This window comes from Malaclemys terrapin, chromosome 2 (genome assembly GCF_027887155.1).
Source record: "Malaclemys terrapin pileata isolate rMalTer1 chromosome 2, rMalTer1.hap1, whole genome shotgun sequence".
Taxonomy (NCBI): Eukaryota; Metazoa; Chordata; order Testudines; family Emydidae; genus Malaclemys; species Malaclemys terrapin.
In genome coordinates this window covers 88412768-88484856 of record NC_071506.1, presented here as the reverse complement: position 1 = coordinate 88484856, position 72089 = coordinate 88412768, and the positions used below count along the sequence as shown (strand labels likewise).

General features: G+C 41.7%; 1 long non-coding RNA gene across 1 annotated transcript; it reads right to left on the bottom strand.

The window, feature by feature from the left end:
* Nucleotides 1-21614: 21614 nt before the first annotated feature.
* LOC128832856 (uncharacterized) lies at nucleotides 21615-51447 on the bottom strand. Its single transcript, XR_008444072.1, has 7 exons — nucleotides 51365-51447; nucleotides 50316-50483; nucleotides 34027-34166; nucleotides 29171-29210; nucleotides 25617-25718; nucleotides 25356-25430; nucleotides 21615-21785 (listed from the first exon to the last, which is right to left on the bottom strand). It is a non-coding gene; the product is annotated as an uncharacterized LOC128832856 (long non-coding RNA).
* Between the last annotated feature and the right edge of the window lie 20642 nt (nucleotides 51448-72089).

The window sequence follows — 72089 nt, the reverse complement described above, 5'->3', positions numbered from 1 at the left end:
CAAAAGCATCTGATGGTCCAAATTTGGCCTGCAGTCTGACTATTGGCTATCCTGGCATAGATCATGTAAGTCAGGCACCCCTATTTATATACTTATAATACAAGAATAAAAAAAATTCAGTAAAACAGAAGCTAAATAAATAAGCTAATAAAAGTAAAAAAGAAATACAAATTGTTTAATAAGTAACTTATGGAACTTGCTGTTGCAAGAAGCCAAGAGCTTAGTGGAATTCAGGAAAAGACTAGATCATAGAATATTAGGGTTAGAAGAAACCTCAGGAGGTCATCTAGTCCAATCCCCTGCTCAAAGCAGGACCAACACCAACTAAATCATCCCAGCCAGGGCTTTGTCAAGCCAGGCTTTAAAAACCAATAAGGAAGGAGGTAACCCATTCCAGTGCTTCACCACCCTCCTAGTGAAATAGTGTTTCCTAATATCCAACCTAGACTTCCCCCACTGCAACTTGAGACCATTGCTTCTTGTTCTGTCATCTGCCACCACTGAGAACAGCCTAGCTCCATCCTCCTTGGAACCCCCCCTTCAGGTAATTGAAGGCTGCTATCAAATCCCCCCTCACTTCTCTTCTGCAGACTAAATAACCCCAGTTCCCTCAGCCTCTCCTCGTAAGTCATGTGCTCCAGCCCCCTAATCATTTTTGTTGCCCTCTGCTGGACTCTCTTCAATTTGTTCACATCCCTTCTGTAGTGGGATGTGGACCAAAACTGGATGCAATACTCCAGGTGTGGCCTCACCAGTGCTGAATAAAGGGGACTAATCACTTCCCTCCATCTGCTGGCAATGCTCCTACTAATGCAGCCCAATATGCCGTTGGCCTTCTTGGCAATGAGGGCACACTGCTGACTCATATCTAGCTTCTCATCTACTGTAATCCCCGGGTCCTTTTCTGCAGAGCTGCTGCTTAGCCAGTCAGTCCCCAGCCTGTAGCAGTGCATGGGATTCTTCCTTCCTAAGTGCAGAACTCTGCACTTGTCCTTGTTGAACCTCAGATTTCTTTTGGCCCAATCCTCCAATTTGTCTAGGTGACTCTGGACCCCATCCCTACCCTCCATCGTATCTATCTCTCCCCCAGCTTAGTGTCATCTGCGAACTTGCTGAGGATGCAATTAATCCCATCATCCAGATCATTAATAAAGATGTTGAACAAAACCGGCCCCAGGACTGACCCCTAAGGCACTCCTTGATACCGGCTGACAACTAGACATCAAGCCATTGATCACTACCCACTGAGCCCAACAATCTAGCCAGCTTTCTATCCATTTTATAGTTCATTCATCCAGTCCATACTAGCTGGCAAGAATACTGTGGGATACTGTATCAAAAGCTTTGCTAAAGTCAAGTTATATCACATCCACCGCTTTCCCCATATCCACAGAGCTAGTTATCCCCTTATCCATCATAGAAGGCAATTAGATTGGTCAGGCATGACTTGCCCTTGGTGAATCCATGTGGACTGTTCCTGATCACCTTCCTCTCCTCCAAGTGCTTCAAAATGGATTCCTTGAGGACCTGCTCCATGATTTTGTCGGGGACTGAAGTGAGGCTGACTGGTCTGTAGTTCCCCGGGTTCCCTTTTTTTTAAATATGGGCACTATATTTGCCTTTTTCCAATCATCCAGGACTTCCCCCGATCACCACGAATTTTCAAAGATAATGTCCAATGGCTCTGCAATCACATCAGCCAACTCCCTCAGCACCCTTGGATACATTAGATCTGGACCCATGGTCTTGTGCATGACCAGCTTTTCTAAATAGTCCTTAAACTGTTATTTCAAGACTGAGGGCTGCTCACCTACTCCCCATGTTGCGTTGTCCAGTGCAGCAGTCTGGGAGCTGACCTTGTCTGTGAAGACCAAGGCAAAAAAAAGCATTGAGTACTTCAGCTTTTTCCACATAATCTGTCACTATGTTGCCTCCCCCATTCAGTAAGGGTCCCTCACTTTCCCTGATCTTCTTGTTGCTGACATACCTGTAGAAACCCTTCTTGTTACCCTTCACATCCCTTGCTAGCTGCAACTCCAGTTGCGTCTTGGCCTTCCTGATTACACCCCTCATTGCTCTAGCAACATTTTTAATACTCCTCCCTAATCATCTGTCCAAATTTCCACTTTTTGTAAGCTTCCTTTTTGAGTTTAAGTTCACCTAAGAAAGATTTCACTATTAAGCCAAGCTGGTTGCCTGCCATATTTGCTATTTTTTCTGCACTTCAGGATGGTTTGTTCCTGTGCCCTCAATAAGGCTTTTTTAAGATACAGCCAGCTCTCCTGGACTCCTTGCCCCCTCATATTAGCCTCGCAGTGGATCCTGCCCATCAGTTCCCTAAGGGAGTCTAAGTCTGCTTTTCTGAAGTCCAGGGTCCGTATTTTGCTACTCTCCTTTCTTCAGGATCCTGAACTCAGCCATCTCATGGTCACTGCCAGGACCGGCTCTAGGATTTTTGCTGCCCAAAGCAAAAACAATTTTGCCCCCCCCCTTATTTAATTACCCCACCCCCGGCCCTGCCTCAACTGCGCCCCTTCCCCAAATCCCCAGCCCTGCCTCCTCCCCCCAGGCTCTCAAGCCTAGGAGGGAGGGAGGGGGAGAAGTGGCGCCGCGCCGCGGCCACTCTGAGTCTCTCCCTCCCTCCCAGGTTTGAGAGCCGCGGCGCGGGCGCCGCTTCTCCCCCTCCCTCCCAGGCGCTCAAGCCTGGGAGGGAGGGGGAGCAGCAGTGCGCGAAACGGCCGCTTGGGATCTCCCCCTCCCTCCCAGGTTTGAGAGCCTGGGAGGGAGGGCGAGTAGCGGCGCGCGAATCAGCTGTTTCGCGCGCCGTGGCTGCGGCAGCGGAGGTGAGCTAGGGCGGCCAGGGCACATTTTTAGGGGTGGCATTCTGGCGCCGGCCATGCCGCCCCTAAAAATGTGCCGCCCCAAGCACCAGCTTGTTTTGCTGGTGCCTAGAGCCGGCCCTGGTCACTGCTGCCTAGGTTGCCACCCACTTCTACTTCCCCTACCAATTCTTCCCTGTTTGTAAGCAGCAAGTCAAGAGGAGCACAGCCGCTAGTTAGTTCCTCCAGCACTTGCACCAGGAAGTTGTCCCCAACACTCTCCAAAAACTTCCTGGATTGTCTGTGCACTGCTGTATTGCTCTCCCAGCAGATGTCAGGGTGATTGAAGTTCCCCATTAGAACCAGAGCCTGTGTTCTGGAGACTTCAGTTAGTTGTCCGAAGAAAGCCTCATCTACCTCATCCTTCTGATCTGGTGGTCTATAGCACATGCCCGCCACAACATCACCCTTGTTGTTCTCACTTCTAAACTTAACCCAAAGACTCAACAGGATTTTCTCCAGTTTCAAAGTGGAGCTCTGAGCAATCATACCACTCTCTTACATACAATGCAACTTCTCCACCTTTCCTCCCATACCTGTCCTTCCTGAACAGTTTATACCCATCCATGACAGTGCTCCAGTCATGTGAACTGCCCCACCACTTTTCTGTTATTCCAATCACATCATAGTTCCTTGATTGTGCCAGGACTTCCAATTCTTATATCCCATCTTTATATGAATAATGAAAACAACCAAAAGTGCATTACATAGGTTTTATTGTTTTTAAAGAATTTAAAATTCTCATGTTTCAGGGCATAAGCCAACCACAAGCTGAAGATGGGTGAGGAAGTTCTAATACTGCTGTGTTCCAAAACCTATTAGTCAGTGGATGAAATCCTGGAAAGTGGAGCAAAGCTTCAATAAAAAAGGGCTTAGCTTTGTGTGAAAGCATGTGGTTGAGGCACAATCATCTCCTCAACACAACATCAGAATTATGTTTAAGATTAGGACATGGCCAGCCACACAAAGGAAATGAGAGGTTTGTTAACTTTCTAATTAAGATGATATTCTGAGGACATGATATTCTGAGGCTACATCTGCAAGAGACTTTCTAGCTACTTTTGCAACAAAAATGTGTTAATATATACGCTATCTATAGGTGTGGTATTTATAGCAGCCCATAATGTATACAAAATGGAAGGCTCTCTTATTGAGATCAATCACAAGGTGATCTTCACACTCAGGAGAAAAAGAGCTTTATTTTTTTAATGTTCTTCTTTTGAAGTGTATTTATCTACAGCTACTATTATCTCCTGCAGCCAGCACCCTGGCTTTGCAGTCCCCTAATCTATGGCTAAATTTAGCCTACCAGTGTTGAAGCTCCAACTCTCTTCTCTCCTATGGGTTCAACCTAAAGACCTTAGTGACTTCTAACTGCTCTGGCCCACAATATCTTGGAATTCTTACAAAGTGAATAGCTTTGCAAAAGTACTCAAATCTTACTGGACCAAATTCTTGCCACCCAAAGACAGACTTCAGGATGTGGCATTGAGTAATCCCTCCATACAGTGTGGTCAAATAGCTCTCAGTACAACAGTCAAGTTCTTAAACCCTGTGGGCTAAGGTTAGGACACCTCAGAGTCATTTATTTTTAGAAAACAAGATAAAGATCTAAAATATGTTGCATGGACTGTCTCCGAGTCTCTAAAGAGGATAGTGTCCTCTGGAGGTCAGACTAAATTATCACAGTGGCTCCTTCTAGTCTTTCCTCAATTCATTGATGCTAAATTACAACATTCTTCAGTCTGAAATATTTTGTTCTCCCATAGTGCTGTTGTGTCATTTTTCAGAGAGGGCAATTTGCTGGCTTCTCAGAATTATTGAGCTCTGATGTGACTGTAGAGAGGACACATTACAACATTAGTAGTCTCTTTTCAACTTTACATTGTTTCCAGAGTTAAGGTAATGCCATTTCAGATTGTAATCTTTTATTCTTACTGGCATCTTATGTATTTTTCCTCAACTCGTCATTACCCGGAACATCTTGTTTTTCCTTCCTCTACAATCCAAACTTTATTTATCAGACAGAGGACAAACTTGGTAATGTTTCTATTGCTCATAACAGCTTGATACACTACCATTTCCTGAACATGCTATAAGCATGAAATGTCTAGAATAATAAAGTGGTGCCTAGGAGCAGATCAGACTGATAAATAGAGAATAAGAAGATTCAAGAGGATCCCTGTCTGATCTACCCTTCACTTTCTCTGTGCTCAGTTGCTAATGGCCTTCAGTTCTGGACCTCAAAGTGTGACATGTGAGCCTTTAGTAGGTAGGAAAGTGGCTGTTTGAAGAGCAGCTACTGTAGTATGCTTCAGAGCAATGGGAGTTCTTAAACTTGTTACAATCATGTAAGCCTACATGCAAGCGTAGACTGTTTTTGTACAATATAGCTAAGAAGTGGGCTACTCTCAACTAACAGATTCATTACATTGACTAGTGCAGTATCTGACAGAGCTAATGACTCTTGGATTGGACTGTATCTTTGTTGAAAGTAAGGTCAGTTGTTAGTTCATGCAGAAGTACGTGGCATGTAAGTTGATACAATAGACAACATTACTTATTAGCATCTATGCTCTATCACTACAGAAGTGGAGAGTTCTGGGTCATATCTGACATTCATGTTTCCTGAGGACCAAGATGTGCAGAATAAATTGGCTCCATGACCTTCAGCATGTAGTAGAAGAGGTGAAGAAAACATACTGACAAGAAAGAGACCCAGTCTTAAATCTAAAAACATTATACCAAACAACTTCAAGGAATGTGCTATTGGCGTTTATATGCAATTTCCAACCACCAACTGCCCATGGAGATTTGTTTTAGTCATGTAACTAGGATGAAAAAAAAAATTATATATATATATAAGATCACTTTGTTGTTCTGATAGGGTTGTGGAAATAAAATGTTCCTTTGTATTTTCTTATATTGTGGTAGAAGTAGATCTTACTATCCCAAAACCTGGCATCTAAACCTCCTGGCCCAAGCAGCCTGCAGCAATAGAAAGATACTGAGAATGACTGTGCCTAAAAGGATAATGTAAAGGAAAATAAAGCACTATAATTCTTGAGGTACCATCATTCAGATGAGACATTAAATCAAAGTGTGTTACTCTGTCAATATTCGTGACCCCATGATACTTTTCAAAAGAGTACAGGTCAGACAAGCTTAATAAAAAAACCCTTTTCTGTTGGGCTACTCTAAACTGCCCTGTAATTTTAATGAAAAAACCTTCACATTTATAGTTGTGTTGTGGGATAGGGCAGGCTGCCTGGCCACATACTACTACAGTGGTAGCACTTGAGGAGTAGCTTCAAAAATGTTTAAATAAAATAAATAAATTAATGGAGATATCCTATCTCCTAGAACTGGAAGGGGCCTTGAAAGGTCATTGAGTCCAGCCCCCTGCCTTCACTAGCAGGACCAAGTATTGATTTTTGCCCCTGATCCCTAAGTGGTCCCCTCAAGGATTGAACTCACAACCCTAGGTTTAGCAGGCCAATGCTTAAACCACTGAGCTATCCCAACTTCTGCTGGATGGAAGTTGTAAAGTTCTATAAAGTCCTTTGTGGATACAAGACACCATATTATGCACAACTTAAAGAAGCAGAGAAGCATCTTCACATGTATAGCATTTCAGAGGGGGAACAACCAAAGCCAGGAGATTTTTTTTTTTAATCTCCTGATTCCTGACTACAAACTGTAGAAGCTAAGATGACACCAGTATCATGAAGCTCTCTATGCTCACAGCTGAGGAAAGCAGTCATCTGACAAGTTTAAAGTGATATCTGATATACATAAAACTTGTGTAATATCAGCTTAATTGATAAATATTTTTAATCAAAGAATATTCTGTATAAAGAAACAGAGCCAAAGATGTAAATCTAATACTCTTGACACACCAGATTAATACACAGGTTTTCTAATTGGGCGAGGTTGATTAAAAACACACGTCATGTTAATTAGGGCCATGACTATGCAGCACAAAGAGGGAGATATCCTTACTCAAAGATGCTTACAGTCTATGGATCTGATTCTGATTAACTATGAAGGCATTTATTTTGTGTTCGTCACCACCATATGCCAGCACTGTTGAAGTCCATGGGACAGATAATGGTATCCAACCCCACTGAAGTCCATGATTTACCATAGACCTCAGGGGCACAGAATTAGACCCTACAGTCACTGACAACACAGCACCAACATGACACACAAGTTGGTAGTGTATTGAGGTTTCGCCTTCAACCTTTTTAATAGTTATTCTTTTAAGCCTACTGTCTTTGGTGCATTATTATGAACAGAAGTTTTAGGAAAAGGTCAGCTATATTGCTCTGATTTTCCTTTCTATCTACCACTAATTTTTCTCCTTTTTCCAATATATTGTTTAATTTGTTTATTGCAATTCTTCACCTTTTGATCCCATAAGGTTAAGTAAGAGGAGAATTTTAGAAGTGTTATTATCCACAGTTACTATACAAGACAGCATGCTGCTTTCTGTCTAAATGAAATGACCCAGGATCATTGGAAACATTACAAGGGCACCAGCTATATTAGAGGATGCAAAAGGTTTTAACCTACAATCCCCCATCACACTGCTGCAATACTAACTTTTCTGAACACTTGTAATACAATTTTTCCAAAGTAATTCAATGGTTTTTAAAATGAAGACTCCCTGTATAAATGGATGTGCACAAAAGTGCATATAGGAACAGTGAATTTAGAACAGTATCTGCAGAAAAATGCAATTTAAACCTTTATAGTAATCCTTTCAGGGGAGAAACATACACTGTTACCTAGTAAACAGTTTGTAATGCTTGAGTTTTTTAAATAATTAGTGCTGTGTCTAGCACTCAACTCTAAATAATAAGCTCACAAACATGGTTCACTGAGTGTTCATTGACAGTTGCCAATTCATAGAATTTTAGTGCCCGTCTCAAAAGAGAGAGAGACATTAACATTCTAATTAATCTACTCAGATCAAAGACCAGGAAGGTTTGATTTATTTAGGGTGGGATTTTCAAAAGGGCTTAAGTGAATTAGATGCCTAAGTCCCATCTCACCGTTACTTTGTTATATCTAGAGTCTATCACCATTATGCTTTCCATAAAATGCTTGTGTTGAGGACTCCTTAAACTCAAAACACCATCAGCTCGCCTGCCACAAACATCCATTCCATAATGAAATTAAACTTCAATGGGAGATGCAGTCGCGCAGCACCTTAACAACAACAACAAAACACAACAAAACAGGCCATCACTGTTTAATTTCATTATTGGTTAGATAGTCATGGAAAGCCAACAGTCAAAAGCCTGCTGTGTAGACTGCCAAACTCTTCCCTCGCAAATAATGTTGGAGGCCTTAATTGAGAATACCTTGCTGACAGCTACAGAGACCCAAGTACTACAGCCCTCAGGATACTAAACCAGTGATTCCCAAACTTGTTCTGCCGCTTGTGCGGGGGGAAAGCCCCTGGTGGGCCGGGCCAGTTTGTGTACCTGCCGTGTCCGCAGGTTCGGCCGATTGCGGCTCCCACTGGCTGCGGTTCGCTGCTCCAGGCGAATGGGAGCTGCTAGAAGCGGCAGCCAGTACGTCCCACAGCCCGCACCACAGCCAGTGGGAGCCGTGATCGGCCAAACCTGCGGATGCAGCAGGTACACAAACCGGCCCGGCCCGCCAGGGGCTTTCCCCGCACAAGCAGCGGAACAAGTTTGGGAACCACTGCACTAAGTTATTGTGTGCCGCAGGCAGAGAACAGGAGGAACTGAACTGCTGCAATGCCTGAGGGAATTAATTGAGCTGCACCCTTTGCTACAGAGCAAGTCAGTTCCTTCCCCCTCTGAGCGTTGTGATGGAGTGGAGAGAGAAAACTGGACTCCAAGATAGCTAGATCTCAGACTTTATATGCCTTTTTCACCTTAACTTGGACTTGTAGCTGTATGCAGGTAGTGTAGGGCACAAGTTGTGGTAAAGTGCTACTGGTGGAGATATTAATAAAGTATATTAGCAACAGGCGAACTTTAAGTGTTTCCAGAGTTTGATTTGGATGCCTGCAAGATTTCTAATACTTCCTGATTTTAGCTGGTTTAAAAAAAATTAATAATCACCTAGACAGTATCTCAGATGTCCATTTCCAGTAAAAACCAGGAAGCACAGGACTGTTTAAAACATGGTAGTTTCAAGTCACAGGAGTTGATCTATACCACTTTTGGTTTCAATCTGTATATTTGCATCCTTTGAACCTTTCAGTTTCTGGTCTGAACACACTCAAAATCTCAGTGAGAAACCTAGCAGAGACAAATGAAGTTTTTCTTTGGTTTCGACAGAAAGTAGGAGAAACCACGCCTTTCACATGGTTTCCACCCAAAGCCACCTTGTCGGCAAGGTTCTCAAAACACAGCTCAGAAACTCTCTCAAGTTTGCAAGCTTTCCAGGTTTGCAATAAAACTCACTCTCCGACAAGATTCTCACAGCTCCAGAGCACAAACATTAAAAACAAAAACTTCAAACTATTTCAAACTTAAAAAAAAAGATTTGAGTCTAGTCCATATTTTGGGCAAAGATTCAGGGCAGACTGATTCAAGGTCTGAACCAAATTAGGTTGGAAACTTGGACCTAAGAATACTTTTTACAGTGGTTACAACCAGTTAATTGTCCTGTACACAAACATTAAAAACAAGCTGGAAGATTTACTTCCATGGGAACATTGATTAGGCATCTCTAACATTTATTAACTGTGAATTATTTGATAGTTATTTGAAGCTAAATTGGGATTATTACCTTCTGTGTTTTATGGGTGATGAAGATTTTTCCTGCTTAATTTATCAAAGCATTTTATGGTCTTCTACAATCTACAGAAAAAAAGAAAGATGGGGGAGCTAGTCTGATTCCTTAAGGCAGCCAGATGAAAGCTTGACCTCCAAAGCTCTTGGGGAACTGTACAGTTTCTTAGAATCTGAAAGTAAAACATTAACTGCATTTTCAGGAAAGCTGGAGACTTTGAAATTGGAAGCCAAGAGGCAACAGCTGTAGTGATTTGTGTGGCATGAGCCTGTCACCTCTTAACTGATGTGTTAAGTACAGATTCTCTGTGCTGGAGTGTTCAGGGAAAGTACTCGCAAGGCTTCCTGTGAGCCCCTGCTGGTACTCCTACGACAGACAACTCCTGTTCTGGGTCACATTCATGAAAGGCAGGAAAACAAGCTAGGAGACCACAGATCACCATGGTGTCTGTCTCCAACAAAGAAAAACAGAAATGGCACATGTTTTCAGGGGTCAAACTTAAGACACTAAGCATAGAAAAAAATACAGATTTTAATTAAATTGTTAAATTAAATTAAACTGTTAAAGAACATTAATTTATAACCAAAACAGTTTTAAAGCTGTTGCTTTTTGTGAACATGTGCACTAGATTGTGCTTATAGAATGCATCCTACACATGGGCAATATTTAGATTCTTCAGTGGTGATAGCATGAGCAGTGGACAAGAAGACCTGCGTTCTAGTCCTGGCTTGGTCACTTACCCATTGTATGTACTTGGGGAAGTCACTTCCTTCCTTGGTGCCTGTTTCTACTCCCACTGTCTCCTTGTCTTGTCTATGGAGACTATAAGGTCTACAGAGGGCTCACTGTGTTTGCATAGTGTCTACCACAATGGGGCGCTAATCTCAGTTGAGGCCTCTAGGTATTAATATACTCCCAACAATACTACACATTCAAACTCTTGAATAAAATTTGAATGAAAACTTGAAAAACTTGAATGAAACTCTCCTTTCCTTCGCCCACTGGTGCACAAGGCAGCAATAATTTGATTGGCTGGGCTCATAAGCACAAAGGATAGCTTACTGGCCAGTGTAGGTGGATGGCTTTTGGTGGGGCCATCACCCTACCTTCTTTGCACACTGACTGTGCCTGCAGGAAAGTGCAGACTACTCCTTTCTAAAGATGCAGCAAGTGTAGAAAAACCAGTTCCCAATAGTCTTCCTCCAGTGCCCCTCAGATACATTAATCCTTCTGACTGAGATTTTTAAAAGCCATCTCAAGAAATGGATGTCCAAATCCATGTGGTATCTTTGAAGATCTGGCCCCAAGCCTACTGTGTCTGCAAATTATAAAGGTATTTAAGTGCCTAAAGATGCAGATTGAAAATTCCAGTAGGCATCTGATAGGATCTCTTGAAAAATTGAATTCCCATTGATTTTTATGGAAGCTACACAACCTAGGCATTTTGAGAATGCCAGTAGGTATCTGTGTCTTTAGGCACTTAAGTGCCGTTAAAAATCTGTTCCAAGGCCTATATTGTCAGCATTTTTTAAAAAATGCCTCAGGGATTTGGATGGCCATTTTCTTAGGTGGCTCTGAAAATATTTTAAAATCTGGTCTCCTTCCCCACCCCATTACAAAGCAACAAAAGGCTCACAGGGCCATAATTTGACTTTTAATCATAGCTATTTAACAGGAAGGATTTCACATGAATCATAAGTTTCTGAAGCACAGTTACAGTAATAAGTGAATGGCCCATTTATTCCCATGAGGGCTGCTTCCTATTTCTCTCAAAGAAAGTTAAACATTGAGCATGCTATATAATCTAGGTACATTTATCAGTATCCAAGATTGGCTCATAACCTCTTCTGAAGAGAAGAGTTATTCATTGGTGAGAGTCTTCTGTAATGTCAAGACAGTACCTTTCCCAGACCTGAAGTAGAGCTCTGTGTAGCTTGAAAGCTTGTCTCTCTTACCAACAGAAGTTGGTCCATTAAGAGACATTAGCAGGGTAGAGACTGCTACAAGCTCTCCAGTTTTCTCAGAGTCTTCACTCCCAGGCCTCTCTGCCTGGAGAGCTATTAGTAGTCTCTGCCCTGGTGTCTCAGGATCTACTCTCCCAGACCTCTCTGTATGGAGAGCTTTTATGGTAGTCTCTTACCCTGCCTTCCTCAAGCTCCTCCCAAAGACAATCCCCCTTCATTTTCATTTTGGTTCCTGGGGTCTCCTCACCTCTACTGAGCTCTCTGTTCTATTTAAGGCCTCCATCCATCTCACCCCAGGTGGGGAGCATGACATCAGGTCAGTTTCTAATTAGGCCTCCATTATATCCATCTGGGGTCACTAATTAGCCTTTACTTTACCACTCATGAGAGGCTGAGGGATAGTTGCTAGTCCCAGAAGTCACCTCCTACAAGACAGGCCCAACAAAGAAAATAACAGAACACCACTAGCTGTCACCTTCAGCCCCCAACTAAAACCTCTCCAGCGCATCATCAGAGATCTACAACCTATCCTGAAAGATGATCCTTTACTCTCACAGATCTTGGGAGACAGACCTGTCCTCGCTTACAGACAACCCCCCAACCTAAAGCAAATACTCACCAGCAACCACACATCACTGAACAAAACCACTAACCCAGGAACCTATCCTTGTAACAAACCCCGATGCCAACTCTGTCCACATATCTATTCAAGTGACATCATCATAGGACCTAATCACATCAGCCATACCATCAGGGGCTCGTTCACCTGCACATCTACCAATGTGATCTATGCCATCATGTGCCAGCAATGCCCCTCTGCCATGTACATTGGCCAAACCGGACAGTCTCTACGCAAAAGAATTAATGGACACAAATCTGACATCAGGAATCAAAATACTCAAAAACCAGTGGGAGAACACTTTAACCTGTCTGGTCATTCAGTGACAGACCTGCGGGTGGCTATATTACAACAGAAAAACTTCAAAAACAGACTCCAAAGAGAGACTGCAGAGCTAGAATTGATATGCAAACTAGACACAATTAACTCCGGTTTGAATAAGGACTGGGAATGGCTGAGCCATTACAAACGTTGACTATCTCCCCTTGTAAGTACTCTCACACTTCTTATCACACTGTCTGTACTCGGCTAGCTTGATTATCACTTCAAAAGTTTTTTTTTTTTTCTCTTAATTAATTGGCCTCTCAGAGTTAGTAAGACAACTCCCACCTGTTTATGCTCTCTGTATGTGTGTATATATATCTCCTCATTATATGTTCCATTCTATATGCATCCGAAGAAGTGGGCTGTAGTCCATGAAAGCTTATGCTCTAATAAATTTGTTAGTCTCTAAGGTGCCACAAGTACTCCTGTTCTTCTTTTTGCGGATACAGACTAACACGGCTGTTACTCTGAAACTTGCTAGTCATGAGTAAGGCCAAGTCCAGCTTACCTCAGAGGACCAGCCTAAGCATGACATATCACCTTCTAAAACCTTGCTCTGACCCTTCCCCCACCCTCCCAAGTAAGGTCTACAGTCTGTGCCTTCACTAGGGCACAAGCTTCATTACTTCATCATTTTTTAGCAGGTGCACCTCCAGGAACAATTGGTCCTTCTCCCGGAGTGCCCCTGCAATTCTTTTCAGCATCTTCCCCACTACAGAGTGCAGTCTTTGCCTGGTCTCTTGGTTTTTGGGTCTTGGATATGGAGTGTTACCAAGACTGCAGAGTCAATCTTTTCTGGGGCCTTTGTATTCACCCCAAAGTTGACCAGCTTTCCTTCTGGGGGTAACAACCTTGTACCCCAATTTCTCCCACATAGGCCTTTTGAGGTGGCTGTTTATTTGCTACTGCTATCAGCACTACATCCCCTTTGCCTGTAACTACTGACTTTTCCACTGTGGGTTACCCCCACTCTTTCTAGTTCACCCTTTCTACCATCACTCCTTTGACTATCCCTGGTTTACCTAATCCTAGGGTCCCTTCTTTTTATCTTGCTGCCATTCATTTCTTTTATGAGGATAATATTTTAAATGTCCTGCCACCCTGCATGGCAACACATATCACCACTGCCCTTGCCTTGATTCTGAGCAGAGTATCCCTTGAGGCCCTTGCAGTACCTCTCATGCCCTATTGCCCAGAGTGACTCTTGCCATCACCATTTACATAGGGGCAGGTCCTTCTAATATGTTCAAATTGCCCAGGCATAGCATATCCTCAGCTGGGACTCACATCTCTTAGGCCCTGGAGGAGTTTCTGTGGCTCGTCCCACAGTTCATCCCAGTAACTCAATTTTTTTTCCCCAGGTCATGTTCTTCTTAAGTGTCCCATCTGTCCACAACTATAACACCTCTTTGGACGGGTCTCAGGCCTCCAGGTCCTCTTACTCCTGGGGCCAGTAAATCACCCTGTCAAACACCTCTAGCCAGCATAAATCATCCTTCCTTGTCTCTCTGATCTCACCCAGAAACTGATCTGCTCAGGCCCTGCAGTTCCTTTCATCTGAGCCTGCCAGGCTCTGATTGGCTGCTTTCATGCAGTCTTTCTAGATAGGCCTGGAGAACCCACCTCTGCTGCTCCTTCCTGGGAAGGAGTGTAATAGGACTGTAGAGCCTCCAGCAGGGGGCCATGAAGGTCCTGGTATATATGGAGTACCCCATACTGTAGGTATAGCCCACATTCTTTATAATATGTAAGTAATATGTACATTTGGTCATATTAAAACATATATTATTTGCACCCAGCTTACCAAGCAATCCAGATTACTCTGTAACAGTGACCTATCCTCTTTCTTAGTTACCATTTCCCCATTTTTTGTGTCATCTGCAAATTTTATCAGTGACTATTTTATGTTTTATTCCAGGTCATTGATAAAAATGTTAAATAGTGTAGGACCAAGATCCAGTCTCTGCAGGATCCCACTAGAAACACACCTGCTAGACAATGATTCCCCATTTACAATTATATTGTGAGACCTGTAAATTAACCACTTTTCAATCCATTTAATGTGTGCCATGTTAGTTTTGTATCATTCTAGTGTCAGCACCAAGTCGAATGTCTGACAGAAGTCTAAGTATATCAGCTCAACACTGTTACCTTTATCAACCAAACTTGTCATTTCATAAAAAAAAAAAAACAAGTTAGTCAGGAGCATCTATTTTCCAAAAACACATGCTGATTGGCCTTAATGATATTACCCTCCTAGACTTCTTTATTAATTGAGTCCCTTATTAGCCATTCCCTTATTTTGTCAGGGATCGATGACAGGCTGATGGTTCACCTCATTTACTCTTTTAAAATATTGGCACAATATTAACTTTCTTCCAGTCTTCTGGAACTTCTCTAGTGTTCCAAGGTTATTGAAAATCAGCATTAATGACCCAGAGAGCTCCTCGGCCAGCTCTTTTAAAACTCTTGGATGCAAATTAGCCAGACCTGCTGATTTAAAAATGTCTAGCTTTAGTAGCATCTGTTTAACATCCTGCTGAGTTACTGTTGGAATGGAAAGTATTTCTTCATCATCAAATAAATTATAGCAATAGGACAGGCAGAGTATTTCCCCCTGAGAAAGCACAGCAATCAAGATATGCTTTGAACATCAGATGTGCAACTGGTGTAAATTGGCATTGCTCCATTGACATCATTGATTTATCCCAGCTGAGGATCCAGTACCTAGCTGGGAGGCCAGGGATAGTGTAGAGTGGATAGCAGGTGGTACAAACAGTAATGGGAGGGAGCACTGGAAGGATAAAAGCAGATATTTTAGCACTCATGTGCCGCCCTACAGTACAATGTTGTTGTTGATATTTATTCAGTAAGTAACTTCAATGTCCAAATACTTTCCCACTCATATACAGATATGCAAGAACATAAAGAAAAGAATGAACAAACAATATGATGGCAGTGAAACCCCAGAAGATTGTCTCCTAGGTCCTCGTACAATTCTGGTATTTCAGATCTTGAAAATGGAATTTGGACATTCAATTAATCATAAATCAGGGTCTCTGCTAGTCTGGTTTTGGAGTGGATTTTCCTGCACAGGTTTGAGTCTCAAAGGAATATACTGTTCACTGATTTATATACCAGCACTACTGAAATGTTGATTTACCATGGTCTCTGCAAACAGTGCATTGCAGCCTAACTGCTTTCTCTGAACTTGCACAGCCCAGACTGTATGTGAGCTAGGAGGGTTTGACAGCTGGTGACTAAATACATTGTGCTGAGCCCAATGTTTGCACTGAGATTTACAGGGCACATTATGATTTAGGCTCTGAGCCTGACTTACAGGATCTGGCTGAATTAGAAAATGTTTTGAAGTCTTTTTACATCTTAAAAATGCTTCAGCGTCTCTATTTTATATGCTTCTTTTTCATAATCATTCTTCAAACACCAAAATCCAATTTGAAAAGTGTTCACGACAATGTTTAGAAATGCTTACAAGGGTTATCTGATAATGATCTCAAGCAGTACTTTTTAGCTCTACAAATCATCCTGGGACTTTGAAAAGTTTCACTTAGACCTTCAGTTCTGCTTATTTGCCTAATTTAATTCCCCTTGATATTGTAAGTGTGAGATGATATGATTAGAAAAGCCACACTAAGTGAGCATAAATTGCAGTGGCTATCTGAAAACTTAGAGAACTCAGTCCAGCCCAGGGTACACTGATTCTAGTAGCAAAGCCACAAATAGAGTAGAATATGGCAGGCGAGTCCACCGCTCTCCTTATTTAATTTTATTGTACAGACAAAAAATCTCTGTACTTAAAAGGATTATTGCTGTGCTTTTGTGAAAGGAACACACTTTTTTTTCTTCCTATTTACATGGTAAAAGTAACTCTTAAGTACTACACACAACAATAACAACACTTAAAAATGATATAGCACTTTACATGTTCAAAGCACTGTACAATCATTAACTACTCCTGATGACTCCCCCAGTGCAGGAAATATGTATTATCATTCCCATTTTTCAGGTGACTAACTGGAGGCACAGAGCATTCAGTATATAGCAGGGGTTCTCATCCTTTTTCTTTCTGAGCCCTACCCCTGCCCCATGCCATAAAAACGCCACGGCCAACCTGTGCCACAATAACTGATTTTTTGCGTACAAAATCCAGGGCTGGCATTAGGGGGTAACAAGTAGGGCAATTGCCTGGGGCCCCTCGCCACAGCGCCCTCACCCCCGCAAAGTAACATTGCTCAGGCTTCAACTTCAGCCCTAGGTGGCGGGGATCAGGTGCCCCAGGCTTCAGACCCATGCGGTGGGGCTTCAGCTTTCTGCCTTGATAATGCTGGCCCTGCTGGGTGGACCCTGTGAAACCTGCTCACAGATCTCTAGGGGGTTCCGGACCCCTGGTTAAGAACCACTGAGATTGGACAGAGGCAAGCAGTAAAGCCATGACTAGAACTTAGGAGGTCCTTTCTCCCAGTCCCATGCTCACGCCACCTTGCTATTGTCTACCATAACAATGGCAGATAATACTATAGTCTCCAATTTCTCCTAATGTGGCTTACAAAAGCACTCTTCCATCAGCCAGAGGGATGGGGTAAGCTGCGGGCTCCAAGGCCCAACCCTATATTATGCCATGAAATAGCAGCAGGACACGGTTGTGAAGCCCCAAGGGAAAGATATGATGTTACCCTATACTTTTTGAGGCTTGGTCTGCACTTAAAGTTTATACTGCCATAGCTTTGTTGGTCACGGGCGGCTAGCTACATAAATATGCCAACCAAAGCCCCAGTGAAGATGTAGCTATGCCAACAAAAGAGTGCGTCAGTCAACACAGCTAATGTCATTTGAGGAAGTGGTGTCCATATGCCAGCAGAAAAACATCTTCTGTCAGCGTACGCCGTGTCTACAGTAGCGGGCTATGCCAGCCTACCTTGAGTGGGAAACCCAATAACATTCATGAATCTGGGCTGCCTGCCCTCAGAGCACAATGCCATCACCGTACCGTAGGCAGGATATACCATATATTTCTTCCTGTGAATGTTAAATTTGCTGAACTATAGATCTTCAGAGGGATCCTTCAAGCAAGTTTTTTTTGTGTGTCTTTTTCTTTCTTTAGCCAAATGTGTGCCTCTCGTTGGCCGAATGAATCATGAGGAAAGATTATCTCCTTTGTAGGAAATTGTGCTGCCAGTACCACACTGTGAAATCAGTATAATTTATACCCACTGCTCTCTCCTCTTCCTTAGTGTTGGCCTGGACACTAGGTCCTTTTATATCAGCTTTCAAGCCATTTCTCGTTTTAGAAGTTAATTTATTTGGTTAGTGAAGTGGAATGAGAGAACACACCTGTGATCAAAGGGAAAGGTAGATGGAAAAGTCAACCCCGTAGTCCATGTACATGTTTATCACCCTGACCCCTGACACAATGCTTCATATAATTCTGGTCCGCTATTAGCTGCTTTACAGCTATTTTCAGAACAAAGAAACTATTGAATAAGGCTAGTGTGAGCGTTGCTTTTTATTAATTTAAACTGCTTCAAATAATCACCCAGGGAAGGTCAAATATCTCCCTTAACAAAAAAATTCCCTATAAAAGAGCAGAATTCACAGAGTTTAAGGACAGAAGGGACCATTATGTCATCTGATCTGATCTCCTATATATCACAGGCTATTAAATTTCACCCAGTCACCCAGATTGAGCCTACTAATTTGGGTTTGACTAAAGCATATCATCCAGAAAAGCATCCAGTCATGATTTGAAGACATCAAGAGATGGAGAATCCACCACCTTCCTTGACAGTTTTCTCTGATGGCTAATCTCCCTCACTGTTAAAAATGTGTGCCTTACTTCTAATTTGAATGATTTTATTTCTAATTTGTCTGGTTTCAGTTTCCAGCCATTGGTTCTTAGTGTGGCTTCCTCCACTACTTTAAAGAGCCCCCACATTTTCTCCCCATGAAGGTACTTTTGTCATTGAACATTTTACCCAACATTCCTGCCTGCCCACTTTAGGCCATGTCTACACTACAAACTTGGGTCAATGCAAGTTACATGGGCATAAAGCTACCACAGTAAGTATATCACTTGTTCGCGTACATACTTGACTCCTTGTGTCTGCACTGCATGTACTCACCAGGCATACGTATGTAGAGGGGTATCCCAGCATGCAACACACCACTGTCCAGCATGTTGTCTTTTGAGAAATATTGGCAATGCATGATGAAACAAGTTGCACAGGGGTGACTGGGAGCAAGGGGTCAAACTCCCAACAGGCAACTGTCTCCATCCCATAATGTTATCTATAGCCCATAATTTTTTAGCCTATTTTAAAAATCCCACAGATCCATACGGCCCTCCTTGCTGTCCACCATCTCTGAGCATGGTGCCTGCACAGCTCCTCACTATTATCATAAGCATTGCAAGCACAGGACTTACAATCTTCTGGTATTTGCAGAGCCATATGAAGAACCAACTCAGTAGGGAACACGCTGATTTCTTGGAGGACAGATTGCTGCAGAATATAGCAAGAACCAATTCAAGGTTGTTGGTGACATTCATGGAGCAACTGTCTGGGCCTGAGACACAAGCACTGATTGGTGGGATCACATCATAATGCAGGCTTAGGATGATGAGCAATGGCTGCAGAATGTTTGGATGCACAAGGCCACATTCCTGGATCTGTGTGCGGAGCTCACCGCAGTCCTCCAGCATATGGACACCAATAAGAGAGCTGCACTGACAGTGGAGTAGTGAGCGGCGATCACTCTGTGGAAACTTGCAATGCCAGATTGCTACTGGTCGCTGGGAAATCATTTTAGAGTTGGAAAGTGTGCAGTGCCATGCATCGTCTCCTGCTACGCAGGACTGTGACTCTATGCAGTGTGAAGGACATAGTGGATGGATTTGCAGCAATGGGGTTCCCGAACGGTGGTGGAGGAATAGACAGCATGCATATTCCTATTTTGGCACCAGACCACCTTGCCACAGAGTACGTCAACAGACAATTTTCCATGGTTACGCAAGCGTTGGTGGATCACTGAGGACACTTCACCGACATCAGTGCTGGCTGGCCAGGGAGGTGCATGATACACACATCTTTAAGAAAAAAAAATCTACAAGCAGGGACTTTCTTCCCAACTGGCAAATTACCATACAATATTGACGTGCCAATAGTGATCTTGTGGTACCCAGCCTACCCCTTGTTCCTCTGGCTCATGAAGACATATACCTCACCAGCCCCAAGGAAAGCTTCTACTGCAAGCTCAGCAGGTGCAGAATGACAGTGAATGTGCTTTTGGTCGATTGAAGAGGCACTGGCATTGTTTACTCACAAGACTCGACCTCAGTGAAAAAAAGAACATCCCAATGGTTATAGCTGCCTGCAGTGTCCTGCATAACATCTTTGAAGCAAAAGGGGAAAAGTTGCTGCTCGGGTGGAGGGCAGAGGTGGAGTGCCTGCCTGTTGAGTTTGAACAGCCAGACACAAGGGCTATTGGAAGAGCTCAATGTGAACTTATATGGCTTTGAAATAGCACTCTAAGAGTGAGCCACAATAATGCATTGTGGTGTACCGTGCTCTACTTGGCCTGTTGTTTGGGGGCCTGTTAGGAACTATGAGGTGCTTGGTGCACATCTATGAACATAACACTGTCAATGCACCTATTAATGTTGCAGTGCCTGCTGTACATTTATGATTAGAACACCATGACACTGAGTTGTGTCCTGCAGTGTAGTAAAAAGTAAGTGGCTGCTTTCAGAACTGCTAGACATTTTATTCAGTAACAAAACCAATGCAAAGAAAAATCTTTGCAATTTAAAAGAAAATATGCTAAAAACTTAATCAATTAATGGAACAGAATGTAACCCAGGGAAAGAACATTCGTGTCCATTTTGCACATTTACACATACAGCAACTGTGGCTTTTACAGGTCAGTGTACGTGAAGCTGTAATTGTCATTAATGTCCCCTGGGATGGAGTGGTAGGAGTAAGGATGCCGCCCTTGATGCCATGAGGAATGTTGAGGGGACATGTAGGGGTGCTGTAATGGAGTTCTCTATAGACTGCAAAGGGAGGCGAGCCCATGACTGTTGAACCTGTAGGTCCACAAGAATCTGCAGCATTGATGTTTGCTGCCAGAGAAGCCCCATTGCGCCCCGGTACATCTCCTCTCATTTTTCCTGCTGGGACTTCTGCTGGCTCTCTTATTTTTGAACCTTTAAGCTTTTCCCCACCACCATGAAGACTAGATAAGTACTTTCCCTTTAAGTCAAATTAGAGATTCTGCTGTCATCCAGTGACTCCAGGAGCTGGACATCTGAGCTGAGACCTAGGGATCAGATGGGCTTGATAGCCTGAGCTGCGGCATGAGCTGCAACATCCACACTGTTACACTTAGTGCACTAGCTCGAGACTAGCTAGCACAAGTCTGTTTGCCCCATCTGGGAGGTTCACTCCCAGATGCCATGTCAACCTACCCTAAGATAAACATCAAATATCATGAGGCTGGTGATAAAATTGTGCGAGTTGGCAACACCGGGGTTAGAAGTTAGAATCCTTTGCTTGTGACAACATCTTCCTTTGCTGCGGAAATGATTATGATGCAACAGAGGGTTATGTTACTTCAGCTGCGGAACAAGCAGCATGAGCCAGGTTAGCCCCCTCAGAGGTGAATAACTGGTTTGCATGCATATGTCCCCTCAAACAAAAACAGGAGAGAAAAAAAGAGATCATAAAATACCTGAAATGCAGACTTGTTTCTCTACACAATTGTTTGCACATTTTTCCCATGAGATGATTATCTGGAACCTGAACAGAAGTTCAGAAAGCTGTCTTTGGAGAGACATGTTTGGAGGCTAATACTAGAGGAGAAATGTGTTGAAATCAATATGCATTTTTATTTTGAAAAAAAAAAATCTGCCGGGCAGGAGGGGGAAAGAGGGACTTTATTTTTACTTTTTGGCAAGAGGTTGATTTGCATGGAACATGGAATCTCTGAAATGCTATAAAATACATTCTCTTTCCTTTATGCATAGGAGAACGACTTCTTTCCCTGCCCCTCGTGCAAGCTGCTCTGCCCCCACTGGTGCATGGTTCTCCTCTTCTCTTCCCCTGGGGGATGGACTATAAACCATGTTCACATTTTTCTCCACAGGACTACAAAAACCATGTGTTAGGAATTCCAGAGATGCTCAGCGCAAATCCCAACACCTTTTATCTGGAAAAAAAAAAAAAAAAAGGTCTTCCACATTCTTCCTGTGAAACCAAAGCCAACCAGTCTAGCAGCAAGAAATTGGCTGCCAGAACACAAATGAAGGCATAACGATAACAGACAGACTGGGGAACGAAGCCCTTCCAATCTTAAACAATTTATATTTGCTCAAATGCAGCCTCCTCCTGCCCACTGCCGGGACAAAAGGACCTAAATAGAGTGTAACAGCCATGATTTTACTGCACAGAGGAGGTAGGCTGTGGAAGAGGACTGGGTGCAACAGAACTCTGTGCTGTAGTGCAGATCTCCGCAACAGCACAGGGAGTGTTGGGACACCACGGGTATGTCCAACACAAACAGCAAAGAAAAACCCATGGCTGGCCCATGTCACCCCACTGTGTCCCAAGGCCTGAGTCTCCAGCCCAAGCCCAGCAATCTACACAGCAACAAAACAGCCCTACAGCCTGCGAGCCAGAGTCAAACACCCGTAGCTGGTCTGTGCTAGCTAGTTGCTGTGTAGACATACCCCAAAAAGCCAGTGGCTCTGCCAGCAGACAGAGGCAGAAAACTTCATGTCCTTCATCAAATCAGCATAAAGCATAGAGGTCCCCAGGTGACATTACAACTCACAGGCTCAACTGTATACTAACTCTCTTGGGGGTAAGGTTGTGTCCCCAACAGCCCTCTTAAGTCCCTTGCTCAAAGGCACATATATTCAGGCTTTGGGAGGTGTAGGAAGGGAGCATTTGGCTCCTTAAAATTAAAGTCTGTCTGTTGGTCTCAAGTACTGTAGATTTCAGAGAATCTTATTTATCTCATAACTGAAGAATAACAGGTGACATCTTCTTGTAATGATAGAGGTCCAAAGGTACTATAGATTTATGGCCCAATGTACAAATCAGAGGTATATAAAGGATAAGGACAAACGGAACCAGAACCTTCCCCTAAAACACAAACACAACCTTTTGAGGTTAGAGATTTTATTTTCTTGTGTTTCTGTGCTGCCTGGTTTTCTCTAGGATCTGAAGCAGAGTATTTGAATATCATTAAAATAGCTATTCTTGCAATATTTTTGACGTGGCTAAAACTAAGAAACCTAGGAAAACTCCTGAGGAAGCCTGCCCTTGTTAGAATTCTAGCCCAATTTCCAGATCAAAGAACTTCACATCATCTGAATAAACTTTGGAGAAGCATCTGCTTATCCAAACTGAACTTGGGAATCTTTTGGGACTGGCCAATCACTCATCCTGAGGGGGCGTCATAGGTTGGCTTAAAAAATTAGCAGCAGCTGGAAAAGTTGCTGCCCCTTCAACTGCAAAGAAAGTGTGAAGGGTGAGTGGAGGGATAGGGGGGAGACTATCTCACCTGGCACTAATTAGCAATCTTTCTGCAGCCTCAGCAGAAAAAACAAGGACTGAATGAGCAAAGGGACTGAGCTACTTACCCTCTATACCTGGGGTAGTGTTTGGAAGCTAGTATTTCCTGTGTTGTGCAGATAGAGGACTTGAGCATGGTTACCTGAGATTTCTGCTCATCCTAATGTCTCTTGATACATAGGCTTCCTGGACAAACTGAAATCCTTATTTAATTACATGAATTAGAGATCTCTAACACCGAGTTTGTGGGTCTTTTAACCCAACATATATATCATTGACAGGGTTTAGCATGTGGCTTTCTCCACTGGACCAAATTTAGGTTTGGTGGAACTCTAGTGACTTCAATGAAGTAATGCTAGGATTGAACGTTGCCCACCTGCAGTAAGGGGTTTTAGTAAGTACACATGGTTGGCCCAGGAAATTTCCAGCTACCGTACAGCTACAAAGCTGATAACTTGGATCCCCCTCTGTTTCTTTTTAAATGCTTTAATAAATGCTTGTTAATAGTGCCAGCTTAGGTATTCTGGCAGTGTTGCCAACTCTTGTGATGAAATCACGGGGCTTGTAGTCATAAGATTACAATGGACTCTTAGCTTACTTTAACTTTTTTTTTCCTTCTAGATCACATGGTTGTGGAGAAAATCTTGAAAACATGAATCCGACCGATTCAAAAACCAGAGAGCAAAAAAAAAAAAAAAAAAATGTAATGTCTCATTATTTTTAAGCCAATGTCGTGATTATTTTGGCGCCTGACTCAGGATTTGAAAATGCTTGGGCGGGTGGTAATACCAATAGCCTCCTGTTATTGAAATGGATATCAGAATACAGTAGAGACAAGAACATGGAGGTGGTGTAGTGAAACACCCGAAGCACTGCTTGGAATCAGCAGTGTCAAATTCACCATTCCATCTTTTTGAGGTAGAAAAATGGAATTGAAAGTGTGACATTTATGGCAATTTCCTCCAATGGCTTTAGGAGATCTTACAGAATTAAATTTAAATAGCTGTGGAGTTCATTGTATTACATGCAAAGGTTATGTATTATTGTGGGCCTGGATGATCAAAGGATTATGCTGAAGAATGTCACAGACAAGAATGAACTTTTGGGACAATACATGTGAAGTTGATTTACTGGGAAATATCTAGGAGGAGATGAATGCAAATTCCACCCCCCACCCCCACCTCCAGAAATGCACAAAACCCAGCCCTTTGAAGCTATGCCCTGTCTGCTTATTACCTGTTGCCAGAGTCCCAAGATCAAAGGCCCAAACCATACACAAGAGTGACTCACAGATTCATGGGTGTGCTTGTTCTGAGCTTGTTATGAACTTGTAAGTACAGAAAAACTTCTTAGGTGGGGCTTAAAGAACTGATCACCTGCCACTGTCCTTGTTGGAGTTGGTGTGATCTCTGTTAAGCTTATTAGCATGCGTGCATGTTCTTGTATTGTTTTTAATGTTTCTCTGTAAGGCTTTCACCTTCAGAATAAATGTGCTTGATTGGAAGATCTGTGTGGTAACTTAACTATGGCCAATTATGCTGCTGATAGCCTCTGAGGAGGAAGCAAAGCAGCCCTGTTTAGGCAGTCTGACTTGCTGGGAACTCATAGTGTAGGCAGGGAACTGTGCAGCCGGGAATAACCCAAGTCAAGAAGAAGAGAGGCACCCGTCTCTGACCAAGAGGTGATGGCTGAGGAGCTGGGAGCCTAACGTGGGTGCCGTCACTGTATTATGAGAGGGAAATAGAGGTGCAGTGGCCCTGAACTGTAGCACAAAGCAGTCCACTGTGTGACCCATTCCACTCTGGGAAGTTGTTAAATATTCTATGATACTTTTTGTCAGAAAAAGGGTTTGCCCAAGTCTCCATTCCTAAAACATTCCCTTCCTATTCTGCTCTGCGGGGTGCTATGGGCCAGTTTGCTGCTAACCTCCCCTTCCCAAATATAGTTAAATTTCACAGGTGTTGTTAGAATGAAGTTTACAATGCACTCTAGAATCTTTCAGGATGAAAAGTGCTATGGAAGTGTAAAATAGGTTTATTGCCTGCATCTGAAAAAAGTGACTGCATTTGCATGATAGGGAGATCCTGTGTAAAGTTACCCAATGATTGGAAAAGGTATCAGAACCATTATCCCTTTCGTAACAGGAGACATGAACAGCAAGGGGTTAAAACTTGCTCACTACCTCACCACAATTGCTTACATTCTGTTGTTGCGGGTAGAGGCTGCTGTTTTTGTGTGATCACATCTGCATGGCAGGTTTTCTGATGGCTCCAGACTGTTGAAAAAAAATAAAGTAAAACCATAAAGCCTTTTAATCTCGACTGTGATTGCCAAGTAGATAGTGGTGTATAGAATTTTAAATTAGCTATACTGAATGCTACGTGGACAAATGGTTACCCCAGTTACATGTATGTCCGTGAGTACATCTAGTTTTATGCAGATACTTATGTTCACAATTTACCTTTAATAAAACTAACTTCTTCTGGGCTGTCTTGCAGTACAACACTAAAGATTCAGAGGCTCAGATCATAACTTGCTGTAGATCAGCTTGACAGAACTGGAGCTGAAAGATAAAACACAGCTTTCAGAAGACTTATTGCCAATTAGCTGTAACTTATGAATGTTTCAGAGGAAGGGAAAAAATGGCTAATCAAACCAATAAGATAAAAATCAAAAAAGAATATATAAATCACAAAATCTCTTCTTAAGCCAAAAACTCTACATGAAAATGCTCATCTTAATAATGCAATTAATGTCTGATGTCCTGTAATTTGTAAAGCATGTTGCTGAATCAGAAGCACAAGAAATAACCCTAGATCTCTCCTCAGCCATTCCAGAACCCTGGAAATATATGTGTGTTTAATAAGCTCACAGCCAAGGAAGACCACTACAGGTTAACCCATATCTAGAACAGCAAAGACCTTAGGCTTGGTTCTGCCGTCTTGTACCCTTTGTCACTAATTATACTTGTGCGAAGAGTGTGCACAGTGGGTGTAAACTACTACCACTCTGATCTGGTAGAACTTTACACCCCTATGCACTCACTTTGCACAAGTGTAAATGAATATACTATAGATGTAAGGCAGGGGAGAAGCAGGTGCCTGTTGTCTGAAAAACCAAAATCCTAGAATGAAGAAGTTTTATGATTAAGGCACTAGACTGGGACCCAGGAGATCTGGGTTCAATTTCCTGTTCTGACAGACAACCCAGGTGATCCCTGGGCAAATCTGCTAACCTCTTTCCTCATCTGTCAAGTGTGGATTACAATACTACTAGTTTACCACATAGGGGAGTTGTCTGGAAAAAATAATGTACGTTTGTGAAGCATTTGGATATTACGGTCTCTGTATATATGGATTTATTCTGCATCCATTGCCATGGCATCTGAATCCTGTACAAAATCTAAACACAATCCCATAGATCTACTACCCACATGGTTCGCTAAAGCCATCCTTACCATTAGCTATCAATAAATGAACACCTCACATTTGCCACACCAAGATACCATTAAAAACAAGATTTCATAAGCATTTAGTGCCTCTTCCTGCCCCTCTGAAGTCAATGGCAACCTTACCTACGGGTGCAGGATCAAGCACTTTGAACCCATCTAATTCTAATAAAAAGCTTTAGTGAAGAATGGTAAATGTCTAGTTAGAGATCTGAAACAAAACTGCCATGGACTAGAATTCTGTGATAGTTATACAGTCTTATAGGTAAAGGGATTTGAAAGCCAAAGGTAACATTGATACATGTCAAAGTTAAATAGGATTCAAAATTTGAATTACTCCAGATATTGTCCTCTATCTACATGGACAGTTCTCATGCTATTACTACGTGTTGGGTGTGTAGAATAAAAGCAAGCTAAAGGCTTTGATTCTGATCTCATACCCACTGGATTTACATCAGTGTACTTCCATTGACTTTGATGGAGTTAAGTTATTATTGGTTTATACCAGAGTTAAGTGAGATCAGAAACAGACTCTCCATTTTTCTATTTTGAAGGGGCATGAAATTGATCCAGAATCCTACGCAGGATTAAAATTTAAAAATAAAACAGTAAAAAAATAAAAATAAAAATCCAAAACAGTTTGCCTTCCCTCTCTAATGCCAGACTCTTATCCGGCTTCCTCAGCAGTAGAGCTGGAAGAAATAGTGGATTTTTTTCTGGGAAATTTCTCACAAAATTTGTCACCATTTCACTTTGGAAGATATCACATCACTTTTTTCTGCAAAATGTAGAGGGTGTGAATAATTTTGACATGAACATTTGCAGAGAAGGTGACCCTTTCACTTGAAGGGGACAACTTCCATACCAAAAAAGTCATAAATTTGTGCAATTTTGGTGAAGTGGACCAATTTTGGAAAAGACACAGTTGTACAGAACTTTGATCTTGTGCACATCTGCACCAAGCACTTTCATTTTCCACTTTTGATATAAAAAAACTGTCTTTTCACAGTTTTATTTCTGTGCCAGTATTTACAAGAAACTAGAGGGTTGATTTTATATACTGTAGTACCGAAAATTACTCTTGGACTTAAAACAGTTAGCTTGATGCCAAGTTTTTGCAAAAGCCAACAAATGCCTTGGATTTGTAGTTCATGAAAGCTTTGCTCTCTGAAGGACTCACTGAATTTTCCTGCCAGCTAATTGGTGGTAAAATGGTTCTAGCACTTCTGTGAAAATTGTAGCGCTGATTAGCGATTATAATGCACTGAACAAGACCTTGGAGAGTACATAGGATTTTAACAGCAGCTAATCTTAACTAGAGGAACTAAAGGTGTATGCTACTGTTGGTTGAAAAGATTCCCTTCCCCCACTCCTGCCCTTGCCCCCACCCAAACAGAAAATTTTAACTTTGCAGAGACAAATTAAAATACAATACGTTTTGATTCAGAAATATTGCTGCAGTGCCTCATGGGAAATGAAGTCCAGCTGGGGAGCCTGGCCTATAGAGGAGAATGAGGATATGAGGCAACTGAACTATAGCTCTCATAAGGCACCATATCCAAATCAAAATACTTGAGTTTTTGGCAAAAATATTTTGATTTTTGGCAAAAAATGAGAACTTTTCTCTTTTCAAACATTCAGTTTTTCAGCAAAAAAAATATTTTTTTTTCTGCAGAATACTGAGTTTTTCCATGAAAAAATGCTTCATGTCAAACGGAATTTTCAACACAAATTGTTTGACCAATCTTACTACATGCTTTTCAATTTAATGTCTGATCTAGAAAAGGTAGATCAGGAATGTCTGTTCTCCCTGTGTCATAAAAACAGAACAAGGAGAAATTCAATTAAATTAAAAGATGGGAGGGGAAATTGATAAAGGTAATACACAGTTTAATCCCACGTTGTATGAAAAGGTAACTCATTGCCACAGAAAGTTGAGGCCAAAGCCTCAACAAGATTCAAAATAGGATTGGATATTTATATGGATATCAAGAATATCAAGAGTTATAATTAATTACAACAAATTTTTGAAAGGTGCCTTGTGCTTCAGGTTTGAGCCAATCTCTATGAGATACCAAGAGAAGACCTAACATGGGGGGCCGATTATCCTTACATGTGTCTGCTGCGTGATTCTTATATCTTCCTTCTAGATCTGATTGGCAAGTCCCAAAATCCAGACCCAATAATGGACAAAGCAGCCAAGTCATTTTTGGTGGGGGCAGGAGAAAGAGAATGTGAAATTTTAAAGAAGTAAAAGTTAACCAAATGGTTCTGATTCAAATACAATTTTTGGTGATGTATCATGTCAGTTCTTCTTTCAATCACAATTTATCTGATCATTAGATTAATATTTATTATTTCAAGACCTGTCTCCCTTCAGATATAGGATTTATCTGAACCTTCATCCAGACCTAGTGACATCTCTTCAAAGCATTTAGCCAAGAAAGGTTGCCCCGTATATTTTCACGTACAAGTGAAAATTTTTAGAATTCAGCACATTCTAAAAATAATGGATTAGTGATGCAAGTGGGAAAAAAGCACACTTTGTGTCTGTAAGCTAAACTTACCAAAGGAAAACACTCATTTCAGGCGTTGTCTTACGGAAATCTAGTAAAGAAAAAGGGCAGGTTCTATATGTTTAGAATAAGATTACACAAGCTATATTCTACAGATAATTTGCTGGTTGAACATTCACAAAGCTGAAGACTTAAAGATAAGTTACACATTAATATTAATTCTATGCTAAAAATGGTTCTAACACACTGTCAAGTAAGAAATATTTCCATCAAGTTTTTCCACAGCAGTGCTGGCAGTTAGATCTCAAAGAGCATTTTTGGTGAGAATGAAAATTTGACAAGTTTGAGTTTATATTTTTATTGGTAAATTTAAGAATAAGGCTGTCCTGGTTTAAAAAAAAAAAAAAAAAAAAACCACACCACACACACCAGAAAAAAAGACAGACCCAGAAATGACTGGATGCTGTAGATTCCTTACAGTTGTAAAAGAAATACATTAAAAAACATCTGTGAGACACATTGCTGAAGGCTGGAACAAATGCTGAGCCTAAAATTGAAATCATATACAGTACTGCATATGGAATTGACAAAAAAAATGTAAAGAACAACTTTTATTTTAACAATTTTTAGCTAAAAGATTCTGATTCTGCCATGATAGTTTTAGATAAAGGTGCATTATACTTATTCATTACTTTCAGGTGTTCAGTGAAGAGGCCATCAAAAGCCCGCACAATGCTGAATTTTGCTATAGAAATTTTTTATCCTAAATATTTTTCCACATTCTTTCCTACTTACTATTCAAACATATTCTTTGCTTGTGATTAGAGACCCTCTCACTATTCTAAATGGAGGAAATAGCTCCAGTATCTCAGATACCATGGTTTGATAACTGTTGGCCTTTTAATAGCAATCATTAACCACATGAGCATCTATGAATTCTCTGAAAGAGTAAATTGTAAGTTTCTAAATTTTCAGGATTACAAAGAAGAGCAAGCTACTAACTACTTGAAACTATAGCCCGAAGTGTCAGTGACAGGGTTTTCTTTCTGCACGGCCTCTGTCAAAGTGAATAGTTCACTATGAGCCGCTGATAACTGAACATTAATCATACACTTGTATCTGAATTCAATGAGAGAAGTGATAGTCTCTTAATACAGTACTGTCCTTTTCACACCATCTTGAAGTTTGCCTCCACCTATACATGTCTCTTCCAGAATACTGGATTTTTGTTGTATGGTTTCTTTTACAAGTAAGTTTAACCTATGTTGTGGTTTTCGTTATGCCGTCCCTGTCTCTCTCATTCTCCTCCCTATTGCATCCCCCCTCTCCTATTTTAATGATGCCATAAGAGTGCAAAACTAAAATTGTTTCCACTGTTTTGATTAATTAGTTTAGCCTCGTCAGAGGCTTAGGCACCATTTATACCTTCATTTGTGTTCACACACTGGTTGCCCGATTCAAATTCTCCCTCAATTTGTTTTACAGCCTCCCACTTTCACCCCAGTCCTGTGGACAGGTAGAATCTTTCCAGCTTAGCTTCTCTATGAAAGTTGGGAATGCTAAGTAATTTCCTTTTTTACTTGCAGTTCATCAGTTTTTCAAAGAAGCTGCCATCTCTCTTCCATTTCCAAGTACCCAAGTTCCATTTAAATGACCCTCCTGGTATACAGTGCAAGTTCACTGTTACAGGGGTGCTGTAACATACATACTACTATTAACACAGTGCCTCAAGTTCTCTGAATAATTTTTACCAGTTTCCAGGGCCAACAAGGGGGGCGGGGGAAAGCCAGTACAAATTACTGGGGCCCCGTGGTCCGGAAGGGGGCCCAGGGCCCAGCTGCTCCCCTTCCCCATCATCGGCCCTGTTTAGCCGGTGTGCCCTTGCTGGGGGGCTTGAAAAAAATTTTCACCAGGGCCCGAACCCGCTCTTGGCGGCCCTGCCAGTTTCAATAAGAAGTTGCTGTTACTGATAGTGTGTCAATCCATAATCTACTGAATGGACTCTGACAGGAAACTAAAGCCACAGAAAAGGGTCCACTCAGCCAAAACTAGGGCTCAAACAGCAGACTAATAGCCTCACGGACGACAGAAACTGAGATTTAAGTCACAGAAAATGTTTCAAAGATAATTGCGAAGGGAGAGAGATAAGCGAATGGAGCAGGAGATAGGAAACTCTTCCACCTGATGACGGTTGCCACGTTGGAAGCTGTTCTTGGTGAGGACTATTTTTGGCGGTAGGTTAATGTTTTTTATGATCTGTTTTAAGAAGCACTAAGCTTTTCAGGGCAAAGACCATCTTTTTTGTCAGACAGCCCCTAGCACAATGGAGCCCTCGCCTCTGGGAGATACTGCAATACAAATAATAAACAGAAGATTATTTTGACTAAATCACTACCTCCAGAATACTTCAGTCAATTCTGGAGAGATGGAGACAAATTGGAAGCAATCCAGAGACGAGCAATCAAAATAATAAGCAGCTGGGGAGGGGAGGAGGTACTCATTTGCTTTATGGGAGAAAAATAAAAAACTAATACTGTTATGTATAGCTTTGCTAAGTAATAACTGAGGGGACGTGTGTTTACTTCTGACAGATGCTCGCAGACCATTAATGGCAAGGAAGGGAGATAAATTTAGCATGGTAAAAGGGGAATGACTAGAAATAATGACAACATTAAGAAAGGCAAAATTTAGACAATGTCAGAAATATTTATCTGTTAGTGTGAGAAATAATCTCTCAAAGACAATGATGGAAATCCCATTGTTTGAGATTTTTAATTACACTGGGGAAAATAATATAAAATATACTGCAGGGTACAATCCTGCATTGTCAGGGGATGGACTAGAAAACTTAAAAGGGATTTTTCCTCCATAATCATTATGATTTTATGAAAAGGAAGGACTGGTTGCAGGCAGAACCAGTGTGAAACCCAGGTGTTTCTTAAATACTGAATATTGAAAGTGCATGTTTTTAAAGTGTCTGTGTCCATGTTTCAGGACATATCCATTCTCATAACTGAGAAAGCTGAAGGGATTGCGCCCAACCGTTTTCCCAAGCAAAGTGCTTAAAAAACATTGCAACCCATTAAAATAGGCCCAGGATATTTTAGCACTGGCTTCTCTGTAATATTCTGATATTGCCGCACTTGGCTGTTGCTACCATCTCTATGGCTGGTTAAGGAAAAGGCAGGTCTGTGTTCCCTACGGACATTTCTGGGGATATATACTTCTGAGAAACAACTTCTGGATGAATATCAAAAATTCCTCTGGATCCTCGTCATCTTAGCAAAAAGCTTGAGACTGTCCATTGAAAAAGCTATGGATGCCCACACAGACCTGTCTCTCCATCTGCTCTGTTACGTGCTCAGCCATATAAGTGCAGCCAATATTTGAATTTCATCACACAGAGGTGCCAAATCCCCACAGAATTAGAAAGAGAAAAGGGTATGAATCATCCTGAAGGCTTCCAGATGTGATGCTCCCATCACCTGTTATAATGCACACATTAATGTTGCAAAAGCATTTGACTTTTCAGGTTTTGCATTGACAGCTGGATAGGTTTTCATTATTATTTTTGGTATTCACTCAAAACATTTTCTGTGGTGCATATATATCATAGTTTAATAGTTTTTTTTTTTTGCTGGTTCCTCCTCCCCACAAAGAAAATAGTTGATAAGCAATAATTATTTGCAGTTCCCACAACTCAGCAATCCTATGCTTTTTTGGTAGTGAGGTTTTTAAGATACTCAGATTCCTTTACAGTAAGTTAAGGGACACAGAATGTGTCTGAAGTAAAAACACCTCCGCAGTTCTTAGGTTTCTGCATGGTGTTCTCACATTCCAGCTAAGAGCATATTAATCTGTGCAATATTATCAGGAGTCATCAAGTAGTGCTATTACAGACAGCCTTAGAAGTTTTGAAACATAGGCAGTTAGATGTTGGAGAAATGCTATTGTCAGTTGTGGTTATAAGAGCGAATGATTGTCCCAAAGAATACCTCATCCCACTGGGATGAGACGGAGGCTCAGTAACACGAACTTTCTCCTGGCCTACGAGTACTGGCTTCACGCTATGTGGCCTGAGCTGTTGAGTCTTTCTCAGCGACTTCCTTCACTTCAGGTAGCTAGGTGCAGCTGCTGTCCTGCATCTTCACTGCCTGTGTCAACCATCATTTTCAGGGTTCTCTGGGATAAAATTCCACCCACCGAGGGCTGGAGGCAGCCCAGAGGCAGACCCCCTATTATACGGGTTCATCAAGTCTGTCTTGATGTTGGACTCTCGGGCCGTTGCGGTCTCAGAGGAACGGACCAAATGGCGAACGATCGCAATGGCCGGTCATTTGGGTAAGCGTTGGAGAAGTTGTGGTGCAATTCTTTTGGCATCTGTGGCTATTACAAGTAAATTCATGCCGTAGTCTCTCTAACTAGAATAGTTTCAGAGATACATAAGCTCCTGCCCACAGGTTATTCCCAGGCAAGCAAACAACTGCATTACATGGCAGCAGAACATTACACTGGAAATCACACTATCAGTATTAAGTATTACTGCTGTTGATGGGAGAGCCTCAGAATATTTGGATGCTGATTCGCAATGAACCTCCAAAGCCCTTCAGGCAACCACTCCCTCTTTCCAGCACTAGGGCGTCTCTTTTAGCCTGGTGCTCTGCTCTAGAAAGATCCCAAAAGGAGAGGTAATAGAAATGCTGCTTTCTACATAAAAGCTGACTAAAATCTAGCGAAACAAAAATCACCCCTTGACCTGACCTTACTCATGTGAATGTGGGGCTGACTGCAACAGACCTTTCATTCAATGGCTTAAAGCAGAAAAGCAGCACATCTGAACTATGATTTTGGCATTCCATTTCCCCCCTGGTTCCCAGAACACTAGGTGGAAGAAATGAAGAAATCACCTTGATATATGACATCTGCTAGCAAAACCAGCCAAGAAAGGTGAAGTCAGGTTTATAGTCTCACGTCTTTCCAACCTTCACGTCAAAATACATGCAGATGAGGTTGAAGAGTTTGCCAGGCTTAAAACCACAGGCACCCGCTGAAAGAGAAAAACACTTTAAAGAGAGTTAAGAGAGGTAAGAAGAAACATACATTTTCTTAATGGTCTCATTTTTACTCATATTTCTGAACACATGTGACTACTGGAGTCTAGTAAACAAGAGTCATTCACCCACCACATGTCTTTCATTTCCAAGCTATAACAAACAAGATATTTGATAACACTCTGAGGGTGGATTTTTCATTCATCCATTCAATTTAATCCTATAGGCTGCGTCAGCAGCAACTGGATGGTTTAGGACAGTGGTTCTCAAACTGCGGGTCGGGACCCCAAAGTGGGTCGGGACCCCGTTTTAATGGGGTCACCAGGGCCGGCTTAGACTTGCTGGGGCCAGAGGCCAAAGCCAAAGCCCAAGCCCCACTGTCTGGGGCCGAAGCCTGAGGGCTTCAGCCTTGGGCAGTGGGGAGCTCAGATTATAGGCCCCTGCCTGGGGCTGAAGTCCTTGGGTTTAAGCTTCTCCTTCCCACCTCCCCCGGGGCAGTGGGACTTTGGCTTTGACCCCAACCCCCACCCAGGGTGGCAGGGCTTGGGCGGGTTCAGGCTTTGGTCCTCCCCTTCTGGCATCGTGTAGCAATTTTTGCTCTCAGAAGGTGGTCATTGTTCAATGGAGTTTGAGTACCCCTGGTTTAGGAGAACTGGCAGTAGGATAACAAAGCTAATAGGATACTGGGATTGTCAGTTAAAATCCAGCTCACACTGTTAGCGACTAAAAATGGTTTAATCCTGATGGCTGTTCAGTAATCTCAGTCCAGTCCCAGTAGAAAAGTTGCTATTTTATAAAAATCTTTAGTCAAAAGTGCAGGAATCTTAGAAGAGGTCTCTGTTCTTCTGAGATTTCTGGTACTTCCTGGTTTGGATGCACTGCAAATTCCACTACAACAATATTTTAGTACTTTTTCCAGTCCCAGCTAAGATCATGTGCAAAAAGTGCACCAAAATTAAATACAATAAAGAAAAGAGACCCAAACCTTTTCAAACCTCTGAGACTCTTTTGTTTGAGTTTGGAGTAAAAGATACTCGTGAGTTTTAAATCTTATAGGAACCAATTTCCCCCTCCCTAGTTTTTATATAAGCAACAACCATGACTAAATGGTGTGAATGTTAAGGAATATACACATGTTCCAGTTACTATAGACAGAGCTGGTAGCATTTTTTTAACGTGTTTTTGGTGTGAAATGTTTAAATAGGTGCTATAAGTAAATACTTATTCAGTAATGTTAAATGCTTTTTACCTATCATATTTTGAGATGGCAAGAAGGAAAAGGCTTAACTTCTTTTCTTTGGGACTGTGTGGTCATTAGCTTCATAAAGCTTCCTAGCCAAATCGCAAAACTCAGTGATTAATATCAGTCCTTCTGTTATCAGCCAAGGCGATAAAAACAAACACTATTTTGGCAAGTAAGCCAGAAAACATCCCTAACGCCTTTTGGGGACAAAACAGATAGAGCATTTCTGCCAATGAAAAAATTCCAGATTGCCTCTGATCCTAAATCACATTTTAGAGATTCATCATCATGTTAGTGCCTTGCAACATGACAGCTCTTTTAAGGCAGGGAAGGTGGTATATTCTTCAGATGTCAACTGCAAGATGCCAAGAGCATTCACAACTGCCAGCCCAAGCCTCCTTTCGGAACTGATCCAAAGCGAACTGAAGCCAACAGCAGTCTCTCCATTGACTTCAGTGGACTTTGGATCAGGCCCTAAGTGAACAACGGATTGATCTTATCCAAATGCTTTAAAAAGGTTATAGGGCAAGAGAGGTGGTGAATGGTTGAAGGAATCATCTATAAATGTTTTAGCGTGAAGTCAAACAGGTGAGCTCTGGTAAACCTAATAATTCTGTCTTTCAATTTGCAGGTAACTGTTACAGTTAGAGGTGTCGTCTACAGGAGCCAAACTCTGCTCTCCAGTGTACATGCCTAGCTCCCACTGTTGCATGCATCTGAGAGCAGAAGCTGACTCCCGATTTCTACTTTCTACCTTTTACTTGACTTGATTTGTCACCTCCACAGAGCTGTAAAACCAGAATGGTTCTTCTATTTTCCCCTTTGAAAGCTCAGTGAATTATGGATGTAAAAGCAATACTTTTCGCATAAATATAAAACTATATCGTCAGCCAAACACCTCATCTAAAATTATGAGTTGGCTCCAAACAGGTTCTCCTCTCCTTTGGCAAGGAGTTGAGCTGACAGTCCCATCACAGAAGGTTTTTTAGCATTGTAACACTTCTTGTTGCTATGTGAAGAAGCCAGAATTGCTAATGAAAACTTCTCTCTCTTTGTGTATGTGCGTGTGTGCCATTTTCAATTATAAGAAGATTTGTGAAGGGTTTTGAGGATGATGTGCTGATTCTTCGCCTCCTTACTACCGCCTGCATTTGTCTTTTTATTTTCTCTCATCTCTTTTCTGATGTCCCACATCCCATCATGCCACACTGCACTGGTTAAATAAACCCCTAAATCTAGCTTTTGTGTAGCTCTAATCCTTTTATTTCCTAAATCTTATTTAATCCAAAGGGCTTCCTTTCATCTCTTTAACTGTCAGTTGGGTCACTACTGTTTCCTATCAACAGCTCCTGCAAATCCTGTATGGAGTTAAAAAGCTTTCAAGTGTGTCTATGATTCTCATTAGATTCTACTCTAACTATGCAACACCTGCTAAATGCCATATTGCTGTTGCTCCCCACCAAGCCACCCCAGACGGTGTGCACTTCACTCCAACGCTAATCATGTTAGGAAGCACTGAGAAGCACTGTCCTTTTTCTAGAAATCTCCCTGCCTCAGTGCCAGCCCAAACATGAGCAAGCGAGAGGCTCAGCTAAATGTATGTCACATACGGTAGTGTAGAAGAAAACAGGAAAAGGCCTCAACAACCGAGAAATCACAATTACCTTCTCCTCAGTGACTTAGAGAAAGCGTTTTGGTGTGTTTGTTTTAATGTGCAAAATCTCTGCTTAAGAGAAAGAAAGGCATCTAACTTTCTCCCTTAGGCTTGTGCTTCCCCTCTTGATCCCTCATTGACCAGCCATCAAACAGACCTAGTGCAATAAGGGGTTGAAGGATAGGTAGAGAAAGACTGCATCTTTCAAACAGAGTCAGAACTCCTATCCCCACACCTGGACCCCCATAGACTCAGGAGGAATGCTGACTGAGTCAGTCACAATTCCCCCAGGGACTCCCATGGCTGTGTATCCTCTGTGCATCCTCTTCCAAACACGGTCAATGTTTTCAAACCCACAATATGGGCCTATGTCTTTTTCTCTTAATTTTGAGCTGAAGATTGATCCGTTGTGCTCCCTACTGAAGTAATAATCAAGTACATCAGATGTTTCGGTGACCTTAGTTGTTTTTTACATGCATTGGAATGCAGACTGCTAAGAAGACAGGGGTTCACTTTAAACTTACTGCAGTATGCCTGGGTACCACAGTGAGAGAGATTATTTTAACATTGGGGTTATTTTTTCAAATCATTTGTTAAAGATTTTTTTAAATAACTTAGAAGTCCCACACACAGTATGTTTAATTTTCTCAAAAGCATATTTAGGATCCATGGTTTCACCACACTTTTCCCACAGTTTTAAAATGAGCACCTATTGATGACTGAGTGATGTCCATACTGCTTTGGTTACAGTGGAAAAAATAAATGAGATTTTAAGCTTGGAATATTAAGGACAGTTTTTAATGATTAAAATTAATGTTTTGTTGTGGAAAAGAAGGTTGTTTTAAAAAAAAAAAAGAAGCGCACAAAAATGTGTGTGTGTGTGTCTTATTGTGAGTGCATGGTTCAAGGTTTTTTTCCAGTCTCTGTATAGTCACTTATTAAGCAGTGAGTTGGAATTTGCCTCCACTGGGACTAGATCTCTAATAAGACAACATCCCATAATAGCAGTGCTGCTAGTGTATCAAAAGCAAAACAACACTCTCTAGCTGAGCTGTCAAATCAACCAGGAAACCAGACAATCAGTCTCTTATTAAAAGCATAGACAGATAGTAGAGCGGGTAAGAAAATGAGATTTTTTTTTTTTGGGTTTGTTTGGGTGTTTTGTCTTTTTCGGTTGGTTTGGTTTTGGGCGGGGGGGGCGTTTTCAGAATATTTTCACTTAGTAAAAAACAAATAATTTTTGCTCGAACCAAAAAACACACTTTGAGGGGTTTCAGGTTCTTGACAGGAAACTGAAATTTTCCATAGACATCAGGTGACATTTCTTGGGGTGTGGGGGGAAGAAATGTTAGTCAAAAAATCCAGTTTTCCAAAAAAAAAAAAAAAAAAAAAGTTTGGATGGAAGATACCAGCCCTAACAGGGAGATTTGAAATGTTAAAGTCAAAACATGCCAGTGAGGAGACTTTTATGAAAATGAATTTTATAAATGCCAGCTTGTCATGGCTTTATCCTCATGCCCCATGAGAGCTTCAAAGGCATCACACACAAAGCAGGCTCAGAAAGAAGCTGATGCTTTTCAGGGAAAACAATGGCAGAGAGCCAGCACGAGGCCTGGGCACCAGCCTGATACCTCAAAATAATTCTTAAGTGGGACTAGATTGTCACATAGACTTTGCGGTGTCCTCCCCTCCCGCCATGTCTCTCTGCAAAAAGTAAATTTCACCCACGGAGTGCAAAGAGGTGGTTTTAGCACTAGCTAGACACCCTGAGGAGGTTCTGGTTAACGGCTATGACCCACTCCACACCCGCCTGCAGTCCTGATGGATGGTACAAGGCCAGAGCTGGGTACAACATGTACTGCAGACTCATAAAAGAGCTTGACAGGTGCCAGTCCTACGTGAGCTCCCCAGAGCCCCTAGAGGCTTTATGATTCTGCCTCTTTGTATCCTACTCAGGTAGAATTCTGCCCGCCATTCTCCAGGTGTGGTTCCCCTCCATACCATCACAGCTAACAAGCATGTGCCTTTCAGTGCCGTAACATAGACCTTGGAGTTGGTGTGTGAGGGATTTATAAATTTACTTCCTACTGACTTTTCACATATACCATAAATGTCATTGCCTATGAACAATCTCTCTAACTTGCGATATCTGATTAACATGGGCAGGTCTAGAAAGCAATCAGAATTACTAAAATAAGGCCAAATCTGACTGTCCTTATTCAGACTTTAAGCAAAACTTGTATGGATTCAAATGGAACTTCTGCCTGCAGATTTGTCCCTATATTAGCCATTCTGATTGCTTTCTACAACCTGCTTACTTCATTCAGTTGGATCTAATACGGTATACTAATAGCTTAGAAAACTGGTGAGAAATCTCTACAAATAAATCACAAATCTTAGCAGCAGCACTTCAGCATTCTAGATTCTTGACTATCACTTGTGCATATTATTTAGCTTCAATACAAGTATCGTCTAAGGATGTGCTCAAGAGTTTTAGGAATCCACAATACCAGCAGTTATTTGCCTGCGGGGTGGAACATTTGCAGCAGCAAAGCTCAGATTGAAAAATGTTTAATGCACTTTTTCCCTTCCCTCCTTCCATGTGCAGTACTACATTTCATTTCATATCAAAACTGGAAGTTGTATATTAATAGACAGTAAAAGTGTGGCGGGTATATAGTAGTGTTTAGAGTAGAATTGCTATGAAGGCATGCATGCACATGTTTTGTGGTAACTGTGAATGCTACCATATCCTGGAAAAGAAAATGTTTAGGGCCCCAATTCAGCAATGTACCCAAGCACAAGAAGTCCCATTGAGTTCAGTGAAACTATTCATGTACTTAAATTTAGGCATTTGCTTAAGTATTTTGTAGAACTAGGTTTCAACATAGCCCTCTGCACACATTGGATGGCAGAATTTGGTCATTACAATACACTATCTAAAGGTCTTGGACAATATCCAAATCCTGAAATAAATGGGGTTTTAGATGAAGTGCCGGGGAGAGGAACTAGCAGCCAAGCTATAAGAAGGCTGCACTCTGTTTCTCCACCCTGTAGCTCAGTTAAGAGAATGCCAGCCAAAATTTTCAGCTTTAATGGGGTCATGCTCTAGTATAAGAGATTCCAGTGCATTCAGGGGAACACCACTGAACTGAGGCTAAGCAGGAATTTCAATCCATCAACCTTTGGTAAGTGAGTATACACCATATGAAGTATTTTCTGTAAATATAAGACCCAATATCATTTTGAAAGTGAAGGCAAATCCCCATTTTAGTTATGTCTTGCATAAAGTCTTTACAACCCTCTCTTATCTCCCACCTAAAAAATATCTTCTGTAAAACCTAGGAAGGAGTCCGGCATGGGCTTTCTGATATCCTCTGAGTGTTGTGATATGGGCACATCGTTTGCTACCTGCTTAACTGCTTTGAAGATCGCTGCAAGCTGTTGGTGATCAGGATTGATCATTTTGGAAATAAATTATACTTTGTCTCATTAATCTTCCATACACGTCTGAATGGCGCAGCACATCTACATTCTTTGGTACTGCAAGTACTGGTGCCTTAGATTCTAGATAGGGCAAGTGAAACAAGTTTAGTCAAACTGTAACTCTTGAACAATAATTCAGCACAGCTGAAAATGCAAAAACATGGCCAATGGGATGTGAAGTGACTGAAGTGTGAATAGACAATAAATATAAACTTTGTCCTCTGCATATCAGACTGACACAGCACTTTCTGCTTCCTCTCCATAGTGCTCACGGACAATATCTTCTTAAATGTTGCCTTAGTTGTTGTTTTTTCCCCCCATTTGGTTTCATTCCCATACTGAACCTTTATTTTACCCAGACAAGGATGTTGTATTGGAAATAACTAAAAATTAGCCCAACTCACAAAATTAAGATCTGAATCCAGAACTGGATTTCAAACCTCACTTCCAAAAAATTCAGGGATATTGAACTGAGGGTTACAGATCAAGTCATTATACAGTTGGGAGAGAGATAAAATTCTGATCTAGATCCCAATCCTTTTGCCCTGCCCCACCAAAGTAGGGAATCTACCAATCCAGGAATGCCCTGCATGCCCCCTTACTCTCAGTAATAATAGTAACCGGTACTAATGGGAGTTTGCCCAAGTTAGGACTGAGTAAATCTGAGTAGGAACTCAGGGTTTGGCCCAATAATAAATAATTGTAATTTTAGTTATATGCTCCCCCTCCATCCAGCCAAAGTGCTTATAGCTTTGTCTAAAAGAGCTCCCTCAAAAAAAATGAACAAATATAGGCCGCTATTCAGAAGAGCATCTCTGTTCAGGAAGGATGCTTAAGCATAGGCTTAACTTTAAGTGTATGCTTAGGTTCCATTGATTTCACTGAGGTGTAAACATATGCTTAGGTACTTAAGTGTCCTTCTTGAACGGAGATTGACTTAAGGACTTTCCTGAATTGGGGCCATAGATAGGCAAGGGGATCCAAAGAGAGAAAGGTGAAAGGAGGAAGGGAAAAAATAAATATGATATCAACAGTCAAACCAAAACAAGTTTGGGAGAAAGGGAGAGAGAGAGATTTCAAGGGAGAGTGGGTTTCACACTGCAGAAAATGTCTGATCACCCATTGGTTTAATACAGGACTGTGGATGCATCCGATGAAGTGGGCTGTAGCCCACGAAAGCTTATGCTCAAATAAATTTGTTAGTCTCTAAGGTGCCACAAGTACTCCTGTTCTTTTTACTTAAATACTAGTTTGTGTCTGCGCAAAGATACCCATCAGACTAATACTAAAAGAGGAGGTGTCAGAACATAGCCATGTCTCAAATCAGCAGCACTAGTTTAATATCAATCTGCCACTTTATAGAGGGCAGGATGTGTTCATATGACCTGGCTTGCTCAAAGCCAGTGAGCAAACATGCATGCCGCATTCTGAACATGATGACAGAAGAGCCCTGCTGAAAGATCTGCTAAGAAAGAAATACAATAATCGATCTGCATGATTACAAAAGCCTGTGATGCTGTGAGATTGTACCCTTAATTAGTTCAAGACAGTCTATACATATGACACAACTGACAAAACACTGAAGAACCACGGTTAACATATGGTAGTGACACAAATATGGTAGTGACACAAAAATTCCCTACCTCCAAACAAGTCCCTTCAACAAGAAGAGACACGAAGGAAGAGAACCAGCTTGGTAACAGGAGCCTCTACCCAGCAATAATACTTCTATTTTCCAAGGATTGAGAACAAGATTGAGATCTCATATACTGGGGCTGGAAATATTGCGCAGGCTGCCCTTCAGCACAGAACCCCTATACCTCTACCCCAATATAACACTGTCCTCGGGAGCCAAAAAATCTTACCACGTTATAGGTGAAACTGCATTATATCGAACTTTCTTTGATCTGCCGGAATGTGCAGTCCCGCCCCCCCTGGAGCACTGCTTTACCGTGTTGTACCTGAATTCATGTTATATCGGGTCGCGTTATATCGGGTAGAGTTGTATTTGCAGGAACTATAAGGTAGCACAAATATATTGATGATACTCTTGCTGCATCTTTATACAATAATGCCATCAGGAGGTCACATAAACCTTTAACCACATAGGTCAATCCAATACTTGTGGGATGCTGCATATAAGTCCCTGAGCAATGAGACAAGACTAATATTTGTGAGTTTGTGTTTATTTTTCCCAGACCTTTCACTTTCAGAAGCAGGACCTATTGGAAATCTCATGAGGCAGTCTGTTCACACAAGATTTCCAGTCCAATTTAAACAGACACATGATGAGTCCAGATGAGATTCTCCACAACATGCCTTAGCTTAACCTCCCAAGTCAGGTTAACCTATGAGAGGTTAGTTCAGTCTACATGACCCTTTCAGTCCTTCTTCTCTACTGACTCATCACCTGTTTTGGGGGTCAGAAAGGAATTTTTCCCACTGAGGCCAAATTGGCAGAGGCCTGGTGGCTCTTTTGCCTTCCTTGCAGTTATAAAACAGAGTAGGACTTAACTAGTCATTTGTATGAAAGTTTCATTCAATGTAACTTGTAGCTAGTGTCCAGAGCAGATAAAGACCAAAAAATCCAGCTCCCAGAAGTAAAAGAGACTACCAAAGCCTTTTGAAATGTGCATGTTAACAGTAACTGATAACAGATGATGAGAGCGCGTAGAAATACAATGGCTGTTCTTTACGCTATAGATATATGAGTGACAATCCAGTGATGCTTCTTGCTTCCACTAGCTGATAAATATGGGCTGTATTTTAAAGAAATACAGTTCAGAAATCAGTTATCCACATAAAGTACATAGTACTTGGGAGTGTATAGACCTCCAAATACACCGTGATGGTCTGATAAATATGATCCTTATTTACTAAGCACACGCAGATAAGGCTTTTCATTCTAAAGGCAACTTTTGTGTAGAGGTACAGAACTATTAATGGCACCGCTGAACTCAGACAAGAAAATGCTCTGAAGTATTAAGCAATCTGTTTCAGTAAAAAACGACTAAGGTGAATATCAACAGGGACAGATCAATTAGGCCATCAAAATTCTTCTCTTTCCCTCTCCCACCTACCCCCCACTCACATTACCAACCAAATGTTTATGTTCATCTCTTTCTGATCTTTGTACCATCCTAAATGCAACGGATGATCATATCATTAGTGAGTTTGTCTGGGCAGCCTTGGCAGGCCTCATCAAAGCAGCCTGACAAAGATCTGCAGAATTTTCCTGGGAGTACGCTACCATTTCACAGCTAACAGCAAAAACGCTCAATCGCAGCACTGTCTGCTTTGATTGACCCTCTCTCTGGATGCATCTGGATGGAGCCTCAGACAAGAGGAGCTTAGAAATAAATTGGCTGCTAGCCCTGCTGTGGCTCAAAGAATTTGAAGGGGGGGGGATTTTTGGGGGGGAACTGTGTTATTTCCAGCAAAGGGAGAGATGGGGCCAAAAGATACCTGGCATTTGAAAGAACAGTGTCAAAGTGTATAAATAACATCTACAAAACAGGTATTAAGGACTGGGTTAGCCAAGGTATCATTGGAGTCTTTTACTCCAGCACCAAATTCAGTGCCAGCTGTGGGTCTGATTCTGCTCCCTCCCTGTGGTAAACGAGGAGAAATGCTACACAAGGTGGAGAATGATGGCAAATTAGGCCCATTTTTTCTAATGTCACTTAAAGGTGCAGAAGAATTAATACTTGCCAGATATTGCTGTAGCTCTTGATTTTGTGGTAAAATTCAGGGAAAGTGTAGCTGCTGGCTGCTTGACCACAGACAGGAAATACTTTATTACTTCATAAGGTGGATATGAGCATATGCTGACAATAGTCCATTCTAATGGTACCAAGACAATTGAGCATTATACCGTCTCTTTTCAGAAATTATACAGTATGCTACATATACAGTACGATATTTACACATACCTAGCCGTTACACATACCAAGGATTCTTGCTGGCTCTGTGAACGTAAGTAACATTTCAGGATGTCTATATATTTCAGTAGAATATTCATCATGAAGGTATGTCAATAAGCACTTCTTGCATTCACTAGTGTAGGTGAGAATTTGGCCAATGTTATAGAATAGACATAACCGAAACATCTAATAGAATCAATTATTGTTCTACAAATACAAAATCAATACCTTGTGAACTCAAAAACAAATTCATTGATAGTAAGAGGGAATGTTGAAGTTGTGAAGAAACATACTTTTAAGCACAGACATATTAGATTAGATTCCTTGGCTTCAATGAGTTACAGCAAATTAATTTGGTCCCTTACCCTTAAAATCCACTCTTACTTAAAGGTTTTCAACATACTGGTATTCTTCTATTTATTTTCAGGGTTTATACAATGTTTAAACTTAGTGGTTTCTAATGTATGATACAACCTCTTAATTCTGAGCCATTAGCCCACTTGAAATATTCATATGACAGAATAAACAATTGCTTTTACAATTCCTATTTAGGAAACAAATGTATTTGTAACACAAAAGCCATGGGGCCTGCTTCTGATCTCATTTGCATTAGTGTAAATCAAGAGGATCTTCATCAGTTTAAACAGACCAGATCCTTGGGTACTCAGACAACACAGAGAGTGGAAATTAGGGGGTGATATGCAGAGCTTGTGTACAGTCTGACTTGTGCTGCTCTGTACTGGTACAATGCCATTCATGCCTTCCTCCAATTACACTTGCCTGCAATAGCCACAGTACACTGAAGAGCTACCCCAAGGTAGTTTTGTGGTAATCACTTCTCCCCCTTCTCTTTTATAACAAGGAGATTATGCACGTTACACACCCCTACATCTCAGGATCATACTTGCACTGGGTTGATCCTCCCTGGGCCACTTAGTAAGTTTTTGTTGCCAATGTAAACACTGGCGGTGCTGTGCAAAGCAGACAGAACACAACTGAGATTCTGGTGCAGTGCAGTTACACCCGTGTTAAAGCATCATAAGTGAAAGGCAAATCAGAACCTCACTCTAGAAAGCAAAGTGTACATCTCTGAAAAAAATCCTTCAAGCCTCACAGCACCCAATGGATTCCATACTTCTGGCCATTCTTCCCTGAAAGGCAAAAGGGTGGTATGATTTTGGAGTCTCCTTGTCCCATATTTAAATGAACTTCCATACCTTTACTGACCACCTGCCCCTCTTGTGATCAGTTAAATTGTTGGAGTAACACCATATTTAAGCACATGGAATTTATTATGCAACTATTTTTCCTGCTGAGCAAACCTTGAAATGAGTCCAAACATCAGGTACAGTTTGCCATTGAGCAGGAGGGAAATACAAGATGTGAGTTAGGTGCTCTCAGAGTAGCAATAGTTTAGGATATCTAAAATCGGGTCCTCATTTCAGAAAAGGACAGATGGCCCCGGGGAGCCTTAAAATCATTAAGTGTGTATTATGGTGAACAAAGAGTTTTGTAAGTCCTCCTTCGTGGCAAATTATGCAGCACCTCATGCAACCTTATTTCTAAATATTTTCTCAGTTGACATCAATGAAGCTACCCTAATTTACACCAAGGAGAATCTGACCTGTGGGTCAAATTCAATCTTGGATTAAAGAGGCACAAATCCATTGATTTTTAGCAGGATTTACTGCTGACACCGTGGGGGAGAGAGGATCAAATGTTTCTTTAAAAATAAAGTCAAACTAATCTTGGATCATAGACCCTAAAATTCCTTATTCCTAATCATATGGTTATTGCATGATGCCAGTAAAGAGCAGAGTTAAGGTTATGAGAGTGCCCTAACTGTGCATTTGATGCCTTAATATGTTTGGATTCATTTTAAGGTTCACCTTATTCTTGAATTTTCTGGGTTTATAACACTTGGTATTTGGGATAATTGCCACATCCCTGTAAATATATTTAACCAGAAATAGCCAATATGTACCCTCAACTCCAACTCCATAGGATTTTGTTGTTGTTGTTTTGTTTGTTTGGGGAGTTTTTTTGTGAGAGTGTCTTGGAAAGAGCTCAGGAAAGAAGTCCTTAGCACAGCATTGCAACAGAATACGAAACCAAGCATCTGTATGTTTTTCAGGGGAGTAATAGCTAGGAGCCATGCATGCATGGCATAGAATTTTATATATATATAGTATTTGTAGCAGAGTTTGGGCACTCTCTCACCCTCACCACCACAACTACAGTTTTATTACATTAACAGAATATTAGAAACAAAATAAATAAAAATTAAGAAAAAATGCCCCTTGCTAATTATGCTGTACTATCATGAATTCCTCTTTTTGCTCCTCTGGATTGCTGCCAGTTGTGTTTAAGAGTCATGTCAGCAATATTGATCAGCACTTAACCAAAGCCATGTTACATCAGTGCAGGCAGCACAGTACCTCTCCTGTCTTCAGTCCTGCAGTTGTCACTACGTCTCAACCTCCTGCTGCCTAGATTAACCGGGGTTGGCAAGGCGCCATTCAGTCCCATTGCTTTTACACCCACATAACTTTTTCTTTTGCAATTTCATTGTACAATAAATCCCAAACCACAGACACAGTGACGTGTTTAAGCCATTTTGAACATACTAGGCTGAATGAGAGGCACAAACCTCCAATCATTTTGCAGTATACTAGCTGTACACGAAGAGACTGTTCATGTATGCAGTAGCTAGACGATAAAAACAAATGGCTTCCTTACCTCGCCACAGCTTCTGAACAGTGATGAGTGAAACTAATAAGTGCGGAAGGTTGGATTGGGTAAGTTTCCTAAAGTTCAAAGGCTTGTGTAATGTTTCTCTGGGTACCCAAGAGTGTCAGACACCTTTTTACCCCCCTAGTCCCCTTACCTCCAATGAGAGGGAGAAGTGCTTGTGCTTAACTGGGTGTCAATTCCCTGGTACCACTAGCCTGTTAGCTACCCAAATAATCTCCTCTGGGTTATCTCAGGCCTTACTTTGCCTTGCCTGTTAACAATAAGTGTACCCATTTCCCTGTAGTGTCCAGCCCTTATCCACAGAACATTCACAGTGATACCAGCTTTGCTGTGCCCAAGGGAACAGCATATACACCATCTTGCATTATTTAATTCAGAATCAGTTCCTTCCCTTTGGATTTTGTGCTCCTTGTTTGTATGTGCAAGACAGCTACCATCGCTGTGGGTATCCTTCCACTGACACCAGTTCCAGTCCATATATCTGCTAACAGCACTGGTAATTGCTGTCTCATTAAGAGTTCCATACGGTTGTAATCAGAGAGCCCCAACACTGTTGGTAGTGGAGACAGATTAATGCTAAAATTGTTAGAGTGCATAAGCTGTTAGCTGTTACAGCTCTGCTAATAAAACAAACATGAAACCTGTTCCTGTGGGGATGCCAGAATTTATCTTTCAGCAGATAGGACAGCCACCATACTCTCGCAGAATCTAAGCACCCTAAAACATTTCGTGATACACAGATGGGCAGTGACACTTAAATTCTTAGCAACAAAACTTACCACCAGCATTGCCTTCAATGACTTTTTTTTTTTTTAAACAGATATACTTAACTGACCAAGAATCTTCCTGAAACAACTCCTGAACTTGGGATCCCTACAGAGGAGCACACTTTGTTGCCAATAGATGCAGTATTTCTCTGATGAAATTGGTCAATATATTCAAACTTAAGTGCCTAACATCAGGCACCTAAACCCATATTTAGGAACTGAAACAAAAATGGCCCATTCTTTCTAGAGCTGATAAGCAATCACAATTGGCATCACCTCAGAAAATCAAGCAGCTTTAGGCACCCAAGGTTGAAAATTCTGGCCAAGGGGCCTGATCCAAAGCTCACAGAAATGAACTTGGCCAGTTTTCTCCTCAATAGCCTGAGAAAAGAAATAGAAAAGATGGACTTGGAAGCTTGCCTGGAAGGTTAACAAATCCCGCTCTGGCAAATCAAGGGGTGGGGGAAATAAAGAGCCAAAACTGAGGATTCCAAACAAAGCACTCTACCAGCAGCCCCTTGTCATTTCCATCCAGTGGACATCACCACTCCTGATCTCCACTGTGTCAGCCTGGCACAGCAAGAGAGGGAATTCTCTTAGGTAATGAGGTCCAATGCCATTTAGGGTTTAATAAGTTAAGGTCTTGAATTCTAGCTGGAAGGTTAAATGGGATACCCAGATATGCCAGCAGCTGATAGCATCCACAGATTTGGCCTACCAATGCTGCAGAAAATGACTAACCTTTCTCATGAATAACATTTTCATTTTTTGGGGTGAAGGGAGGAACACCAACTAAGCAAAAAAGGAAAGCAGCCTTTGTTTACAATAGTATTATTTCTATCAATATGTCGGGTTCGTCAAAGAAATAATAATTTTAACAAATTACTACTTTGTGAAAATTAAAACTGAAATGGAAGGAGGGTTTTTGTGTCTCTCTGTGGAAAGGCAGGAGACACTGCTGAATGTCTCACATAAGGTAATAGATATATTTATAGTGCTTATCTCGCTGTCCAACCCACTTAACCACTGGCAATAGTGTTTTTGTCAGCTGTGGTTGCCGAACATGGACTCCTGCATTTTGGAGGAGCTGAAGAGTTCAACTTAGAATCAGCCCAGTTCATGATGACTCATTCATTCTCCATCACCAAAACCAAAACATTGCTATGAAAAAAAAACAAACTCTTGTACACAGAGAGAAATGTTTAGAGAGGCAACAGGGCCTAGCGGACAAGCCACTAGACTGGAAATCAGGAGACCACGGTCTCACTCCCACCTGATCGGAGGCCTCTATGTGCACAGTGAGTCGGTAGCAGACCTGGAAACAGAACCCAGAATTCATTATTCCATTGGATGGACTTTCTGGTTTTATCTTCACAAAACCGCTGTTAAAAATTGACAATATATTCTAAAGATTTTAGAGCCACATTATCCAAAGCATGCCTCTCTTTGTCCTTGCAGTTATTGTCTCTTGGACACCTATGTAGGTAAGTAGTGGGTGTAGTCGGATGCTTTGAATTCAAAGTGACCTACATTTCAGGGATACAATTATATTCTCCATTTTGAAGGTGGAGAAAGAAAGCCCTAATGAAGGCAAAGCTACAAGAATGTGACCCTTTCTGTATAAAAGTTAGTGTGTATTAAATGATGGCATTTATTTCCTTTTTATAGTTCAGTAGATTTACATCTACCATTTTCTTTGCCTGGCAAGGCAAACTGCAGCAGAGTCAAATTATTACTATTCTTTTAATGACATGCTAGAAACCCCAGAGATCGGGGCCCATTGCGCTGGGCACTGCAGAGAGAAGTAGCTAAGAACACAGACCTTGCCCCTGAGGGCGTACAATCTCGACACACGGAGGAAGGTGTAACAATAAAAACAAACAGAATTGAGCAGCAGAGCTCAAGTCTGAGCTATTCATTTCCCTAAGCGTTCAAAATCTACTCAGGAGGGGGCCACCTGGGATTGGAAATAACCAGAAGGTCCCAGGATCAATTGTTTAAAGTCACTGACCCAGCTCCCTTTTAGCCAGCAGAAATGAAAATCGGAGGATCCTCCATCAGCTTACAGTGGAAAAGTCTGTTTTCTAATTAAAGAGTTTAACCTTTAAAATGCAATCACTCTCAGATGGCCCAGTGTCTGCTGTCAGGCTGTACAAAAGCTAAAAGTATTTTGAGGGTATTTGCTCTGGATTTCTCTTCCACAGAATTATCGAGCAGGATCTTCAATGTCAGGCTGTTGGTCTGGCAGAGTAAAGATCACAGCCCTGGCTAATCACAGCGATATTCTTAAGCCCAATGAAGTAAGTGGCAAAACTCACATTGGCCAGGAGCAGGATTGGGCCCTAGAGGAGTAGAGCACTGAGGCAGCCGTATACAAGGAACGGATTCACTGAAGAACCAGGGAACGGCATTGAGGTTAAGCTCCAAAAACGACTTTTTCACAGGATCCCCTGAGTGCAGAAAGGGAATCTAGAGCCATCAGCTATCTGCCAAGGGAAGGAGAAAAAAATAAAGATGGGGAGAGTGATAAGGAAATATTCACTTTGGTTTGAACAGCAGCACAGGCCAGCTAGATTAATTCTCTCTCATGCTAGAACTTTTTAAGCAGCGATATCAAAGTGCAGCCTTTGTTAAACAGCTTCTGCAGAAAGGCTAGTGCCTTTGTTTAGAGCACCATTAAGGAAATTTAAGTTTCCGGAATTTTTTAAAAAAATAAAAAAAATAAAACTAGCTGAAGGCATGGTTTTGTTTGTCATTTTCTATTGTTTAAGGGGACAGCCACCACAGTCTGCCAGAAAATATGTTGGCAAGGGGAACAAACAAAACTATTAAAAAGGAAATTGTTTTTAGAGATTTATATTCATATGCTAAAGGCATCTTTACAGCAGGGAGCCTAGACCAGAGGGGGGAATTTTGCAGGATATATGGGCTAGAGATCCTGGAGGCACTACACACGTTGCTGTTTATTTCTTTACCAATCTTTCTTTGTTGCACGACAATTTTTTAAACCACCTGCAAATCAAAGATGCTTTAAAAAACCCTCCTCTCGTATGATGTAGGACCTTGACTGCAGGAATAACCTATAAAGGAATCTCACTGTGTTTAAACACATTTCCTATTCTTATTGCCAAACAGGGTGTGTGGTTTGTCCCACGGCAAGACAAGAGGAGGACTCTACACCCTGACCTCACAGTTCTGGGGTGATCCACAAGGGGGAATGGGAAAGGGACTTCCACCCATATGTCCCATACCTTCACTCTGCTACCCAGGGCAACTGACTGCCTTGGGAACTTTCAGGAGGGAATAGGAGAAACCCAACTGATACTTATGTCCTGCCCGAGAGCAAAATATCACAGAATATACACACCCCCAAAGAATCTTCTGTGGAGACTAAGGTAAGGGGGCACAAGTTGCAGAGGTGGCACTCCCCCCTTGCTTGGTTGCAGCTGTCCCTCCTCATGCAGACAGGCGGCTGAATTGGGGGCCTTGCATTTCTTCACGTGGAACAGTTGTTTATAGCTTTGCTCACCAAAAATCTGGGATTATTTATGGAAATTTGCATGTTGCTAAATAACAGATGTTGCTTGGAGAAGAAAACATTTTTGTAATTTAGAAAAGAAAGAGCTGAACTTCTGATACAGAACATAGAGTCACTGCATCTAAATAAAATAAACCTTTCCCAGGACATCGGTTTCATATGGTGCATCCATGTTACTGAACTTCATAGGCACTACAGCAAAGCAACATGAGGCACAGAAGGTCCAGCTTTTAAAAATAAAAGAGGACAGGAGGTTAATTTTATTTTGCTTGCTCTGCTGTCTGTGTATAAGATTGTTTGTTTGATTTTGTGCCATCACTTTTGCCAAGCACGACAGAAAAGTACATGTAGAATCAATAAAAATTGTTGTGCTTCCATCCTCTGCTGTCTGCTAAATGTAACAAATTCATTTAAGTCAGACATTTCAACATATCCCCAGAAGGCTTAGGACTATTCTTCTATAAATTCGCTATATAAAGATGTATACCACAATTCTTACTCTGTTTCTGTGTTGTTCATAGTGGATGCCTGAGATGTAAGCCTTCCTTCTGTTGGAGACTACCATTAACCAGAACTGAATACAACCATGGTTAAAGTAACCTTGTGTCATGGTTTTACTGGGATCATCCTGGTTTTACATTTGAGGTTCTGATGTCCCAGGAACTTTTCAGGACACCTGCAATGTTCTAGTTTTTCATTTCATCAATCAAAATGTTGTTTCTTCTTTCGTAAGTGCAACGTTTGCTCAAGTCATCTCGCTATACCAAATAGAACATGCTCTGGACTTACCAGGAACAAGTCACTCAGTGGAATGAGTGTTCAGCATGTTGAATGGTGTTTGGAGTGAACAGAAAAGCTGAATGAGTATAGATGCCATTAGTGCTCTTCTTTTGTTCAAAGAGAATGTTAACAACTCTTGTTCAGTGTTCCATGGTACACTCTTCGGGAACATTCCATTACTGGAAAAAAAATCCCCCACTCTAAGAAACTTACCTGTTGAATCAAAACCTGGCAAAAGCAACATTGGCACGCCTTTTTATGTGTACTTTCATAGGACTATTTCACAACCTTAAAAAAACCTCACCAAAATAGTTTTCCTATTTTATAGTTTTGAAAATATGGTCACATTAAGTCTGGTGGCTTTTGGAATGCTGTGTTCACAGCATATTAAGAAAACACAGTAGCGAGAGTTCACTTTTAACCAAAATATATATATATAATATATATATACATATATATTAAATGCCTCATCGTGTTCTCACACTACTGGTAAAATGACTGGATGCAAGGTCCCAACAATCTAGTTTCGGACATGACACAATTAAATTAAATACCTTCCGTTGTTGTTTGCAGTGTTGTTGTAGCTGTGTTGGTCCGACAATATTAGAGAGAGACAATGGATGAGATAATATCTTTAATTGGACCAACTTCTGTTGGTGAAACAGACAAGCTTTTGAGCTACAGAGGTGCTGATGAAGAGCTCTGTGTAGCTCAAAATCTTGTCTCCTTCACCAGCAGACATTGGTCCAATAAAAGATATTATTCACCCACCTTGTCTCCACAATTAAATTAAGGAAGACAACAAAACAGACAAGTGTCACCGAGCAAGGACAGTGGGACAATAAGAAAATTTAATGTTTACTCAGCTAGGATAGTGACCTGCACAGTACAGTAATGAATTTTGTTTATATAAATAAAAATAAAAGTCAAAAAATGTTGTTGTTGGCTCATTTCCTGAAGGCACCACAGTATGAATGGGTCAAAAAGGGGAATTCAAATGAGGAGAGAGCAGTGGCTTTGTGGCCCAGCTCAGGAAGGGCAGTCCATCTGTAAGGGACAGGAATGGTGAAGAAAAACACTGAGAGTATTATGGGAGAAGCAGTAAAATGGGGAAATCCTCATTTAATACTCATTGTTGCAATGGAGTAAAGGTGCCTGCTTAATTATACTCTTGATTTACAGGACTCATATAGGTAGTCAGTTTTTAAAGGTACAGTACTGATATACTTTAAATGATCACCTACAACGTTACAGGCTGGTTCTTCCTACACCTCTTAAATACCTGTTCTGTATACAGGACAGAGTCCAAGAGTAGTATTTTTCCCTTCAGGTAAGTGATAGAAGTTACTTTAAATGGTAATAGTCCCACATTTACACAGGACCATTTGTCACAAAGAATCCAAAAGCACTTTATAAAGTGGTATGCAAACTATACACAAGGATCACTTCTTTCACCGCTGATATGCAACCACCTGCAAGGTAGAACTCAGCAGCTGTTTAACAGCACACAGCAACACTATACAACAGCTTGAGAGAGAAAACAAAAGAGAATGCTGTATTCCAGCTGTAACCGCAGGGAGAATTTGGGTAACATGAAATGTAATTACCCAAACTGGAATTTGGCCAGAATGCCAGGCTGAAACACCCCTACATTCTGCAAAAATGCATGGGATAGTTAATAGCCACAAGTACTCAGGACCTTGGTTTTAGGTCTCATTTGAAAGACAGCAATCACCAGTGCTCATGTAGGCCTTTATTTTAGAGTCATTTTCATCATATTGGAAATAAATGGGGCCTTTTCTCTTCACTTATTTTCCTTAATCATTTGTGGGTGGCTTTTTTAAATTAAACGACATGCAGCACTCAATAAAAAGGCATTAATGCTAAAAATAGGACGTTTTCCATAGCCCCTGGCTTGAAGTGCGCAGGAAAGAACTCACTGAGTCACTCTTTCAGCACTTTTCAAGTTGTAACATTAATCTTTCATTTTGTTTTTCTATGGTTTGTGATTTGGTGAAATTCTATGCACAGACATATACAGTACATTAGGTCCCTGGTCCTTGCACAGGCTCTGATAGGGCTGGCACAAGGAGCCCTCAAACACACGTGTCAGGGACAACAGATCACGTGGCTCAGGAGATAGGAGGGACTCCCTCCACAGTATTTAGACCTCAGAGAATAACAGTACTTCTCCAGCCTGCCAACATGTGACAACTGAGCAGAATGTGTGTGACCCCTGGGGTTTTGATGCATGATGCACCGTAACTGACAGACTGGCAATGGTTTTGAAGTACAAAGCTAGTTCACCAATGTTTCCTTACTTAACCTATTCTGCAATCTGTGATCGGTTAATTGTGGGGGCCTTTCCTAGCTCAGCATAGCTGCAATGAGACATGCTCTTCAAGGAAAATTTACTGCTCTGCGACAGTCAGCTCCCCAAACACAAGCAGTTTTCTGAGGGTGGTGGTACCTATCTTTTCTATCTTCTCAGGCGATCATTAAATTCCAACATGTATTATTTAATTTCTAAATCATTATCATAGCACCCAGTATTCCAGCTGAAGATCAGGGTTGTGTCACGATCCATACTATATGAAGAGAGACAGACATCATGATCTCTGCCCCAACTATCTTACAAACTGTTATTGTTTGTATTACAGCATCTATTATTGTATTATGCCACAACTGAGATTACAGCCCTGTTGTGCTAGGCACGGTAGAAACACCTAGTGAGACAGATTACATGCCCTAAAGAGTTTACAGTGAAAATAATCTAAAATGATAAGCACCATGTGAAATTTGGGGGAGAGGGAGGCAAATAAATATTTTTGCTATTCTAAATTTCCTGTATAATTTTAATCTTTTTAAAGCTTTGTAATTACATTAAATATTTAAATGTCAATTTTTCCTATTTTACTTCTTCAAATTTTGCTTATTCAACAAAATAAACTCATTGGTCAGATCACATGAAATAGCTTTAAAAAAAGAACACACAGAGATTCTCTATGGCAATCCAAAACAGTTTAAACAAAAACTTCAGATGCTTTAAGAACAGCTCATCGTGATAGATGTGACCTGCATAGCTCTGCTTTGAAAAAGCTAACTCCCAGGCAGCCAGCATCCAATCACTCTGGGCTGCCTTCTTCGTGCTATATTTTTTTTAAATCTCCACAGTTGGTACTTTTGTTGGCAGGGTAATCTCCGTGAAGATACTGGGCATTCAGACTGATCTATCAGCAGAGAGGGAGGAAGGATGTCCAGTAGAAGACAGGTCCAAGCCTTGGGAGAGTTAGGTTCAAATTCCTACTCTACCACCAACTTCCTGTGTAGTCTGGGCTACTTAGTATCTTTGTGCTTCTGTAAAATGGGGACTATAGTACTTAACTACCTCACAATCATGTTGGGAGGATAAATACTAGAGCTGGGCACTCAAAAAATGCCATTTGATGGAAACCTACTGGTTTTGATTAAAGTGCTTCTCATGTTCTGGCTGGAATTTGGTGACCCACCTTACAGTAGCCAATAACCTGGTGGCTAAGGCACTCACCTCAGTGTGGAAGAGTCAGGTTCCAGTCCTTGCTTTGCCTTATTCACAGCAAGGACTAAAACTTGGGTTTCCCACATCCCAGGAAGTGCTCTGGGTACACTGTGTGTCTCTCTCTCATGCTTTTTAGCACAAAAAAAATTCTAAAGGTCTCATTTCATTCCACACTGGAATGAAAACAGATTGCAAAACCTCAACATTTTTACAAAACAAAATTGTTGTTTTCTGGCCAGTCTTAATAAATACATTAAAAATCATGAAGCACCCAGATGCTCCAGTAATGAGGGCCATATAAGTAGCTAAGATAGATTCTTGTACCTCGATTGTCCCCCCCATTCAGTGTCAAACCATATTGTGGGAGAGAATGTATCGCTTTTGCCCACAATATGCTCATTCCCTGGATTAACAAAGGATTTCATTTTCCAGAGGTGTCAATCTAGCAGTTTTCATGAACACTAAATCAACTTTTAAAAGGAAGAAAGAGGGGGAGGTGAGGATGTTATCTTTAAGGTTCATTTGAATACAAAACTCATCTCTGAATGCGATGATGATGTAAGGAAAGATAGTATAGGTTTTGATGTGGGGGGAGGAGGGTAGGAAGAACCTATGATCGTTTGGGCTCGTCGTACATCCAATTGGTAAAGACTCCTTTTGTATTTCCTAGCTCAGTATAATCACACAGAGACATGCTGTAAACAAAACATATACCACAGCCCAGATGAACAGTGTATACCTGGCATGTCATGACTGGGTTACAGAAACCCACATAAGAAAAGATGGAAACATAAGCAACACAGTTTGCTGCCAGTCTGTGAATACAAATCAGATTCTCTGCAAGCTCTCAAATCAGGTTCTCTGCAAACTCCCCAGCTGTGGGATCACCTGCAATCTGTCTTGATAGAATCTGCCTTGGACCACACAGTGATAAAGAAAAACACATTCACTGCCATTTTCATGCAGCAACAATGGAACTGGTATACAAAGATCTCAACAGGCATTAGCTGCCTCCATTTAAGCTAGTATCTTATTACAACTCATGACAGGCACTCTTTAAACATGTGCCACAGTCATCACACCATCACCATTCGTTTGGCAGCAATGCAAAGACTACAAAGGCAACAGGTCAAGTTCATCTGTGATGCAACTCCAGAGACTACTGTGTTATTACCTTGGGGATGAATTCTCCCCCCTCCCAAGTTGAAAGGGGGGGTGGGGGAGAGTGTTTCTTAAAAGAACGTTTCATATTATTGCTAAGAAAGAAATACAGCCAGATTGGCTTGAACCCCTTTCAAAAGAATAGCAGCCCCAAAATGCTCTGACCTGGGAAAAACACTTTTTAGCAACCATCTACAAAAGTAAAGAACAAGAATGGGCTTGTGGTTAAGATATTTAATTACAATTCCGGAAATCTAGGTTCAAGTCCCAGCTCTTCCCCATACTTCTGGGAAGTTCAGTAGATTTTTTAGCCATATAAAGGCACAGTTACTTAACTGGTCTAAATTGGCCTATTTACACAAAGTTCAAGTCCATGGGGAACCAGGGCCAAAGTACTGGTGGCCACGCACATATATTCATTGCAAAAAAAAAAAAAAAAAAAAAAAAGCAACAGTGAACACAAAAAAATATTGGTTCTGGAAGGCTATGAACTCTAAGGAAACTTAACAGAGGTCCATGAGATGCTGAGTAAAGGAGAAAAATCAGTGTATGTCAGGTTGTTTTGCCAGACAGTGACTCAGTAACTGGAAAATATTAGCTAGATAAAGATACATGGTGAGGTGATTAGAGTGCATAAGTATATATACACTTGTCAGAAACCACATCTGTGTAAGTGGGAACAGAAAGTACAGCTCATAAGAGATGGAGCAAGTGAATTTTGCACATTAAGGATAAACCTTATATACATATGCACTAACCTGAATTGAAACATACAATATTTGGGGGGAATGCCAGTTGGTGAGTTAAATATATGTTGGCTGCAGAAAAATATACAGTACTAGATCTGGAAAGCATGTTGATTTCTACTAATATATGCTGCCCTGATTCCAATAAATATTTGTTGATTGCAGTAAACATGATTGCTGTTTTTAAAAATTTATCTGAAATTACAGTACAATGGATATATTAACAAGCTTCCCCAGTAGCTACAAATTAAGAGACCAATTCTGCCAATGTTTGCAGATGTGCTTAATTTCCAACTCCTAACTAGTTCTGTTATAGGGCCCCATGTGCTTAAAGCAAAGCACATGCAGAAGTATTGGCAAGATTGGGACCTTAAGGGACTAATCCTTCAAGTTCTTGCAACCCCAAGTAGGTCCATTAACTTAAATGGGAATACTGAGAGTAATAGGCACAACAACTAACAATAAGTGGCTCCAGGATCAGGCCCTAATTTAAGACTAGATTCAGACATCCTTACTTATCAGTAGTAATACTTAAAGCCCTGATCCAGGAAAGCATGTATGCACATCCATAACATTACACTTCAAGTAGTCCCATTGACTACATTGAAACAAATCATGTATTTAAATTCAGTGCTGGACCAGCATCTTCCCCTACAAGCACTCCCATAAACTACTTACAGAATGAGGTACTTCTCAGCCTGAGTAAGGCTGGTAGAATCTGGTCTCAAGAAAACATATAGTTCTCCATTTTAATACATTAGTGGAGTTTAAAGCTTATATTCAGTAAGTTGTGTTACTGGATTTAAAAGAACGTATCTGATTAAATGTGAAAAGCTAATTTGATTAATGGGAAAATACAATAATTTGAGACAAAACATAGTTGGTTCTTTGCCATAAAGTAATTTAGTGTTTTGTGAAAGGCATCAAATTGACAGCCCTGGAAACTGAAATCCCTTACAATTCTGTTTAGGTTTAAAATAAAATGGTTACTTGCAATGGAAAAATTCTTTAAGATAAAGGAAGTTAATTCCTTTTGAACAGATTCTGAGTAAACAGCAGGCGACTTTTAGATTCTTGAGGGATTTAGTGTATTGGTTTCCTGAAATTCACTTAAATATGCAAGTATTTGTATAAATGGTAATGTTTTGTATTCAGTTAAATTCTGTGGGGTTTATGACATATGCATCTACTTAGGCCAAAATGACATACTGTACTGTTACAGGATGAGAAAAATTATACAGGCATCCCTTAGATCTTCGTCTTTTAGATGGAGAATAAATCCTATAGGAGCCTTCAAAGCACAATATGAACTTAAAATAACAAATTAGCAACCAAAGCTATCCAACATATTCATCTTCACAATTATCACTAAATCCACACTCTGCCTCCTCCCACAGACAAAGGACTAGGGTGTGGGTGGCAGTTTGGGGTCTGAAAGCATTACAGGAAGGGATGGGTGAAAATGAGTCTAGCGAGAGAGATAACAAAGCAGAGTTCTCAGTAGCTGGGGAAGCAGTTTTCTTTTCACACTAAAAATCACATGAGAGATTGTTTATAATCTGGGGAAATATATATCTATAGGGGGAAATCATACAGAGAAACTAGGGTCTATCATTGCATGAAAGAGGAATTGTTTTCAATGGCTTACATGATCATTGCTCAGAAAACCTTTCCCTACAAAGTATTTATATCATCTAAAGTGTAATCTTGCTCGCACATTCCCTTCTGCTACACTCAAGCTCTCTTCCTCCACATGAGGCTCAATTTTCACAGGATCAGTTCCCATTTTGGCAGCTAAATAAGGGGCAGATTTTCAGAAGTGCTCAGCACCCACTGGCTCCCGTTGTGACATTTATGGACAGATTTTCGGAAAAAAAATCTCAGCTCCCAAAATGTTGTACTCTAGTCACTTCTTCTGGCCCCTACAAAGGAGCTGAGTTCATTTGGCAAGTGTGTAAAGTTGGAAATGGACAGATCTCTAAAAGTTGAATAAATAAATTAAAGAAATAAATAATAGTGTATTTAATAATAGATTAATAATTATTATACATTAATTATTTAAATAAAGAATCCTACAGAGCTCAGCTACTACTCAGCTGGTGCCAGTTCTTTGCTATTTTGCACAATGCTACCATTATTAATTATCTGTATGGCAGTGACACCTACATGTCCCAATCAAGGAGCAAGACCTCACTCTACTAAGGATTGTGCAAACATGTGGTAAAAACACAGGCTCTGTCCCTCACAACCTAAGATGCAATAAGAGGATGGAATAGACAAAGGAAGAAAGGGAGGAGGAAACATTTTTAAAAGCACACTTTGCATGAAGAGATGGAATCCTATCTTGCAACAAGCCTAGCCAGTTTCAAATGGCAGCATTTGGTAGGCTTCATGGCAGAGGCAAGTTTCAAGGAAGAATTTAAAGGAGGATAAGGTGATGGCTTTACCAATTGTGACAGAGTTTTCTACTCTTAAGGGCCAACATGGGAGAAGGCATAAAAGTACTTGCGGGGGAAGTAGATAAGTAGGTAATTGAGGCTGGCACATGGGCAGAGCTAAAATGGGTTTCGTATGTCTGTAAGATGATAGAAATGACAGGTTGGATGCGGCTAGAGTACAGAGGGCCTAAAAGGTAAATACAAGAAGCTTGTGTCAGAGAAGGAAGATCCAATGGCATGATGTACAGTGGATGATGGGGTCAGAACAACAAGCCAATACCAGCAACAGCATTTTGAATGGACGTGAATTGGAGAAGGTGGAAACCATCAAGGCCAGAAAGAGGGAAGCTGCAGTAGTACACACCGCACCCACTACCAACACTATCAGGCAGTTTCCTGCAGACCTAATAGTACCTTTCATGCAGGTACATTTGAACTGGCAGGTGCGATTCCCAGCTCTCAGAGTTACCCATGCTATCTCTGCTTGACCTAGCACACTAAAAATATCAGTACAGCTGGGGAGGCACATGCAGTGGCTTGGACTAGCTGCCCAAGAACATACCCATGCAGACTCCCAGGCTATGTTCTCGGGCAGCTAGCCCAAGCAACCGCCTGTGCTACCCTGCTGTTTTTAGTGTGCTAGCTCAAGCCGAGCCACATGTACACAAACTGGGGATCACACCTCTAAACCTCAGGCCTCTGTATTTGCCATACTAGTGTCTGACCTGTATTTATTCCAGATCCCAGAGATGAGGTGTGCCTGATCTGGAAAAGTCATAACCCTTACAGCAAGATCCCTTCCCCTCTGCAATCTTTCAGGGTTTCCTCAAGGCTCCATAGTTACTGTATTTACCATTTTCCTAAACACTGCTGCTGTGTATGAACTCACCCGGCCCTTGGCCTGAGGATTCCCTCTCTAATGGTAAACTTCTGATTATTATAAACCATTTTAGCTGCTACTTTGTACTAAAGATAACAGGTTTGATAAATACTTAAGTGCCATTAAAAACAGCAGTACTAGTTTGTACGCATCCCCCTTTACAGCCTTTTGATTGAGGCTTTCCTTTCGCTCATAACTCTACCATTTGTTCTATATGCTTGCTCCTAGAAACCACTAACTGCTTCTTGTCTCCCCCAGCCCTAAGACTGCTCTCTGTTCCTACCTGCTTTCCTAAACCCACATTACGGATGCATCTAAAACCACCCAGACCTCCCAACCAATATTCTCCTATTAGGCTCACTTGAGGGAATAGACCCTTCCCAGGATCCCATTAAGACTTAACAGCAAATCATCTAATTGAAAACAGGTTTCATACATCTACTGGTCATGGCCACAGGCAGTGTGAGAACAGAAAACTTCTCTCACCTGCCCCCATCCAAACTCCCTGCAAGCTGCCAAACGTGCTTAACTGCAGTCCATGACAGTAAAGGTCTGTCAAATGCTTCCCCTTCTCCTGGGCACATCAGTTTAAGGCACCAGTGTCCCATTGCCATTTCAAACTGATTACATACCCAGTACAAGGGATATCCCTTGATGTGTCTGTACCTGGCACACCACTCTCAATGACACAGAAATGCACATCTGACTCCAGTAGACAAGGAATTAAAATCTCTTTTACTGATAAAACATTTTAGAAAGTCTTTAAAGGTAAATCGCTATGACGGAAAGGTGAAGGGGGATCAAAGGCTACAGAGCCAACTTATCAGAAGATGCTGTAACAGGACAGAAAGCAAAGAATATACAGATACTGGTTGGGCCTGTGAGTGCCCCCTCATCTCCAAACCAACCCAGAAAAGGGTGAAATACGGTATATTTGGGGATAATATGAGGTTGATTCTGTTTTTCCTGGACTCTGGCACTGCTAATTCTAAATTAAGGACATCTTCAAAGAATACTGTTATATTGCATGATGATCTGTTACTGGATCAGTCCAATTACCCCAACTGAAGTGCCTTCAGGGTTTATAAAATTAGGCTATTGTAAACAAATGTTTTTTCACTGGAACCAACGTAAATAATCATACACTGTCTCTTCCAGCGAGTGTACACCATCAAATGGATCAGAACTTCAAAAATGCAGCTGCTGCTGTTAAAGACGGGCAGCTTTCTTTAAGCCCATTCTACTCCACATTTCTCATTTTATTTACTGAAATGGTTTGAATTTGCAAAAGAAAGACCCATACAAAATAAAATGGGAGAATTCACCACCACAGAGCCAGACTCTGATATAACCTTGGTTTTACTCTGGTAGAACTCCATCAGTTTCAACACTGGTTCAAGTCATTTCTGCTAGTGAAAGCAGAATGAGGCCCACATATAAAGGAAAATTGCAAGTCTCAAAGTAGACTGAAAAACATTGACTACCACAAAGTGTAAAATATTCAGATTTAAAAAAAAAAATCATTAAAACTATTACCATGCAAATACAACAAAGATGGAAGCAAAAACATACAATAAATATTTGGGGGCCAGATCCTTAGATGCTGTAAATTGGCAAAGCTCCACTGGCGTTACACTCATTTACACAATACATGTTTCCATCCATTTTCATTCAAATTTAACGAGGCTCTAAATCGGAGGTTCCCAGACATTTTCCTTGCATGACTCCATTTTCATATGTATTATTTCCCACAACCCCAGATAGCATGGAGGACACAATTTTAAAACAGCATCCTCTATGCAGTGTGACCTCACATGCACCGTACATGCAAGGTCACGCTGCATGGAGGACACCATTTTGCTTTACAAAATGGCATCCTCTGCATAGCATGACATCACACACATACAGCACATGCGAGGTCATGCCGCATGGAAGGTGCCATTTTGTAGAGCAAAATAGCATCCTTCATGAGGCATGACCTCACACATACAGTGCATTTGAGGTCATGCTCTGTGAAGGACACCATTTTGTTCAATGGCATCCTCCTCACGCTCAGGATTCCTGTGACCCCATCTGCAGATGGAGCAACCTCCACTTTTGGTAGCAACTAGGATTGCCAACTGTCTAATCACACAAACCCAAACACCCTTTCCCTGCCCCCTGCCCTGCCCCTTCCCTGAGGCCCTGCCCCGCTCACTCCATCCCCCTCTCCCTCTGTCACTTGCTCTCCCTCACCCTCATTCACTTTAACCAGGCTGGGGCCGGGGGTTAGAGTGCGGGCGGGGGTGTGGGCTCTGGGCTGGGGCCAAGGGGTTCGGAGTGTGGAAGGGGGCTCTGGGCTGAGTCTGGGGCAGGAGATTGGGGGGCAGGAAGAGGTGCATGGTGCAAACTCTGGGAGGGAGTTTGGGTGCAGGAGGGGGCTCATGGCTGGGGAGGGGGTTGGAGTGAGGGAGGGGGTGTGGGGTGCAGGTTCCAGGAGGGGACTCAGGGCTGGGGCAGAGGATTGGGATGCGGGAGGGGGTGAGAGGTGCAAGATCTAGGAGGGAGTTTGGGTGCAGGAAGGGGCTCAGGATGGGAGGTAGTAGGGGTGCAGGCTCTGGGAGGGGGCTCAGGGCTGGGGCAGGGGGTTGGGGTGTGGTAGGTGGGGAGGGGTGCAGACTCCAGCTGGGCAGTGCTTACCTTGGTTGCCTCCTAGTCGGCAGCACAGCAGGGCTAAGGCAGGCTCCCTGCCTGCCCTGGCCCCGCGATGCTCCCTGTGACCCCTGAGGGGAAGCAGGGGGTCTCCGCGCACTGTCCGCACCCCAAGAGCCAACTCCACAGCTCCCATTGGCCAGGAACTGCGGCCAATGGGAGCTGCAGGAGCAGAGCCTGCCTTAGCCCCGCACTGCTGCCGACTGGGAGCTGCCGAGGTAAGCGGGGCCAGGGGGCTCCACGCACTGCCCCCTCCGTGAGCCACTCCCAGAAGCAGCCAGCATGTCCCTGCGGCCCCTGGGGGGACAGAGGGCTCCGCACGCAGCCCCTGCCCACAGGCAACACCCCCACAGGGACATGCTGGCTGCTTCTGGGAGCCTGCCTTAGCCATCGGACTTTTAGCAGGCTAAAATCTCCCAGTTTGGCTTCAGGAGCCTCCAGGAGATAGAGCCCAATTCCGGGAGACTCACAGTTTGGAAACCACTGGTCTAAATATTCATCTTCCCCATCCTTTCATGTTACCAGGGCTTAAATTCTCATAGAGTATTTCCCAGAACCCCCCCCCCACACACACACACCCTCCTCCCAACATGCTATGAAAACTCCAGGGGGTTGAAAATATTTACTGGAGCTCTGCTCCAGAAAGCTCTGAATGAATTTAAGCCCTGCATGTTCCCATCCTGTCTCTTCCTGCAATCCACTTACTCATTAACTTCACACCTTCCAACTTCTGCAACAAACAGCGGGTCCTACAGACAACAGCCTCCTGCTTCACTACACATCCCCAGAGCAGGACCTTCTATGCACTGAATGAGTCTGGGGTCCCATGGAAATAATAGTATGTAACAATGTAATTAAAGCCTGTTTCATAAGACATACACACAAGTAATAATGACAGCTCTTATATAGTGTGTTTTCATCAGTAGATCTCAAAGCAGGTCAGTATCATTATCCTCATTTTACAGATGGGGAAACTGAGGCAGAGTGAGGCAAAAGATTTGCCCGAAGTCACCCAGCTAGCCAGCGGCAGAGCCAGAAAAATAGAAACTAGATCAGCCCTGGACTACATCCACTAGGCCACACTGCCTCCACACCATACTGGCATATCCTAACTTTTGTGTGCTTAATTTGCATTTAATAATATTCTTTTAATGTAGTTTTGTGTTTAAGTATATTTTTAATATACCCTTTCAAAAATGAATGTGGTAAGAATAGTCAGGAAGTCACCCTGTGATCAATATTTAACAAGGATTCCTTCCAATGCTGCAAGGTGATTTAATAGCAGTTGTAATCAAGATGTATGAGGTGTTTTGCATTTTTATTTACCTGGTGTAAGTTGTCATAGGTATACTGATTTCAGTGACTGAGAACTTTGTCTATTTGGTTGATTTTTTTAAATATACTCTAATATCGTATCTGCAAGTGAATGTCTAAATGGACAGCATAGAAGGATGTGAAAAAGATTACTTTGTTCTGCATCCTGAGAACAAGCTCAGTCGTCCAACCGTGTACATTTGGGTAGGCAGCTGTATTGCTTTCTACAGCAAAATCTCCAGCTTCTGAGCAGAGGCAAGGTATTTTTCCAAAGGTTGCTGATAAATCCTGAACTAGTCAGAAGCCCCCAGATAAAAGACACATAGTAAGAGAAGCTCGGTCAGTCAGAGTACTGTTTAAATATATCTATCAATAAGCAAGTTATTAATAGTTAGCCTAAGCCTGCTTATTTGGCTATCAGAGGCGTCAGAAACTACTGACTGCGACACTTTCCTCAGCTGTACAAGGAACAACAAACAATGACTTTGAAAATACAGTGCTTTTGATTCAGCTACAGATGTTGTGGATCGATCAATAGAAAGATGCCATATTTCACTATCATATTTGCTTCAACCTAAATAAATATTTGATAGTCAACTCAATCCAGGGCCGGCTCCAGGCACCAGCCCACCAAGCTTGTGCTTGGGGCGGCACCTGGACGGGGGCGGCGCGGTGCTCCGGCTCTGGCCGCTGGGGAGAACGGGGCCACGGCCAGGGCTCACCACCCTCCCCCCGGCGCTCTGGCCGCCGGGGACAGCAGAGCCCCGGGCAGGACTCGCCGCCCTCCCCCTGGCGCTCTGGCCGCCGGGGAGGGCAGAGCCCCAGCCGGGGCTCACCGCCCTCCCGCCGGGGCTCTGGCCGCCCTCCCCTGCCGCGCTGGTGGGGGAGGGCGGCTGGAGGCTTTTTTGCCTGGGGCAGCAAAAAAGCCAGAGCCGGCCCTGATTCAATCTATAGTATATTTGAGACCGACAGTTTGGTGGTATTGGGGACTCTTCAAAACAGACCCCAACGAGAAACTGCAGAACTGGAATTAATTTGCAAACTGAACACTATCAAATTAGGCCTGAATAAAGACTGGGAGTGGATGGATCACTACAAAAGCTAATTTTCCTCTGCTGATACTCATACCTTCTTGTCAACTGTTTGAAATGGGCCACCTTGATTGCATTGGCCTCATTAGCACTACAAAAGTGATTTTTTCTCCTCTCTTGGTATTCACCCCTTGTCAACTGTTGAGAATAGGCCACTTCCACCTTAACTGAATTGGCTCTTTAACACAGACCCCCCACTTGGTAAGGCAACTCCCATCTTTTCATGTGCTGTGTATTTATACCTGCCTACTGTATTTTCCACTCCATGCATCTGATGAAGTGGGTTTTAGCCCACGAAACCTTATGCCCAAATAAATTTGTTAGTCTCTAAGGTGCCACTGATGCAGCTGTTTTTGCTGATACAGACTAACACGGCTAGCACTCTGAAACCTGTCTTCTTGCTGTGATGTACAGCCATTTGGAACCAGACCCCACACGTAGCAGGGTTCATGCCAGCCCCTCAAGCACTCTGTGATCACGATGAACACCACAATGTGTTCTCAGATACGTTTTCCACTTCATTCAGCCAATTTTGAAAGCAAGAATTGATACGTATTTAACTACATTAAAAATTTGAGGTATAAAATACCCATTTACCTCCAGCAATATGTTTTTCAATGTAATAAAGGAACTTCACTCCAAAAGCCAGTCAAGATTGCTAAGCAACAAGTTTTGTTACTTATCACACCATTTATAAAACCGAAAGACTTAAAAAGCAAGAAAATGAATAGTTAAGGAAATCATAAATCACACATAATAAACAAACCCATTCTTATCACGTAAGCCACAGGCACAGTGATTTGAAATAGGCATTGCAGCCTACTGAAGTAGACTTTATACTTTTAGAAACCATTTTAGGAACCAGAGCTCCATTAGCACAGCCTTCTTTATGGAGAGCGTGTGTTTGAGGGAGATCTTGCAAACAAGAGACACCTGCTACATATTTTCTTGACTACAATAAGAAAGAAAGAAAGAAAGAAAGATGAAATCAAATATACATTAAAGGATCTTGGAAGAAGAGTGATGATGAGGAAACCACACTGGGACATATTAGCCAGTGGAGGAACAAAGACAGGATACTGGGCTAGATGGACCTCTGGTCTGACCCAGCATGACCATTCTTATGTTCTCAAGGCCACTTACCAACAACTTTGTCCTCACTTCAGTAAAGTGCATGGTGACAGGGAGATGATATTGTGCTTTGTGGCCTGTCTTTTGATTGAACTTCCCTTGACTATCTCCAGAGAGTCGATTGGTGTTGTCAACTCTCCCAAGTGTATAGAGCAAAGTGATTCTAGGAATCCAGCCCCAGCTGCTAGGGCTCTCTGCAAAGGGTCCAGCTTCTCCCCAACCCACAACATACTAATTAATTAATTCTGTGTCTCCCCACCCACACAACTGTTCATCCCCTAGCCTTCACATCACTTCTAAAAAGGGGGGAGGGCAATGGGTTAGAAAACAAGAAAGAGGATCAAATGAGAAAGCTACAGCTTCTAGTAGCAGTAGAAAAGTCAGCTACAAGAGCACTGGCTGGCAATTTTGGGAAACTAAATAAGCTCTGAATTGACTGGTCAGCACACATACGGTGCATTTCTATTTGGTAGCTCAGGCAGGCTATTATTGGCCATCTTTTGTTACTGGTGTGATTTGTGAAGTTTATCATGTAATCCAGACATGAATTTCCCCTGGCTGTATTGCTTTCAAGCCAAAAAAATATATAATCCTTGGACTGTTATTGTAAGACTTTTTGAATAATATGTTTAATTATGCAGTTCTCAAAGTTATACCAATGTGAAGTGGACTGTTAATGCTGTTTCTTTTTATGAGCCAAATCCTGACATCCTAACGCAGTTTTTATTGAGTCCTTTCCCAGGTGACGCCATCATTGACCTCATCAAGAGGTTGGCTTAAAGGTATTTCCCTAAATGTGCAGTCAGTGAATCCCTCCCCTTACCAATCTATCTAGGCACTTCTCTGGCCCTCAGCATTAACGTTTATTATCATATCAGATTTTGAATTTGGAGATTATAAAACTGAGTCCTAACAACTATGGCAAACACTTGCACACATGCTTACATTTACCCACATGAGTAATCCCACTATTTATATAAGCGGAGCTCGGCTGGTGCATTAGTGCTTGCTGGATTGAGGCCTTAGTTTACACTCCTATTTTGATAGAAAAAAATAGGGGTTTGTATGATCATAATTTTAAAATAAGCAATTAATACATTTTAATGCATTGGTATCCAAGTCCTCAGGCTTCTGAGCACTTTAATAAAAGATAACTGCAGAGTAGGAGCAAAATAAGAGCCCAGTCCGGAAAAGATTTACATATCTGAATAGTCTCATTGACTTCATTGGGATTACTCATGGTGTGTAATGTTAAGCATGTATGTATGTCTTTGCAGGACTGAGGCCTAAAACAGGCAGTGAAATAATATCTTGCCTACATGGTACAGGATGTATAAAGGATGCATGGAATCTATAAAGTGGGTTTTCTGCATTTCATGCCAAGATGTTATCTTTCTTGCAGTGCTTCTGAACTGTGGGGCCCAATCCTGCCGTTGCTAAGATTTCACAACAATTGACTTCAGTTACGTACACACAACAGCTGCAGGATCAGGGCCCCTTAATTCTTTTAAGAAGCTCTCAGTGCACAGATTGAACTTGAGAAAGGATCCCTATGGAATCACATTGGCAGTCTGGACAAAGATTAATTTATTATACATTTTAATTTCAACTTAAAAAATAAATATCAAGAAAAAACATTTTTATGACAGCCACATGGCAATTAATAATTATACAGAACAACAGAAAGGAACACATTCCTAAGTACTTTGGATCAACTCAAATGTGTTTGTTCTTCTGAGTTTTATAGTTCTTTACACAATGTTCTTTTTAGGCAAATATAAGGGCAGCAGATCTACACTGCCGCTTAAGTTGATCTAACTTATGTTGCTCAAGGGTGTGAAAAAGATAGCTTTTATCTCTCATGGCAGTGGAGTAATTATGCCGACAGGAGACTGCTCTCCCGTCAGCATAGAGCGTCTTCACCAGACGCACTACAGCAGCACAGCTGCATCAGTGGAGTGCTTCTAGTGTAGACCTGCCCTAAGTCTGTATGAGTTTGCTCATTCCACGAAAGGCTTATACTACTTAGGTGTCCTTCTCATTAAACAACTTTTCTCCCTTTACAGCAGGCTCCATTTATTTGTTTCTTAAGAGCTGATTCCTTTATTAATACTCTTATCCACCTGAAATTATATCTTCCCCATAGAACATATCACAAAATTCTGATTTGAGTTTTGGCATAGATTTCAGGAATAAATAGTTTGGTGATGTTAGTCTTCATAAATGTAAGAACGGCTATACTGGGTCAAACCAATGGGCCATCTAGCCCAGTATCCTGTCTTCCAACAGTGGCCAATGCCAGATGCTTCAAAGGGAATGAACAGAACTGAGCAATTATCAAATGATCCATCCCCAGTCGTTCAGTTCCAGCATCTGGCTGTCACAGGCTTATGGACACCCAGAACATGGGGTTCCATCCCTGACTATCTTGGCTAATAGCTATTGATGGACCTCCAAGAACATATCTAATTCTTTTTTTAATTCAGTTATAGTTTTGCCCTTCACAACATCCCCGGCAAAGAGTTCCACAGGTTGACTGTGAAGAAATACTTACTTTTATTTGTTTTAAACCTGCTGCCTATTAATTTTATTAGGTGACCACTGGTTCTTGTGTTTTGTGAATGGGCAAATAAACACTTCCTTATTCACTTTCTCCACAGTATTAATGATTTTATAGACCTCTATCATATCCCTCCTTAATAATCTCTTTTCCAAGCCGAACTGTTCCAGTCTTTTTAATCCAGGGATCTCAAACTCAAATCACCACGAGGGCCACATGAGGACTATTACATTGGCCTGAGGGCCGCATCACTGAAACCTTTTCATACAACAATACAAAAGTATAATCAAAAATGAAAAACATGAAGAGTAATATTGTGTGCTATTAAAAGTCAATGTATTAACTTTTTTAAAACTGTAATGCAAAGAGGGGTTTTAATAAAATTTAAACACTCAGTAATGCACCTCACTCAAACAACAAAATACGCATTTACTTTTAGAATTACTTCGGTTAAAGCCCCTTCCCGCCCCAAGCCCCACCCCCACTCCACCCCTTCCATGATGCCCCGCCCCACCCCACCTCTTCCCATCCCTTCCCCATCCCCATTCCAACCCCTTCCCCAAAGTCCCCACCCCAACTCCGCTCCCTCCCTGCCCCTATTCCAACTCCTTCCCCAAATCCCTGCCCTGGCCCTGCCTCTTCTCCTCCTCCTCCCCTGAGCGTGCCACGTCCCCACTCCTCCCACCTCCCTCCTGGAAAGTCCTAAGTGCTGGGAGATAGGCGGAGGAACAGGGACGTGGTGCGCTTGCAGGGGGGAGGAGGGGGCGGGGGAGGAGGGCAGCTTGGCTGCCTGTGGAGTTGGCACCTATGGCGGGCCACAGGAAATAACTCTGCGGGCCACATGTGGTCCATGGGCTGCATGTTTGAGACCCCTGTTTTAATCTCTCCTCCTTGGGAAGCTGTTCCATACCCTTAATCACTTTTGTTGCCCTTCTCTGTACCTTTTCCAATTCTAATATATCTTTTTTGAGACAACATTCAAGGTGTGGACGCACCATGGATTTATATAGTGGCATTCTGATATTTACTGTCTTAGCTATCCCTTTCCTAATGATTCCTAACATTCTTTTAGCTTTTTTGATTGCCACTGAATATTGAGCAGATGTTTTCAGAGAACTATCCACGATGACACCAAGATCTTTTTCTGGAGTGGTAACAGCTAATTTAGACCCCCTTATTTTGTCTGTATAGTTGGGATTATGTTTTCCAATGCGCATTACTTTGCATTTATTGACACTGAATTTTATCCACCATTTTGTCGCCCCGTCACCCAGTTCATGGAAAAATCCTATAACATTTAATATTGAATTCTATTGCAACAGAATTTCATGGGATGATTTTAAAAAATATAGAAGGGTTATCATTCTAAATTAAACTCTACAGGCTTTTAGAGCAATTTTTATACAACTCTATTGTTTGAATGTTATTTAGTTCTATAGCTTTTTTGTAGATGGATCGATTAAGAGTTCTGGTTTGTGCCATGAAATAGGGTACCAAGGCTTTTCTCTTGAATGACTGTGTCAGCAGCTGTTAAAACCCTGTATGAAGGTACTGACTCACTGAGGCAAGTAAAGCTCAATAACCAGGAACTAAGGGAAGCAGATAAGAGTGATTCTCTAGAGAGCGAGGGAACTGGGGTCTGAGACAAAGAGGTTTCTGCAGAGAAATCCTTGGAACAACCAAGCTTACTCTGATGTTTACATTTTGCTATGGTTGTGTGAATTGTCAATATACACAGTGCACATGAAAGTGGTACATTTGGACTAAATGCAATGTAAATAGCTTTTTATTCAGAGCAGGGTAGGAAACCTGCATACTTGCAGGCCATTGTGGAGGTAAAACCTAACTAAATAATTCAGATATAGGTTCAGGTCCACATTTTAAACACCCATAGGCTTTGGAGTCATTGTTCCAGTTTGTCCTCAAACAAAGAACACATAGTCAAGAGTGCCATGGTTGGAATCACAATTGAAACCTTGACTCATTGTATGATTTGGGGCAGAGTACTTAACTTTCTTGTGCCTCTGTCAATTCATCTGGTAAATTGGGTAAGAAGCAGACCTTCACTGAAAAACCAGATGCTCCATCTGAGCTGAGCTGTCCCGAAAAAACACCGTAAAATGAACACATGCTTTCTTTAACGCTGCAAAACTAGTAAATAAAAATGTGCTGTGCTGCAAATGCAAATGTAATCTCTGACAACCAGTTACATATCATGATTGTA